The following is a 72,089-nucleotide window of genomic DNA, read 5'->3' as shown; positions in this document are numbered from 1 at the left end:
GGCATTAACTTCCATCCTAAGGAGGTTGTGTTCCTTCTGGACTCTGACCTGATCAGACTACATCAGGAATATTCCATTGTTTTAAGAAGGCCACTATTCCATTGGTTGAAGGAAATGTGTTTGTTCAGCCCAGAAAAGAAAAGATAGTTTGGGAAGTAGAGGCTAGAGAGAGATTGTGGAAGAATATGAGAAAGATCTTCAAGTAAGTATTTGGGGGCTGAGAAGTGAGAATCTAAATTTAGAACCAGGAACAATGGGTGAAAGCCACAGAGAGGAAAATGTATGCTAGATTATCAGGGAAATTTTTCTAAACAATCAATATTCCTGAGGTGGTAGATTATTTGGGCAGGAGCTCTTAGAACAGAGGCTAGTTGTTCATTTGATTGGTACACTGTCCTGATTGACTCATTTTAAATGCAAATAGCAGTCATTTCTGCTTTGGCCAGAAACCCTGAGGATTTTCCCCTCCCAGATTCATTCATCCATTTACTTATTTATTTAGATTTTTTGGACTAGGTAAAAGAGGATATTCTTTGTCTCCATTGCTACCCAGCTGTGGTCTCAGTCAAACTGAGACCTGTTAAAGACCTTACTTAACTTAAAAAGGCCAAGGTCTCCCACTGCATCTGAGGCCATCTCCACGCTTCCTGATCTATATCTGGTCACTGGACCCAGATGGCTCTGGAGGGGAAAGGCAGGTGACTTTGCACAACCCTTCTTCACTTAAATCCAATTTACCTGCATGTTATCATATCACCTCTTCCACCTCATGGTCCTCTTTGAGAATGAGGGACAAACAACAACCACTGGTACATTGAAATAAGTATAATGTTGCATTTTCAAATACAGTGTTGAACTAGAGTGCCACCAAGATACCTTCCAAAATTGATTATGTGATTTTTACCTTTATCCCTATTAAACATGCTATTGGCTGAATGTTCTAGTTACTTTTTTTTTTTTCATCATAGACTTCTTTGGTGGTCTTGATATAGTCTGTGTCCCCTTTGATCTTTTGGGGAAGGGTAGTCCTGGGTCTCAAATCCTCCTAGACTCTAGGAGAAGACCCACCCTCCTGCTAATAGGGGAAACTTCCAGATAGTAATCCCATTCAATTCAATTGGAGATCTTGGCTTGGGGCATAATCACTACCCTCTATTGAGTTGAAAATTAGTCCTTCAAATTCATCTGGAGATTGGTCCCCAGTTCTGGCCAAAAACCCCCAATATAATCAAAGGCTATGTGCCCAAACCTTTGCAAAAATCCTAACAGGATTTTGCCCACTAAGAAAGTTGTTTTCTTAGTGTAATAAACCCATTTTTGCCACAAACTTCATGCCTGTATTCATTTGGGTTTGTGAATTCTTTCCAGCCTGTGACTGGCCAGGGGACCCCAAAGCTGTTAGGGGATCTCTCAACCCTCTTTTCTCACACCTCATCAGTTTGGTGAAGACTCTAATGCTTTTTAAATGCATAAAATAAAATACATAGGATTACAAAAGAATCCAATTATGTTGACATACAATTATCAGAATATTTTTAAAAATCAGTTCTTGGATCCGAGGTTAAGAACTCTAGTTCTATCGTTACGCCACAGTCTCCTTGAGCTGTTCTGCCTCAGTTTCCCAGCACTAGTTTTCCTTATTGTCCTGACTGAGTTTCCCTGAATTGTTCTATCTCAGTTTCCTTAACTGTTCTGCCTCAGTCCCCTTACTTGTAAAACCCCCCTGGTTCATTAAGACTTAGGACCATTTGCTCTAAGGTTATAAAATGTCAATGGGAGATGAGGAGCAGATCAGACATCCTGGCTCCTAGCTGCCTATGCCTTCAAAGAATTTTTAACACTGTCCCTCTAAGAGATAAGATCATCCCAGATACTTCAATTGATATCCTTACTTCTGTTTATTCTAACTTCCTGACTCTGGTTTTCAGTAAGAGTTTATTACTCTCCCCATTCTGACAGAACCAAACGGTTCTAACTTTTCCCGCTTTTGTTCTTTTCTTTGTTTGAAAGCTATAAAAGGGTTTGTCATTCCCCCATTCATCACTGGATACTTTGAGACGAGAGTCCTGTCCAGTCAATTAAACTCTCCAATTAATAAAATATTAAAAACTCTCTAATCTCTATCTTGCCTCAGTTTCTCCGACATTACACTATAGGGCAGCTACATGGTACAGTGGCTAGAGCACAGGTCATGGATTGAGGAGAACCTGAATTCAAATCTGGACTCATATTTTTAATACTATTTTTAATAGCTATGTGACACTTAACCCCATTTGCCTCACAAAAGAAAAAAAAGAAAAAAGAATTCTAGTTCAGATTGTAAAAATACTTTTGGATCCTCAATTCTCATTTAATATTCTAGTTATTCCTGTTAGCTAAAAATAAAAATTAAATTTTGTTAATTTCATATACTAATGAGAGGAAATTAAAACTACTAAAGTTTTTCATTTCTTTGGTTTGATCTTCTCCCATCCCCCATCCAATATTTAAAAATTGGCTCTCTTCTCTGAGATAAATTCTGTGTGGTAAGGGTCACTGCCTGACCCCTCCCCCCTTTCAATCACTCAATACAAGACTTGTCTTAGAAAAGGCAAAAAGTTTATTTCTCTCTCATCAGAAAGAGTGAACATTCTAGTACACACAAAGCTTGGTTTGAAAAAGAGACACACCCACAAGCAAGGGGCTTTTTATTCCCTAATGTGAACTCCCTTCCCCAATCCTCTGGCTCCTTTTTCCACTGGCTGAGATTTCTAAAGTGCGGTTTCTAAAAATGTGAGGTAAGAAAGTCTTAGGCTGAGGCTACCAAATGCTTAACAGGGCAGGGGTGTTTCCCATTCAATACAGTCCCTGCCCACCAGGAGCTTCCCTTCTAGAAGGGAAAGATTACAATGAAAAGGAAGGACCAGGAATAAAAGATTCTTTTCAAATCTCTAGCCACCACCCCAGATAACAAAACTCAGTCCTGGTCCCTAAGGAGTTTACATTCCTTCTTTTAGGTGAAATAACTTCCACTCTTGGTTATTTGATATCCTTGTAATGTCTCAATTTTCTAATTTAAGTTTCTTCAAATTAATTTTCATAATTGTCGAAACCAAATAAATGCCCATCCATTTTTCACAATTTAGAAGCTTGAAATAAACCTGAATCTTTGGGTATTTCAACACAACTAGAGATTAGGGATAGGAATAAAAGGGAACTCATTTTTAATTCTCATATTTAAGTCAGGACGACTGGAATTCAAATCCAGCTTCAGATATTTAATACTAGTCACTTAATCCCAATTGTTTCAGCAAAAAATAAAATTTTTTTCTAGATGTTATATAGAAGGCTTTGTTCTAGGTTCTAGAGACATAAAGTGTTTGGGTTTGTTTTTTTTTTTAAAGTATGATTCCTTCATTAATAAATTTACATTTTACTGAGTACAATTTGACCTACAAACATAACACAAGGTAGCATTAAATGCAGGCAGAGAAGAAAGATTTAGACAAATGTTGTTCAACAATTAAAAACATTTTATTGGAAAGTCTTCATATTACAATCATTTCTGAGGGGAAAATAAAACCCTCTGTGTCCTACAGATTGAATATATTCATATGTGACAAAGAAAAACAAATTAAGCAAAAATATAGGATACAGTGACCATGACATTGGGAAAGGAGGAAATAATTTTCACTAACTTCTCATTGAAATTTAGCTTTTTCTTCAATTATGTATGTAGGCACAAACATTATTCTGAAAAGGGGTTCCACACGTTTAGTCTGTCCAAAAGGTCCATAACACAAAAACGTTAGGAATCCCTTGGATTGAATGGAGAGAATGAAGATAGGGTGATCAGTTAGGAAGTTACTCCAATAGTTTAGGTAAGGGATAACCAATGGAGGTAGCACTATAAGTAAAGAGAAGGGGACTTCTATGAGAGATGTTATATGATATTTAAACCAGTTACACATGAAGGAAAGTCAAGATGACTAATGTTTTGAACTTTCATGACAGGGGTGATGGTTATAAAAAGAAATAAAGATGCCAGGGACAGGCACAGTTTTAGGGAGAAAGAAAATGAGTTCAGTGTTGAAAATAACTAGTTAGAGAATAGCTGGAGTTCAGGAAGAAGATTTGGTTTGGATCTATAGTTTGAAGAGGAGAAAAGAGATCAAAAAAAGGAAAAGAATCTATATTTATTAAAAAATATTTATAGCAGCTCTTTTTTTTGTGATGGTAAGAAATGAAAATGGTTGAAATCAAATGGGGAATAGTCAAATAAGTTGTGACATATGATTTTTTTTCCCTAAGTAGCTGTAATCTTTATTGCTCAGAACAATTTCAATCTTTACCACTCCCTTTTTCCTATTCCATCTCCAAATCACCCCCTTCCCATCCTCTTTTTATTAGTCCTTTGCTAGCTCTGCTTTCCTTTTTTTCCCCTTAGTAAATTTATTTTTAATATACATTATTTTATGAATCATGTTGGGAGAGAAAAATGAGAGCAAAAGGGAAAAATCATGGAAGAGATAAAAAAAAAACAAAACAGAAAAAGAGTGAACATAGAATATGTTGATTTACATTCAATCTCCTTAGTTCTTCTGGTTGCTGATAACATTTTCTGTCCAAAGTCTATTGGGATTTCTTTGGATCACTGAGAAGAACCAAGTCTTTCATAGTTCATCATCACACATTCTTGCTGTTATTGGGCATACTATACTCCCTGGTTCTGCTTGTTTCACTCAGCATCAGTTCATGTAAATCTTTCCAGGCCATTCTAGAAGAAGCTTGTTCATCATTTTTTATAGAATAATAATATTCCATTATCTTCATATATGTGGCATATGAATGTACTGTTGTGCTAGGAGAAATGATGAGGGGGGGGTAATTTCAAAAAGGCATGGCAAGATACTTATGAACTTTTGTAAAGTAAAAATGAGAACTGGGAATTCATTGTGCATAGTAACAGCAATGTTGTAATGACAATCTGTAACGTGCTGTTGTCTCCAGAAGCTGCCGGATCGCTCCCTGGGAGGAGATCTGCTGTGACATCTCAAATCTCTCGGACAGATTCTTCTTCCTGTAGAGAACCGTTGTCTCCAGACAGTTGCTGTTAACTCTGGTCCAGAGTAGTGACTTCCCTCTTTTATCCTTCCAGAGAATGAGCGTGGGATAATGCAAGGGCTTCTGGGAAAAATTACTTCAACCAATGAACTTGCTCCTCCTAAGCATGCAAGCTGTGAAAGACTAGATACTCTGATCAACATAAGGATCCAAAACAATTCCAAAGGACTCATGATGAAAAAATGCTATCTACCTACAGAGAAATGAACCCAATGTAAATTAAAGTATAATTTTTTTCACTTCATCTTTCTTGCTTTTTTTTTTTTTTTGAAATGTGGCTAATATGGAAATGTTTTACATGATTTCACATGGATAATTGATATCATATTGCTTACCTTCTCAGTCTATAGAGGAGAGGGGTAAAAAGGAAGGGGGAAAGTTGGAATTCAAAATTTAAGAATGTTAAAAATGAATAAATAATAATTTTTTAAAATAAAGTTATTTTTACCTTTTAAAAAAGTAATTAGAGGAATGTTAAAATCTCAATTCTATCACCTGCTGCCTCTCTGGGCCTTAGTTTCTTCAATTATAAAAAAAGATGGTCTCCACAATCCATTTTCAGCTCCAGAGTTATGAATTTATGATCTATGATCCTATGATTAAATATAAATATCATCAATTATAAGCACATTGCCAAAAACAAATTACATGCAAAATTACATGTAGCTTAGAAAAATAAAAAGAATGTGCAATTAGGAAAGAAGGTAGGCTGATCATGCCATGTGAGAACAAAGGAAAACAAAATTTGTTGGGTGCACTGTTACTCATACAAGCAGTCTAGAAGAAGAGCTCTGAAATGTAGAGTGGACCTTCTATATAAGATTTTATCTGAGAATACAAGAGATTAATTTCCTGACTGAGAAGGCAGAGACTATAGATGTGTATCCACACTGATTAAATCCCAGATCCAGTGAAATGTTTAAGAAGGATATTTTAAATATGGAAATAGATACACATACTACTAAAACAGTATTCTAATGCCTCATTTTGGTGAGAAAATGGTACTAGGTTCTCAAAAGCTTTGACACCACAGCCCATACTCAGTCAGGTCCTACACCAAAACATAAGATTTAGACTACACATATGATAACAGATTTATAAGTTTGTTGTCCAGGGACCAATTAAAGGACACAGAAGCTCTTTACCGAATTGGCTACAGAGTATTGAATTTTATGATCACAACTTTTAAAAGACCAGGTACTAATCAATAGAAAGGTCTTTGATAGTAGTAGGAAATAGATAAATGAATGAAATCCCTGGTATTTGGAATATTGAAGAAAATTTTATATCACATATATATTTTCTATTAGAAAATATATTCCCATCCAACTGACTGAAATTGGGAATTTGAACAATTTTTGAAAGATCATATATATTTTATATGCCGTTGATATGTGAAGACATACATGGTCCTATAAAAGCTAAAAATAATTTCTGCTGAGCCCTAAAGACCCTTCCCCAAAACAGTTTTTTTTTTTCTCTCTTCCAAATATGTCCCCTCTAAATCTAAACCTGAGAAATACTAGAAGATCCTTTTCAATTTTCTGGTCAGATCAAGTACAAAATATTAATTGCATCAATGGATAGCTTTTCAGATCTATAAATAAGGCTAAGAGTAAATGCATCTGAGAAGAATAATAAGTCTAGAAGACAGAATATGGTGATACAAAAGGGAGATGCAAATGAGATTTTGAAAACTAGATGAGAGAATATGGGAAGAGTCGATTCTAGAAATTTAAAATATTAAAACCTTCATGCTTCATTCTCTATTCTTCTTTCCTTAGCCCCAACATTTAAGTAATCCCAGCTGAGGCAAAGGTAAACTTTCTAGGTAAGATTGGACCTGAATAATTTGGAAGCTTTCTTCATCAACTAGAGATGGGGGAGAGGTCTATTACTTTTGGCTTATCTTCAGTTTGGTAACTAAATGCTTTGTTTGGTGGACAGATAGACAAGGTGGACAGACAGTTCTTATTAAGAGCAATTTAAAAAGTGGAAAAATTCAACACATCTCTTTTATTAAGAGCCTTATTTCTTGCTTCTTATCTTCTTAAAATGTACCATTTACCACTAACAAAGATTAATCAACTTTAACATTTATTTGTTCAATGAAGGACTTATTAGATTGCTGAAAGGAAGACAATACACACAGCAACTACAAATGTGCTTTTCAATCAACATTAGCTCCTTTATTGCCCTTAACGTGGGATATTAATTTTCACTATAATTTATAGTAAGATATTGCAGCAGCACAGTATAAGAAATAGAATACAACTTGTAGATAGGAAAATCTGGATTAAAATTGTACCCAGATGCTTATTTGCTAAGTGACCCTTGGCAAGTCACTTAACTGCTACAACTGTCAAGCAACTTACTTAGCTCTTTTCTATGGAGTAAATGGGGTAAAATATTCCAAAATCATTACAACACTGCCACTGGTATTTTCATTGTGTGGATATGGAACATAGGGCTCATTGAAAAATCATGTTTTGATTTAGCTTTGAATACATTTTCTGAAATATGTATAATTTCCTTAAAATTATTGATCTTCAATTGGTAGTAAAGAACATGATAATAGCAAAATTTTCTGAAAATATTTTTCATAAATTAGTATTACCTCTTATTTCATATTCTATGGAATGGTAGAAATCAACATTTCTTTTATTTGGTTAAAGTTTTCTCTTAAATTCTAGTTCAGTGTATATTTCATTGACCGCCTCCTACCATGACATTTATTTATTTATTAAAGCTTTTTATTTTTCAAAATATATGCATGGATAGTGCTTTGACATTAACCTTTGCAAAACCTTGTGTTCCAATTTCCCTCCTCTTCTTCCACCCCCTCCCTTAGATGGTAAGTAGTCCAATATATGCTAAACATGGAAGAAATATATGTTAAATCCAATCTATGCATACAAGTATTTTGCTGTACAACAAAAAAATCAAATCAAACTAGAAAAAAAAATGAGAAAGAAAATAAATTGCAAGCAAACAACAACAAAAAAGAGTGAAAATGCTATATTGTGAACTACCCAATTCCCACAGTCCTCTCTCTGGGTATTGATGGCTCTCTTCATCACAAGATCAATGGAACTGGTCTGAATCATCTCATTGTTGAAGAGAGCTACATCCATCAGAATTGATTATCATATAATTTTGCTGTTGCCATGTACAATGATCTCCTTGTTCTGCTCATTTCGCTTAGTATCAGTTCATGTAAGTCTCTCCAGACCTCTCTAAAATCATCTTGCTTATCATTTCGTATACCATAACTTATTCAGCCAGTCTCCAACTGATGAGCATTCATTCAGTTTTCAATTTCTTGTCACCACAAAAAGGGCTGCCACAAACATTTTTTGCACATGTGGGTCTCTTTCCCTCCTTTAAGATCTCTTTGGGATATAATCCCAGTAGAAACATTGCTGGATCAAAGGATATACTCTTTGGGCGTAGTTCCAAATTGCTCTCCAGAATGGTTGACTCCATTCACAGTTCCACCAGCAATGTATTAGTGTGCCAGTTTTCCCACATCTTCTCCAACATTCATCATTATTTTTTCCTGTCATTTTAGCCAATCTGAGCAATGTGTAGTCTACCATGACATTTAAAATCAGGAAACTAGATCTCAAAATCTACCTGCTTTGGTCAGGATTTGGGATTTTGTCATTTATAATTCCTTGTGTTTTTTAGATACTTAATTTCTCATCTGCAAATGAGTAAATTTAAGATGAAAGGACCCCTAAGGTCCTTTCCACCTTTGAATCTATGATCTTGTAATTTATAGCTAACCATCAGCACATATGCTATAAAGAATGCCCATTATAATAAATAATAAGGTTCATACTGAGCCTTAAAACTATGTGGTATCTAGTTCTCATCCATCATTTCATAAGTTAGTATCTTCCATAACTGATAGGGTATCAGGATAAATCATACAAATATTCTTAGGGAGAAACATCAGGAAGTAGTGGAAAGTTAGTTACTGGGCTGAAAGTAAGATGTCATTTATCTAGTGGTAGAAGCTCCACTATTATGTGGCCTTAGGTATGTCACTTAATTGATAAAACTCCTTATCAATTGACAATTGATAAGGAAATCTCTAATATAGCAATCCTCAATTTTTTTGGTCTCTAAACACTATTAAAAATTATTGAAAAGTTCCCAAAGAGCTTTTGTTTATTTGGACTATATCTATCAATATTTATCATTAGATCAAAAGCTCCATTAGGGTAGGAACTGTCTCCAGTGTATGGCATATGGTAGATGCTTGATAAATATTTATTGGTTGTTCATTTATTGATTCGCATTTACTATTAAATATCTTAGCATTAGTATAAAAAGTTTTGCCTTTATGGATCCCTTGAAAGAAGTTCAAGGAACTCTAGGAATCACCAGATCACCTTTGAGAAAAACTATTTTGATGTATCTTTTAGCTCTAGCGTTCTATTACCTTAGTAATAGAACCTTTTTAGTACAAAAGGGAATTTCTCAATCATTTTCTATTTTTTATGTTACCCACCCAATAATATAGGAAAACCAAAAAACTTGATAAAAAATAATACATTCATTATGTTACGAAAGTACTCCAAAATGTTCATTAGTTAATTAAGCTTTACAGATGGAAAAATAGTGACACAAAGATTTTACTGTGACTTGCCCATGAAAAACACAGAAGTGGAAATACAGTCTAAGAATTCAGTTTAACAAAACTTCAGCAGACTTTTTTTTTTTTTTTTTTTTTTTTAGATTGATAAAGAGGTTTATTATGGGGTTTGGAAGTAAAGTTTAGTTAGTAAAGTTGAGGGTAGAGATAAGATGGCACTGGAACCAAGGTTCCAGTGGACAGAGATCCTTGGCATGCCAGGTGTCAGGCTGCCATGTTTGGGACTTCTGCAAAGAGAGGGCTCCAGCTTGGCTCTTTTATAATCAGACTCAGCAGACCTTTTGCAGCAGAATTATTCTAATGTTGATTAGTAAACATTATAGTTCTTTTTTTTTTAATTGGAGGATTCTGCACAATTTGAGAGATGATTTAGCATAGATTTAACAGCAATAGTAATAGCTCACTTTTTTATACAGCTTTGCCATTTATGAACACTGTAACTCTGAGGCAGAACAAGTATTATTCTCCTCATTTTATGGATGAGGAGACTGATACTTGAAGAGGGTAAATAACTTGCCTTTGGCCATACAGCTCCTCAGTGGCAGAGCCATGAGAAACTATTTAACAACATCTATAGCAGATCAACAATAGCCCTGAAAATGTAGTGTTCAAATATTATTTTTAAAATGTTAAAAGCTGCTTTACTAACTTGCTCTTGACATTTTGTAAAGATATTTAAAATGCCAGAGTATACATTTAAGGCTAAAAAGCTTTTGAGTGAAAGCCCAAGTCTTTAATTTGTGTACCATTCACAAGTTTAAAATAGCCTACCATGGTCCGTGTTGACTATTTATGGCCTTGGAGAACATTAGGAAGAATTAACTGTGTTTGGACAAGAGATGCAATAATACAGGATAAGCCAGCAAGATGATAAGATATTGGCCCTGTAACAACATCTCACATGTCTACAATGGCATACCATTTATAGAGCATTTTTACTACACAGCTCATTTGCTCTTTCTAACCCTCCTGTTATGTAGGCAGAGTAGCTGTTATTAAGGTCGAGTAAAGGATGAGAAAAATGAGGTTTGGAGAATTGGAATGGTTTGCCCAGGGTCACTTAACTATTAAGTAGCACAGATGGGACCCAGACCCAAGCTTTATGACTCCAAGGCCTAATAGCAGGGGTCCTCAAACTACGGCCTGCGGGCCACGTTTATGCTGGGTTATGGCAAAATCAGGCCGGAAGTGACATTTGACCTAAAATTGCATCAGCAAGTACACTTCCGGCACTGGGCTGAGATAGTTTTTGTTTTTACTATAGTTCGGCCCTCCAACAGTCTGAGGGACAGTGAACTAGCCCCCTATTTAAAAAGTTTGAGAACCACTGCCTGTGGTATAATGGAAACAATGGTGGATTTAGGGGCTTGAAATAAACAGGTGGGATTCAAATACTGTCTCTGACAGGAACACTGTGACTATAAGGAGATCCTTCAATCTCTCCATACCTTCATTTCTTCTTCTATAAAGTGGATAATAAGGGGATAAAGTATCATAATTATCTGTAATACTTCTTTCACAGGGTTGTTGTGAGGATTATGTGAAATAAAGTATGTAAAGTGCTTTGTGAACCTGAAAGTGTTTTAGAAATGTCAGTTACTGTTTGGACATGTGTACATATATTATATTTAATTTATACTCTAACATATTGAACATGTATTGGTCAACCTGCCATCTTGGGTGAAGGAGGGAAAAATTAGAACAAAAGGTTTGGCAATTGTCAATGTTATAAAATTACCCATGCATGTATCTGGTAAATAAAAACTATTAAAAATCCAAAAAAAAAAAAAAGAAAAAAGAAATGTCAGTTACTATTTGCAGTATACTGCTATGTTTTTCCCCTCAAATCCTCTGGTACTCTTCCAGATGCTTCTCATTGCTGTTTTTCTAGGATTTAGGGGCAGCTTTAGCAACACTAGAATATTAAGAAGGGTAGAGGTACAGAAGAGAAACATTCTACTTTCTTTTTTTGCCTTTTAGCCTGATTCCAAAGTCTCTAAAAATTGAAGTAGACTTAGTTGACAAGAGTCAAATCCGATGAATATTTATTTATTAAGCTTCTATGTTGGTTCAAATGAAATATTTGTAAAGGCCTCGGCACAGTGCCTGGCACACAGTAGAAACTTATTGGTAGGGGCTTCTTCCCTTGACTTCCCTGTTATGTGCCAGATGCAATGCTGAATTCTGGGGATATAAAAAAGGGCAAAAAACCCCAATTCCTGATCTCAAGGAGCTCACGGTGTGATGGAAAAAGATAATATACAAACAACTAAGTAAAAACAAGACACACACACACATATGTATATAAAATTTAAAAGATTTGGTAATTTACTGCCAAAATCAAAGTTGGTGAGGGGACGTCCAGGAGCCAGCTTTCGGGTTTGCTGTTTATTCAGTCCCGAAGTTTCAGTCAATTATTCACGGGAAACAGCAAGTAAAACAAAATCTCTGTCCCCGGGAGTTCAAACTTACAACGGGGTAGTTAAAACAGTCACGTGATGTACAAAGAACTAGAAGATTCTTAAGAATGTCAAATCTGCGACTGATGCTCACTGATGCTCAGTGACATCTCGTTTCCTTACAGGAATACGTGATTCCCCTATTCCTGCATTGCCCTTAACGTGGGCTGCAAAAGGAGTGGAGAAGTCACACAAATGCGGGCTCTGGGCTCCCGGCTGTTGGCCGAGCTCTGCAAAGTTGTATCCCTGTTACGGACTGTAAGTCTCGATCAGAGAAATCCGTGCTTAAGCTTGGGGGGGGGGGGTGAGAGAGAGGGGGGAGAGACTGATGGCGTGGGACCAAAGAATCCCCGGACTAGAGCCCCCAGAGGTTCTCTACCAACGTGGCTTCCAGAAAGTGTTCGTGGGGGAATGGGGGATCTTGTAAAAGATGGGGGTTGTAAAAAACGGGGAACCCACAACATCCCTCCCCCTAAAAAAAAATTAAAAACAAAAACAAACGAAAAACAAATAGGAAGGCGGCCTTGTCTCTGTCAACAACACTCCAGAACAGCCCTTTTCAGCTAGTGAGTCTGTGGCCATGGAAACGGGAGGGGACGGCCCTAGCCCGGGTACGCATGCGCAGTAGCACAAAGTGGCACGGGTTGTGTGAGGTGAAGCTCTCCCCAGGTTCCTCCCCACTTTCCGCTTGAGAACTACAACTCCCAGGAGGTCTCTGGGCTGCGGCGCGGCTCCTTCTCTCCTCCTTCTTCTCCTCCACATCCACCTCCTCCTCCTTCTCCTCCTCCTCCTCCCCGGTCCTTAACCCTTCCCCCCTTCTATTCTCCTCCCTCCTTCCCCCGCGCGTCTCCTCCCCTCTCTTTCGCTGTGTGTCACTGACCCAGAGGCGGGGTGAGGCGGAGGGGGAACCGCGGGGGGCGCCACCGCCGCTGCGCTGCTCGGGTTCGCGGTGTGTGCGTTCTCTTCCCCCGCCGGGATCGCCCCCACGCCAGGGGGCTCTGAGCCTCCCCGCTTCTCTTTCTCTTCCTCGCGTGTCTCCCTCTGCCGCCGGTCTCCGTCACTCGGGTTCCGGGGCTAACTTCTCGTCGCTCGGCGCTCGTCGGGCTCCAGAGAAGCCCGCGGCGGCCGCTTGAGGACTCGGGAGCTTCTGTCTAGTCTCCCGCTCCCTCCCCCTCCTCCAAGCTCCCCTTTATCTCGGCGTCTGTGGAAGGGCTGCGAAGGATCCCAGTCGGCGACGGAGATTGCCCGGTGAGTATCGCGACTGTCGGGAGGCTGCGCGCGCGCTGCTCCCCGGAGGAGGGGAGTACCAACGGACGACTGATTGACTGACGGACGCTGTGAATTTGGGGAGGAGGTAGGAAAGGTTTTATTTGAGGAGAAGGTGGGAGAGGGAAGACTCTAACTTCCCCCCGACTCTTGCTGCGTTCCCCTGGGTTTATCCGCTCCCCCATCTACACCCCCCGAGGCCGAAGGAGCCCGGGATAAAGCACAGTTTCCTTCTCCATCCTGAGCCTGAGGAAGAAAGAGGAAGTGCCTTTGTCCTGGAGCTGCCTGGCCCGGACCCCTCTCTCCCTCCTCCACGACCCCGCGCAGACCCCAGCCGAGAAGGGGGGGGGGGGGGGGCGAGCATCCGCCGACTCCGGGCTTCTGTCTCCCCCTCCCCCTCCCCGCCCCCTCACCTTAGCTCTCCTGGCTCCGGGCCTTGTGTTTTCCTGCCCGAGAAGCCGGCCCGAGTGGGGAGCGAGGGAGAAACAAAAGGGAGACCAGCTTCAGGGGAGCGGGAGGAGGAACGACGCCGATGGTTCTTTATTGGAGAAGTTCCTTTTTTCCTCCCTCCCTTTTCCTTACATAACGCCAACTCCCGACTTAGTAATTTTTTTTTATTATTGTTATGATTATTGTCATTATCTCGGCGTGTCTCTCGGGCCTCCTTTCATCTCTCCATCTCTGAACACTTTACAAATACTAATTAATTAAGCCTCCTAGCACCCCTGCGGGGGAAGTCTATAGACCCGTTTTGTAGGTGGGTATACTGAGGCTCTGGAGAAGCCCTGTAATTGATGAGTTACGAGAAAACTTGTGTGGTGTCTGGAGAAATCAGAGAGCATGGGGAATCCTTCAGTTCTCCGGAGGTCCCTGGGACCAAGGTAAATATACCTACTTGTAGGTCAACTGGAGTCTATTAGTCTTGTTAATTGCTGGGTAGTTAAAACTGTACTACCGCTTATGGAGACTTAACACTTGAGAGGATTTCCTCCACTAATAGTCCTTCTTGGCTAAGACTTAGAGAAGTATTGTGAATCATAGACTTACTCATTTTGGTGGGCAGCCCTAGGGTTTTTTTTTTGTTTTGTTTTGTTTTGTTTTTTAAGATTTCTGTAGAAAATTGGATGTTTAAGCGAATTTTAATACCTCCTCAAACTTAACTGTACTTCTTAGCCATTCAGCAATACGTTTATAAATATTATAAAAGACCAGTTTTTAAGGCAAGACTCTGCTCCTTTTTGAATACTTAAAAAGTCAGCTGCTTGGTCTTGTTCAAACTCTTTTGACTTTTTCCTACTCTGCAGAGTGTTGTCATTTAGTTTCATAGCAGTTGAATATTTATTTCAAAAAGTGGCCAAAAAGCATTGTATAAACTTCTAAAAATTTCGAACTTTTAAAGACACTGCCTTACTGTTCTAGTTTGTTAATGCTTTTATTTCTTTCAGATAAAACCAATTGTTTTCTTAAGATGACTAGATGTATATCTCTCTGGAACGTTATGTTCCTTTGTACAAATACAGTTTTTCGTGTGTGTGTGTTTGTGTGTGTTTTTATAGTTTGTATTCATTTGCACAGCTTGATCTTGTCCGGTGTGTTAGGCTGGTTTGTGAGTGCTTATGATAGTTTTTAATAGCCTGTTCATGAGTTCATTTTTATTTTGGTAGTTGAGAAAGTTGAAAGTTACCAGAAATGTCTTTAAATTTAATACATTCTCTCTGTGGCTTGTTTTCGTTTCAGTGAATAATTATCACTGTCACAATAACAGGTGTAAAGTACCTTATGGTAAGTTAAGGAAGAATTTAATTTGATATTTGCATAGGTGCTTCCAATTGTAGGATGCTGATGTAAATTTTTTCCAGCCTGTTGCCCCTCAGACCAAACTTATACATTGGCTGATTGTGTCTAAAAGTAAAAGTGAGTCATTGGAAGCTGCACAAAGAGAGGATTATCAAAATAACTAACTGCATCCCTTTCCCTGCTCTAGTTAGATCTTGGATTAAAAACAAATAAAACAGGACTTTGGGTGTGGGAAGAAAGTAGCATTTGTGAAATCTTGTGCTGAAGTAAGTATAATGTGGCTTCTAAAAAATTTATCCACTCATATACTTCAGAGCAATGGAATTAGGTAAAAATGACATTTTGTCTTGATGCTAACATTTATTTTGACTTGAAAAATGAGATAGAAATGGATTGTGCCAATAGAGGCATATTTATTTTGGGTCCCTCCCCTTCTTAAATATCATCAGTTAAGTGGTCATACTGTTGGTTGACATTTATTTAGCTCTGTGGCAGATTAGCAAATGAGATTTATCATGGACCCTTTGTACTTTAAAGAAGCTACTTGAATGTTCCCTTTACTCAGTCACTGGAATCCTGAGTCAGGAGGCAGCTTTGACTGGGGAGCCTATATTTGCACATTCCCCAGCTTCTGTCCTTTAACCCTTGAATTCATATCTATACTGACAAAAGGGTCTAAGGGAATGAGGAAAATGCATATGGAAGAATTGGGTCAGACACTAATACTACCAACGTTTGTTTTGTAAGTATCAGTCAGCTTCCGTTCAGCTTATCAGAAATATGTATGTACTTAAATGTATACTGTCATTTTAAAGACACTCTTAGATTGTGAATGTGGGATAGTTTGTGATGAGCAGTTGTATTTTGTAAACAATCATTGTTTTAAAGCAGACATTAAGTTTTGATAGCTGGTAAAATATAAAAGCTGAAGTTTAGGTTCTTAGCCTGTTTACACAGACTGAGAGTGTTTTAAGAAAGTTTTAAATTTAAGAGTAATCAGAAGACTTGAATTCAGGTCTTGTCTTGATTTTTTTTTTAAATTATGTGAAAGTAGATGTCATTTTTAATTTCATCAAAAATAATTTTATTACTTGTAAGATGGGAATACCTCAGAAAGTTGTTGGGAGGAAAGCCAACTTGTAAACTTTAAAGAAGTTCTAAATGTGAGCTATCATTAAGAATTATTTTCTTTTATTATAAATTTTTCAAGAAATCATTTTGAAATATGAAAGAAAATAGTAGGATTATGTTGAGTGTGTCTTTTGGGAAATTATTCCCAAAGTGGCAGTTAATTAATTTTTTTTTTAATTGAAGAAAGTAATAGCACCCAAAAAAAAAAAAAAAAGAGGCCAACCTGAGAAAAGGAAAAAAGGAAAAACAAAATTGGTTTTAATAGAAAATCATGGTTTTTAAATTCTCTGTAATAACTAAAGATTTCTTTAAATTATTCATTTTAAACCTCTAAACTATTGTAACTGAATAAGATTGAAAGTAATTTCTACAAAACACTGGTACAAGCCATGTTTGTTGAGATTACAAGCTTTTGTTTAGCATTTTATGTTTTGCTGCTGCTGTAGAGATAGCAAAACGCTTGTCAGATCTCCTCTAATTGTATCACACATCAAAACAAAATAGAAATTATTCTTTGTAGGACTAGGATTTCTGGTGTTTTGTTTTTTCCAAGTTTGAACTCTGGGGCAAAATTTTTCCTAATCTGATTCTATATTAGAACTGTAGAATAGGCTTATTAACATGAGAATGATTTCAGGACCTACCACTAACTTTTTTGTTATATTGGGCAGGACACAGCACTTCCTTTGGATATTGCATATTTCATGTGACCTTTGGTGGTACATATGTCTAAATGGTATTTACCTGGCATCATACACCTAGTATATTAATTTAAAAGGACTCATATTTTGTTCGAACACATTGCAAGCAAAGTACTATTACATGGTGCTATCACGTTTAATAAAATTTTAGAGTCTGAAAGACTTAGGTTCACATTCAATCTCTCACACTAACTCTTTGGCAACTTCAACCTCAGTTTCTTTATCTGTAAAAACCGTATAGTGATATGTTTATGCCGATTATCTACCTACTTCCCTCCCTTCCTCACAGGTTTTTGAGGTTCAACTGAGATATGCATATGAAGTACTTTGAAAACTTTCAAGCACCATATAAATGTCAGCTGTTAGTTTTTTGAGGAATTCGAGTATTTATAAAGTTTCCCTACAATGAAATTATTATTAATAGCAAGTAATCTCTAACTTTTGAACATTTGACTGAAGCCTTTCATTTAACAGTTGTGTGATATTTATCCACAGAAATAAGCTAAGAAGAAAGAAGACTTAATAATAAAGGAAACATGAATAGAAATGAATTTTAAATTCTAAGAATTGAAAGAATTTGATTATTTTTCCAAATGCCATAATTACCTGCTATCATCAGTACTGGGACAAGATTAATAAAAGAGCCATGTCTACCTAGTATTAATTGCTTTAATAATCCTACTTCACAATAAATCATTTTTAGAAGGAAAACTATGGAGAAAACTGGCATTCATCAGCATCAGCTAGATAAGCTAAACATTAGAAATGTGATTAAAAAAAATCTAAAATTCAACTCATGCAGCCTTAATCAAAGATAAATGACTTCCTTTTTCAACAAATTTGTAGCCAGTTTTTATTTTTAATCTTTCTCCTAAGAGAAGTTATTAATTCTAAAAATGCCAGTTTCTCATTTCCATTACAACTTTTTGTTGTTTACTTATGTAGGATATTAAATGCTTAGCTATTACTGACAGTACATATAGTTGGTATAATGCAATGCTTTGGTTAGATCGCAGTTAAATTTCAATGATTAAAGAAGCCAAGTTTTTGTTAACAGAAGGAATACTATATATATATATATATATATATATATATATATATATATATATATATATATATATATATATTTTTTTTTTTTTTTTAGAACAAACAAAATGTACAAATGAACATTGGCCTTGAGAGACTATAAGCTGCTCCCAAAAATATTTCTGTTCCTAAAAATGTATTTAGGGATTCTTTTTTTAAATTTACTTACAGAGTCAGCTTGGAAACTACAAGGGGGAGGAAGGGAGGAGAAATAAGGTCACATTGCTCCTTAGTGTTTTTAACTAAAGTTAGTAACAGTAGCAAAATCACTCATGTCATCAAAAACCCTTAGTTGTTTTCAAAAATCAAATTTAGTTTTAAAAAGAATAAAGACTTCCACAAACTTAAAAGCCTTTTCCAGAAGAGAAATTCCCAAACTATTTCAAGGGGAAACAGTATTGTTGGAATAATGGTGTAACTTTTCAGAGTGATTGTCTTAAAGATGACATTCTTTTGGATATGACAATGATACAGTTCTTTAAAATTACATTATTAGCCACAGTCTATAAAAATACAAGTATGCAAAACTAAAGTATGATTTTAAACTCCGGGGGAAAAAAGGTTTCTCAAAATTATATTACATTTGTCTTGTTAAGTAAGTATTTTACAGTATTATTCATTCCAAAATTCTTTGTTGAAGTGGATATTTCCATTTTACAGATGGGAAAACTAAGGTTCTATGACTTAGGTAACATTGTGATAGAGATGAAGGCTGGTTTCAGGTCCTTATACTATGCCTATATCTCATTTCCAAATGTTTTTAGTTAATTTGAGAAAATAGTTATTTCTTGACACTCCCCCCAGAAAAGTTTATTAATATTAGAGCAATTGGACCTATTCCAGAAGTTTGTAAGCAGTATGCCAGCATATACATGCTTTGCAACTTTTTATGTTTGCAAAGCAATTCTTATTCAGAGTTTCCAACTTTTACTACTCAACTTCCAATATGTTGTTTTTTCTTTTTGTTTTTGTTTTGTGTTGGTTTTTTTGCTGATGCAATTGGGGTTAAGTGACTTGCCCAGGGTCACATATATAACTAGGAAGTTATTGTCTGAGGTCACATTTGAACGCAGATCCTCCTGACTTCAGGGCTGGTGCTCTATCCACTGTGCCACCTAGCTGCCCTTTCTAATATGTTCTTAAAAATATCTTTCTGCCCTAAAAGACTGAACTTGATCAGTTGTACTATGTTACTTTGCTGTTCAAGAAAATCATCCTATAAAATATATGTATATGAATAAAAAAGTAATTTGTCAAACAACATACCTAATTTTAAAGAAAGTTAATGAGATTTAAAATAGTTTGTAAAAATCCACTACAGCACTACTTCAATTTGGTAGGGAAATGACCCTTGATTTTAAAGGACAAAAGTGGGGAATGGAAATGCTTGTAGATCCTACGGTCTAAAAACCTTTTAAGTACCCAGCTAATAATGATGGTAGATTTATGTTTGTTGTTGGAGAACCAGTTCGGTTGACTTTGGAGAAATGGGTTACCTAACATTGATCACCATGTAAAAATTTTATTTTATTTTGTTTCTTGGTAACAAGTAAAAATAAAGTAGGTTTTCTAATAAAACTTAAACAGAATGGGATAAAAAAATTATGAGAAATTGGCAAAACCCTTTTCAATTTAGATCAACATTTAATATAACTTCTACCTTAATCTTTTTCAGTAGTAGTAAGGTTTTGCTTAGAATTGTTGGATCTTATGGCATACGGTTTAATTTACATGTTGCCTCAACCTTACCTACTAGTTGTGGAGCCTTGGGCATGTCAGTTAATCTCCCTCAGTTTCCTCATTTGTAAAATGAAGTTTAATGGTATTTATCTTAAAGGATTGTTATGAGAATGAAACAAGATAATATATGTAAAATGTTTTGTAAACCTTAAGTGCTATGTAAATGTTAGCTGTTATTTAATTTATGAGCTATTGACTGAATTACACAATATCCTTTTGAATCCTAGTCCAGGTAGCATGGAATACCAGACTTTTGTTCAGTTTTTGGCTTTCCTGTTATGAAAATCTAAACAAGCCAGATAACTTGTATGCTTTATTCATCTACTATAAAAAAAAAAAAAAAAGTATTTCTTGTTCACTGGCAGTATTTAAAGTCCTTCATGCAAGTGATGGTGACCATACTATATGATAACTCCTTTTTGAAAAGACCGAAGTGTCCCATAAGGTAGCAGGCTTCCTGACAGAGCTTCTTGTTAATAATTGGATTTTCTGAAGTTATGTGACCAAATACTATCTTTATTATATGTGCTGGGGAAAGGAAGTGCTTTGCAAAAATAATAATAAAGACATAATATACATTTTGAGTATGTTAATCATCATAAAACTAATTTGGTCACTCAGTTTTTAGCTGATTAGAAGTCTAGCTTAATTATTAGAGCGCTACATATTCTGCGTGATTCTCTACAATTTGTCCATTAAATTCAATGCTGGCTATAACAGCAGTGTTCACCCCTTCTCTTATTTTAACTTCTTAACCTCTCAATAATCCTTTTTTTTTTTCCCTTGCTCTTTTTGGGTCAGAGATTTTTGTAAGAATTTTGCCCTGTCATCAACTAGGTAGTGGGATAAATAATCCATTTTTTATTTTAGATAGATAGCTAGTAGCTGATGGTGCTTTAATCTTCTCAGTGGAACTTATTACTAAATAAACTATCTAAGACAGAAGTACATTTGAATTGGCTACCTAGCTGAATTTCAGAATGGGCTGTCTTTTTTTTTTTTTTTTTTTTTTTTTTTTTTTTTTTTGCTCTGTCTCCTTTCCTAACACTGATGATAGACAGTTGCTATCATCTTAAATGATAATCTGATCATGGAATAAGCTACGTGTGTTTGAATTGTTAAGTATCTATCTGTTTGATGTTTAAGGGTGAAAGGATAAAAATATGGTAGTGAAGTTTAACAGATGTTCCTAACCTTGCCTACTATGGGAATGAATTACGAAATGATTAGCATTGATTCTTTGCCAGTCAGTGGGTGCTCAGTCTAGTGCCTCTTATATGCCAATTGATTCAAACTTAATCGTGTCTCAAAAAGATCACCTTGATTATGGTCATTAACACTACATTGGATGAAAAGAAACAATTGGAGGTGCTTTGTTTGTTCTTCAAAACCTAAGTGCTAGATTTCTGGCTTTTGGCAGACAATATTCCTAAGTACTTTGTGTTCCACTGGGTTTATGCCAGATTAAATGTACTGCATGTACTGGAAACACCAAAAGCAGACTTTAATTTTAGACTACTGCTAACAATATCGATTTTTCTTCGACTTCTTCCTTCCTACTGATCCTTTTAATTTATTATCAAAAGAAGACTGGCCTCTGTGTTAACAGAACTGGCTCACCAGAGCTCTGCAGGAGAAAACCTGTTGCATTTGTGGTTTTTGTAATGTAAGAGGATGCATATATTCCCAAGCATACATATTTCCTTTATCATCGGACTAGAAGCAGCTTTGATGAATTTTGAAGTCAACTTACCCAACTGATTAACAACCAATCTGTGACCTCATTGATCTCAAAAATCTTGGTTTATAACTGATTTTTTTTCAGCATTGTGTGAAATTACAGGTTTAATGAAAATGCTTATTTAGTTTTATCTGCTTTTAGAAATAGTATATCTGAATTGTATCTATTTCAGTTTTTTGAATGCTGATTTTTAAAGCATTTACCAAGAATTTGTCACTAGAGAATTTATAAGAATTTGCTATGTCTCTGAAGTGAGTAGGCTGGTAGTGATTCAGTTAGCCCCCTCTGATTTCCCACCCACTTCTTAAACTGAAATCACCTCTTTCTTAACATCTAGTAGCCCTGAGTCATAGCCTCCATATCTTGGCAGAACTTCTAAAGAAGATTGTCAAATGGAAGAACTCATATTGAAGTGAAATTTGCAGAAAACAAGCTGGAATCATAGATGATTGATCATAGTGATAGTATCTGAAAATTCTTACAGGTATGTTTTTACCATAGGGCTTGTAAATGCTGCATTTCCTGTTAGCTCATTTTTCACAATTTCTATCTTTAAGTGAAATTTATATTATAGTTCTTTATTGAATAAGTTCATAGATACAATTACCTATAGAAAGTTCTTCTCCTTTGGCATTTTCAATTTCTCTTATTATTGAGCCTACCATTTCAAAGTCCCATTCAAGAAACAACCATCTATTTTTTTAAATTTTATTTATTTTATTATAGCTTTTTATTTATAAGATAAATGTATTGGTAATTTTTCAGCATTGACAGTTGCAAAACCTTTTGTTCCAACTTTTCCCCTCCTTCCCCCAGATGGCAGGTTGACCAAGACATGTTAAATATGTTAAAGAATAAGTTAAATACAATATATGTATACATGTCCATATAGTTATTTTGCTGTACAAAAAGAATCAGACTTTGAAATAGTATACAATTAGCCTGTGAAGGAAATCAAAAATGCAGGTGGACAAAAATGTAGGGATTGGGAATTCTATGTAGTGGTTCATAGTCATCTCCTAGAGTTCTTTTGCTGGGTATAGCTAGTTCAGTTCATTACTGTTCTATTGGAACTGATTTGGTTCATCTCATTGTTGAAGAGGGCCACATCCATCAGAATTGATCATCATATAGTATTGTTGTTGAAGTATATAATGATCTGGTCCTGCTCATTTCACTCAGCATCAGTTCATGTAAATCTCTCCAGGCCTTTCTGAAATCATCCTGTCGGTCATTTCTTACAGAACAATAATATTCCATAATATTTATATACCACAATTTATTCAGCCAATCTCCAATTGATGGGCATCCACGTAGTTTCTAGTTTCTGGCCACCACTAAGAGGGCTGCCACAAACATTCTTGCACATACAGGTCCCTTTCCCTTCTTTAAGATCTTTTTGGGATATAAGCTTAGTAATAACACTGCTGTATCAAAGAGTGTGCACAGTTTGATAACTTTTTGATCATAGTTCCAAATCATTCTCCAGAATGGCTGGATATATTCACAATTCCACCAACAATGTATCAGTGTCCCAGAAATAAGCATTTATTATGTACCTTCTCTATTCCAGGCACTGTTAAATGCTTTTTAGCTATTAGGTCATTTGATCCTCATAGCATTTTGGAGAGACACATGTTGTTATTATCTACATTTTACAGTTGAAAACTGAAGCAGAGATTAAATGATTTGCCCCATTGTCTGAGATAGAATTTGGATTCAGGTCTTCTTGGCTCCAAGTTCAGTCATAGTAAATATGCCACATAGTAGCCTTGGAATTCATCTGTTGTTATCTTGAAATAGCATGTTGGGATAACCAAGATTTATATTACATGTGACAATATCACAGATAAATAGAGAAGAAGTTCATGTGAATCCTCAAGTCATAATTGAATGCAAATCTACACTAGTGGTTTAACACTTTGTTGATAGGAACAAGGTAGCTAAAAATACAATAATAAATAATCCTAAGTCTAATCTTGGATAAATATGCCCTTATTTGGGGACAATTTTTTTCCCCCAGCAAAGCATATAATTGGAAGAAACATCAATATCAATGAGTAACATTATAGGGTTTTAGCGCGCTTTAAATATATTGTTTCATTTGATCCTCATAATAACTTTTTGAAGTAGGTAGATACTTCAAAAACAATTATTATTTCAATTTGAGGTAGTTATTACTATATCTCCCACCCTGTTTTAACAAAAGAAAAAACTCTTAGAAGCTCTTAGAAGTTTAATGATTTGTCCTGGAAGTAGGTATCTAGCAGGATCTGAACTTAGATGAGGTGATATCTCATTCTGATCTTTTTATGCTATCACCAAAAAAAAAGTGAAACACCCAGTGAAAGGGTATGATAGCTTCTTTTTTTTTATTAAGTGAAAACAGGATACAAACTTATTTGTTGGAATAGGCTGTGGCAATCCAAAATGATGAATCTGTTATATTAGAAACAGTGTGATGATCCACAGAATAAATATTTGACTATAGAAAGGTATTGTTCAGATCTTGCAGGTGAAAAAAAAAAGACCAAGATTCATATCTGGGCTCTTTGGGTTGTGTAATTTTAGTGGCATCTTTGAACTTTTCTAGTCTTGTTTCCTTATATGTGCAGTGGAGATAAGAAGCAACCAAATGTTACCTATAGAGCAGGCAAGCTAGCTAAAGCAGCAAGGTATGAGAGAGCGAGAGGGAGAGAAATGGGGGAAAGAGGAGGAGAGATGATGGGCAGCATATACCAAACATCATATCATCATGGCCATGTCAACTGCCATCTCCCCTCAGACTCTGATGGAAAAAACTCAGGCTCTAGAGCCTCACTGAGGAACAATACTTTTTGAGAAAGAACTCTTCCTCCACTCACACTGGTGCTGATCAGCCCTTTGCTGACTCCTTCTCTCCTCCTTTTCTGTCAGGTCCTGTGGAAATGCAACCTGGCAGAAACTTCTGCAGATATTGCACTCTCTCTTCTTCAGGACTCATGACTACTGAAGGCTTGGAAAATAAAGTTTTTACAACCAAAGTCCTTGGCATATGAAATGATTCAGTATTAGAAACAGATCAAATTTTATTAGTGGAAATGAATTTAAAGAAGAGACATCACCATCTCTTTTGAAGCTGTACCTTACCAGGGGATCTTTCCATATGACTTGAAGCTGAAATTGCTCATATGTATTGCCTTCCTTATTATAAAATGTATTTCTTGAGAGCAGAGTATCCCTAACCTTTAATACAGTACTTTATTCTTCATAAATTTTTTCATTCATTTAATAATTTGTCCAGATTCTGTGAAGAAATGTTGCAAACCATATATATGAGAAATATTGTCTAATAATTATTGCACCCCCTTCCTCCCTCCCCCCTCCCGCTTTCATCTTTTTAAATTTTAGTGTAAGCCCTTTAAAGCCCCAAATGAAATTTCAGTTTAGTGAAACACGAAATAAAGGGTTAAAGAAATCTGTTTCTAAAAGTCCCCAGGTACTATTTTGTTTCCCATACTGGCAACTACATTTGGTCTGTAGTTAATCAGTATCCACTGCATACTCAGGATAAGTTTTTTGTTTGTTTGTTTTTGTTTTTTATCTAGGCTTCATTTCCTTTATAAAGAGGGAAAGTTAATGACCAAAGAGGGTGTATCTCAAGATTAGTGTTAACAAACTGTCTGCATGGACAAGTAGAAAAGGTTGCAAGGTCCATTACACTGTAGTTCATATGTAGTGGTCCTGTTTCTTGTTTATTAAACTATATAGTAGCCTGGTTATATAGTTTTAATTATGAAAAATTCTTTTTTATGGTGATTAACTGCAGTATCTTATTTTAGATTTGATAGAGTAGTAACCATTCATGTGAATCTAGATAAAATTGTAAAATGCAGCAAAAAATGTTTAGTTTCATGACTGCCAAGTCTTTATGGTAGGTGGTTTTATTGGAGGAGGTTGTGAGGTGGTGGATTTTCTGTTTGTTTATCTTAGTTTTTTTTGACAAATTAAATAATGAAGTACACTAGATCCTTGATATAATATGCCTTCTATAGCAAGGAGCACTTCTTTAGGTAGGGGAAGGAAAAGTTCTTGAAAGAATAGTAGTAGAATGATATCTGTAGTATTTTCTCACATAATATTCTAAGGTATATACTAAATAGAAAACATTACAATCAAGCTGCAAAGTATATCAATAACACTTACCATGATTTCCCCCACTACTTTGACTTTTTACAAAGGCAAGCATAGTGCTTTCCACATAATAATCTCAAATATGTATTTAAAATATTACTTGATAGTTAAGTATTTCTTGATTCCCCATCATAGACCTTTCAGATTTGAGAATCTAGTCAGACACACTGCACCTCTCTCCACTTTTTAGATGAAGACACTAAGTCACAGAGAAATATGACTTTCCTAGCCCCAGTTCATGATTGTGAAATTTTTAAATTATGTCCAACAAAACAAGACAGAACTTTAAAATATTTTTTCCAAGGGTAGAGAATATAGTACAAAGCTCCATATTAGCCAGTTATAAGTCGAGGAGTCTCATTCCCCAATAATAAATCAAACATTTTGGGACAGTTAGGTGGCGCAATGGATAGAGCACCAGCCCTGAATTCAGGAGGACCTGAGTGGCAAATCTGGTCTCAGACACTTAACACTTCCTAGCTGTGTGACCCTGGGCAAGTCACTTAACCCCAGCCTCAAAAAAAAAAAAAAGAAAGAAAAGAAATCAAACATTTGACAAAAAAGAACTAAGATTATTTATGAAATACTTAGATGCCATAGTACTTATATTTTAGCTAAAACTATTGGTCACTGATTAAACATTCAAGAACAATTCATTTTGCCTATCTTAAGATTCAGTTTCTTTCTGTGAAAAAGGATTAACCTTTTCTTTTTTTCCTATAATGTTGTTTTTTTAAAAAAAAGTAATATATGAAAGTGAGATGTGTTATCTGTTCAGGCTTCTTCTATTTGAATTACAATATAGATGGTATAGATGATTGTGAAATTTTTAGATGTCAGCTCCGAAGAGGCATTTATATAGTATTTTACATGTCTTATTTGATTCTTACCTTATTTTATTTGATGTTCTCAACAACCCATTGAACAATTATTATCAGTATTATCCCAAGCAACCCATTGTAAAAATGATGATACCAGGACTCAGAAGTGTAATCATTTATCCACAGTCACTTAGTTTGAAAGTATGTGAGTAGTATTTAGATCTGTCTTTGTATTCTAGGTAAAGTTACACAAAGATAAGCCCAAAGCTTTTTTTCTTAGCAACAGAAACTACTTCAAGATCTTAGTAAAGGGTAAATTTTTATTGATAATTACATAAGCTCATTTATATTGTGTTGGATGAAAGGAAAAGAATTTAGTATGAAGGTCACACAGTCCAACTTCCAATGCATCCTATATGGATATATATGGTCCTGGTTTCTCAAGGTCTATATCATAAGATTGTAGATTTTGAATTGAAAGAGACCTTTAATATTATAGATGAGGTTACATGACTTGTTCAAGGAAACACAGCTAACAGAGTGATGGGAACTGAATGTCAATGGAGTGTAAGTTTTCATAGTTTCTGCTTCCATAGCACCTCAGCCAGGGACAGACAACTTCTAGGATCAAATTGCCTTGATATAAAAGTTTGTCGCCAATAAGCCAAGGGGTACTTAGTGATAAATTCTTTAACTGTGATAATCTCTGAAACAAAGAAAAAATACAAAATGGTGTTAGATCTTAGGCATCCCCATTTCACATTTGTATTTATGATGTTGGAGAGGCAGAAAAAGAACAAATAAATCTCATATCAAGCTGTTTGTAAACATTAATTTAGCTACTGGTATTCTAAATATGAAATCCTTGTACAGCAATTAATAAGTAGACATAATCAGAAGAACAGAATCATTATTCTTGACATTATGTCAAGAAAAGTAAATACAAAGAAGGCAAAAAAGAAATTGCTAGTGAATGGAAGGATGTTTTTCAGGCTCTCTATGGAGAAGTAAATGAATAAACTGAGAGAAGTGACTTTCATTTGTCAAAAGGAAGCAAGAAACATACCTTCATGGTACATTTGGGCATCTTCTATGCAGTGTTTGTGACAAGCATTTGCAAAAACACTGCCTTAATCGTAATTGCAGCTAATGTACTAACAATCTGTCACATAGGATAAAGAAGTATGGGAAAAACTTAATAAAACCTTCCAAATTACATCAGCATTTACTTTAACATTGAGTAACTTCTCTGCAAGGTAGGCAAAGAGAAGGAAAGTGAAAAAATAGTTGGAAAGCATGGTTCATGACTAAGACGAAATCAAAATCTTCTGTTGAAGAAAAGTATTCATTGTACATAGATAAGCTTTTCCATTGACCCTTTCAGCTTCAGGTCTTTAGAGATTGATGACTGAGTCATACAGTCTTTTACATAGGTGAGAGACCCAACTAAGTTAGATCATTTGGAAGGCATTTAAGGATAATACTCGAAGGACAATGAACAGATTTTAAAAATGGAAAAAATATCTCATAATTTCTATAACTTCTCCATCTGTGATATTTATTATAGAACTATTATATTTAAGCTTTTTATGGGTGGGCAGATAACAAGCATTTATTGAGCACTTGTATGTGCTGGGCAATGTGCCAATCTCTGAGGAATGCAAACAGACCAAAAAAAGAAAATCCCTGTACTCTACTGTAGGAGTTTACAATCTCATGGGGAAAGACAATACATAAAGGAGAATTGGAAAGTAGAGTGCAACTCATAGGGGATGGAGATTGTGGGCTCAAGCAGTGTCAGACTAGAAAATTAGAAACTCAGCTAGGAAGGGAATGCAAGTTGAATAGCCAACTTTAGAGTTACTAATATGCTTCATGAGGAAATAGAAATGGCACTGAGGAAAACCTAAGCAAAGAACAGTTAGGCTAGACCAAATATGTAAAGAGCCAGCCTAATTTTGAGGGTATTGACAAAGCAAATCTCCTGAAATATGTTAGAAGGGGGTACCAAAGACGTGGTATCTTTTTGGGTGAGTTTGGGGGATGACTATTGAGAATATCAACAACTATTGTTCTAAATGCCTACCAGCCCGCTTCTATAGAATATTGTTGAATAATCCATGTGTCTATTAAGCATTAAGGGAAAGAATACTTTTGCAGATGATAATTCTGAATATTTTCAGTCATATAATGACTTTAAAGCAAGAATCTACAATACTTAACTGTTATTCAAAATAAGGATTTGATTCAGTAGATTCAATTTTGTAACATTTATGTTGCCAAAAGTGAGTTTGCTTCTCTCCTAGAGGACCCAGTGGCAGGTTTAAATTGGAGTGCCATTTCCTATACATAGTCATCCACTTTGTTGATGAATCTGTGTGACATTGCATTAATTTTTAGAACAGTGCAGAGCCTTAATTAAGGTTAGTTACTCAAAAATCTGGACTATCTTCATAGGAAAAATCAAGTGGATAATGTTTAATCTATAATATGCAGTATTCTGACGAGCCAACCCACAGAGCTGGTATATCAGTACAGAATATTTTGAACACTGAATGATTCTGTAAACAAAATTTTTTAATGCTATCTTTGTCTGAAGTTTTTCTCCTTTAATTATTGTTTTTTATATTAATCATGTTTCATACCAGCTCCAGCTAAAGCAAAAATATATTACAGTAGAAAGAGCCCTGGCTTTGGGGTCATCAGACTTGAATTCAAATCCCAGCTCTGCCACTGATGTAACTTTGGGCCAGCTACTTAGCTTTTTTGGGCTTCAGTCCCCTCATCTATAAAATGTAAGGTTGAGATTTCTGGGAGCCAAGATAGTAGAATAAGCAGTAAATTGCCATAATTCTCCCACATTCATTCCAGACAACCATAAAATAGTGTCTCAAAACAACTCCTAGAACAACAGAACCAGCAAAAAAACCCAAAATCCTGAGAAATTTGGAAGATTGGTAAGAAAGGTCTGCCTCATTTGTATAAAAGGGAAATGTAGTCCAGTACAAGAAGCATCCCAGCAAGTCAGCAGTAAGCCCCACTTCAGCAAACACTCAGGAGAGCCTGAGTTCCAGTGTGATAGAGCAGGCAAATGCCAACACCATTCTTCTCATATATGCTCCATCATAGCTCCAGGAAAACAGGCAATCAACTTCCTGTGACCAGACTATGAAATGCTTAAGTGATACCCTGGGGAAACAGAGGGATACCAACCAGGTATCTAAGCACAAGCTCCAGACCCCTGCCCCTGTGTTTCATTGTAGCCCTGGAGAAACACAAACATCCCACTAGCCTTGCCACATGCCAGATACCAGCACTAGAACCCTATCTCAGCACCAGGTAAGCTGTCAGGCACCTCCAGTCTACAGCAGCATCAGCCACTTTCCTTCCCCTTACACAGCACTAGACTGGAGGGTTCTTCCATGGGCCTCAGAGCAACATTAATAAAGCACCAGGTAAACAGCCAAGGCCTGCAGCCTCAAGCACATGAAGCCTGAGATGATACTCCTTCCACCCTGGAACCAAAGCTTAAATTTCAAAGAAAGGGGAAAGCCTCTTCTCCCTCTTCCCCCCCCAAAAAACCCAACAACAAGCAAAACACAAGGAAAAAGGAATCTGACCATAAAAAGTTAATTTTGGTGACAGGGAAGACAAAGATACAAACTCAGAAGAGTACAATAATTTCAAAACGCCAAATTAAAATGGGAAGTTGTCTCAAGCCCAAAGAACTTATGGAGAGTCAGAAGAAAAATTGGGAAAAGAAATGAGTAATACAAGAGAATTATGAAGAAAGAGTCATAAGCTTGGAAAACTGCCTTTAAAAAAAATTAGAATTAGCCAAAGGAAAAAGGAAATACAAAAATCCACTGAAGAAAACAATTCCTTAAAGAGTATAGTTGACCAGAAGGAAAAAAGTACAAAAGCTAATTGAGGAAAATAACACCTAAAAAGTTAGAAATTCAACAAGTGGAAGCTAATAATTATATGAGATCTCAAGAGTCAAACACATTCAAAAGAATGAAAAAGTGAAAGAAAATGCTTTAATGGGCAAAAACAGCTGACCTAGAAATTAGATTGAAGAAAGACAATATCAAAATCATTGAATTACCTGAAAGCCATAATCAAAAGGAGAACGTGGACAGCATCTTTTTAGAAATTATCAAGAAAAACTGTTCTGTTGTCCTGGAGCAGAGGGCAAAATAGGCATTGAAAAAATCCACTAATAAACTCAGAAAAGAGCTCCCCAAATAAAAATTCCAAGAAACAGTATAGCTAAATTTCCGAAGCATGAACTGATGTTCAAGAAAAAAAATTACAAGTGGCAAGAAAATTATTAAAGCTGAACAGCAAAGTTATAGGAACATGCTATTCTGTAAGGCAAAGGATCTAGAACTACGATAAAGAATCATTTATCCAGCATAATTAAGCATAATACAAAGGGGAATGGTCATTCAACAAAATACAGGGATTTCAAACTTTCATAAGGGAAGACCAGAACTAAATAAAAGACTTTGACTTTCAACTTAAGACTCAAGAAAAGCATAATTAGATTCAGAAGGGAAAAGAAAACGAGATTCAGTAGAGCTAAACTGCTTATACATTTGCACATGGGAAGATGATACAGGTAATTCTTAAAAATTATATCACTAATAGTATAGCTAGAAGAAATATACATAGAGGGTATGGATTTAAGGTGCATTTGAAGGAATGACAGACATTAAGGAATGAGAAAGAAGAGTATACTAGGTGGAGAAGGAAGGGAAGAAAGGTAGAATGGTATAATTTCAAATGAAGAGGCATGAAAAACTTATCGAGTAGACTAGTCAATATTGGCTCAAAGAAGAAATAATATACATTGTCACTTAAATATAGAAATATGTCTTATCTGATGGAAATAAGAGATTAATTAAAGTAGAAGAGACTATAGAAAGGGGAGCAGCTCAGAGGAGATGGTAAGACAGAAGCAAAACACTGGGAAGGAGAGAGGGTGAAAGGAGAAAGAGGACAACAGGAGGAAGAATAGAACAGAGAACGGTTAGTAATCATAACTGTAAAGGTGAATGATGAATTTTCCCATAAAACAGAAATGAATTTCAGAGTGAATCAAAAAACAGAATCCTACAATATGTTGTTTACAAGAAACATACTTGAAGCAATAAAGGTAAGAGGCTGGAGACATGAACATGGACAGCAAAATTATACTAGTGAGGGACCTTAACTGTTGCCTCTCAGAACTTGATAAATCCAACCAAAAATTAAACAAGAGAACTAAAGAGGTAAATAAAGTATTAAAATTTTAAATATTCCTCTGGAGAAAACTGAATGTGAACAGAAAGGGATATACCTTTTTCCCAGCATATGACACCTACACAAAAAGTATCTACGTATTAAAAACCTCAAAATCAAATTAGAAAGGCAGAAATATTAAATCTATTCTTTTTGAATCATGCAACAAAAGTTACATTCAACAAAGGAGATTGGGAAGAGATTAAAAATTTATTGGAAGCTAAATAATCTAATCCTAAATAGTAAGTCAAAGAACAAATTAGAAACAATTTCTTTAAAGAGAATGACAACGAGACAACATACCAGAATTTATGAATTGTAGCTGAAGCTGTACTTCAGGGAAATTTTATTTTTCTAAATTTTTATATCAGTAAAATAGAAAAAGAACAGATGCAATGCATTGAGCATATAACTTTAAAAACTTAAAAAAAAAAAAAGAACACATTAAAAATGTGCACAAAAACTGTAGCACCAAATTGGAAATCTTGAAAATCAGAGGTGAGATTTAATAAGACTAAAAGTAAAAAACAACCAAAAAAAACTATTGGGCTAATAAATAAATCTAAGAACTGGTTTTATGGGTGCAGGGGGAGAGGAAGGGGAAGGAACTTAAACAGGCTGAGATAGATAAGCCATTGGTTAATTTTATTAATTTAAAAAAACCAAATATCCTGTATGAAAAATGGAAAGGATGAAATCACCGCCAATTAATAAGAAATTTAAGTAACATTAAGAAATGTTTTACCCAATTATGTGACAAGCTAGCAGCCTGAGCAAAATCAATTAATATTTATATAAACATAAATTCACATAAATAAATTAACAGAAAATAAAATAAAATGCTTAACTCTACCTTAGAAAAAGACATTGAACATGCTATTAGTGAAAAATTGTGACTAAATAAGAGAAAGCTATATGAAGTGTAAATTTGATAATTTTGATTCTATTAAAAAGTTTTTGCACAAACAAAACCATTGCAAGCAAAATTAGAAAGAAAGCTGAGACACAACTTTTCGACATTCACTCTTGTAAAAGCTTGTGTTCCAAATGGGAAACAATTTTTACAGTAAATAACTGATAAAGATCTCATTTCTCAAATATATATACTTTATAAGAGCACAATCCATTTCCCCAATTGATAAATGATCAAATGATATTAATAGGCTTTTTTATATGAAGAAATCAAAGCTATAAGCATATGAAGTGTTTCTTTTGATTAGAGAAATACAAATCAAAATAACTCTGATCAGTTCACATCTATCAGATTGGCTAATATCACACACGCACAAAAAGAAGGACAAATGTAGAAGAGGATATGGGGAAATTAGGACATTAATGTATTGTTGGTGGAATTGTGAGCTGATCTGACCATTCTAAAAAGCAATATGGAACTGTGCCCAAAGAGCAAATCTGCATACCCTTTGATCCAGCAATACCACTACTTAGTCCTTATCCCTAAGAGGTAGAAGAATTTACGTGTACAAAAATATTTGTGGCATCTCTTTCATGATGGCAAAATAGAAAACTGAAGGGATACCCATCAGTTGTGGAATGGCTGAAGAAGTTGTGGTATATGAATGTAATTGGAATACTGTTGTTCAATGAAGAATAATGAACAAGAAGACTTCAGAAAACCTGGAAAGACTTGTATAAATGGCTACAAAGTAAAATGAGCAGAACCAGAAAATAATAGTACAGTATCAGCAACATTGCGTAATAATTAACTATAAAAGCATAACTTGGCTCTTCTCAACAAAACAATGATCCAAGACAAGTAGAAAGGACTTTACATTCAGATAAAGAATTGAATAAAGATTAAAGTGAATTTTTTTTTTACTTGATTCTTTTTTGTGGGATTCTTTTCCCTTTTGATCTATTTTTTCCCCCCACAACTTTGACTAATGTGGAACTATGTTTTATATGATAATGCATGTATAAACATGTCAAATTGTCTATCATTTTCGGAAAAGGGAGAAAAATTTGTAATTAAAAATTTTGTTAAAAATATGTGCTAAAATTGTCTTGCTATATTATTGGGAAATTTTATTTATGGAATTTTTTTTTTAATGAGAATATTTGTATTTTCTAAGGACCCTTCCTTCTTTAAATCTCTGATCCTATATTAAAGGCCACAACTACCTTTTTTTTTCCTCCATCGGCCACAGTAATTCCAGTGATAAGAATAGTACATTGTTTCATAGATTTGGGCTTTCTGTTTGTGTCCCTGTGCTTCCGATATTTCATTACTTTGAATTGTTTCTGCTTATACTAGTTTCTGTAATTATAGTAAATTTTCTCTTTTTTAAAAGGATGTCATTTTATTTAGAAAATTAGAAACAATAAGAAATTAAGACAATTTAAAATTTCATTGTTGAAAATTATAAATATGATCTATAATTATTTTAGTTATTTCTATTTTTAAAAGTTGAATTGTATGTTGTGATAACAAATGAATGACATTGAGAAATGTAATAGACATCATGATACTTTAAACTTTCAAAATAAGATTGCTCAACTTTGAATTTCTGTTTCAAATTCAGATGCAGTCTAGCTAGCAGCACAACTCAATCTGTTTCATGAACTTAGTTCAGTTGATAGTGAGGATGAAAGTTTGCACCCATGTTATTTTAACTCCAGTGAATTCAAATTTGATCTTATTTGCACAATGTTGTATTAAATATTTACTGCAAACACTGTCCATTGGATCAGATTCATAACTGTGTCAGTTGGAGAGTTTCTGTTGACAAAGCCATTTGATGTTATCATGAAGGAAGGATCTTTCTCCTCAAGATCCAAATGGAATAGGGAAGCCCTGTTGATGGTAAAGTCCCTCAGAATCTCCCATTCAGAAATAATGTAGTACCTCAAGACTCAGAACAGTACACTGTCTTTTTAGTGAAAATATGTAATTGTAGACCTAAAACCAGATGGAACCTCAGATTCAGCTTTTGTGCCTTATTTTACAGATGAGAAAACTAAGGCATAGGAGGCTAAGTAACTTGTTCAAGATTACAGGTAAGCATCAGAGGCAGGTCTCAAAACCAGCCATTCAAACTTGCAGAACCTATGCTCTCCACAGCAGATCCAAATGAGATAGATAAAAACATTTATTAACCATTTTCTATGTGCCAGCACTGAATACTAAGTGATGGGGATACAAAAATAAGGGAACAAGACAGTCCCTTCTAGTTTACATTCACACAGTATAGAACAAAACATAACTAGTTAAAGAGAGGGATGCCTGTCAGGGGATATGGCAGCTGGTATGGAGGTGTTGCAGGTAGGAAAGGAAATTAATGGTGAATTATGTAGCTGGGATTCTTTAGGGTATGGTGATCCCAGCCAGAATCACCAATGAGCAGCCTAGGAGCTATCTTAAATGTTTACTTAAAAGCAATCCATTAAGCAGTTTACATAGGAAAAATTGAGTGGATGAAAAATTTCAGTTGTCCAGATAGTTATATCATACCTTCCTTCCCACCACATCCCCCCAAAATTGCCTCAACTCTTTAAAAAAGAATTTATCTTGGCATAATAAATCCTAATCCATAAATCCTAACAGTTTCCTCTTGGTTAATATTTAAGAATCAAAAGCTTGGAACCAAAAAGATGGATAAAGTTATCCTTGATAAAAGTGTCATTTGTCACCTCATATCATTTCAGCTTTTTATTTCTTCCAGAAAAAGCCATAGTAGTTAAAGAAATAAAGTTTGAAAACTAAGTTTAAATTGTCCTTTAACATAGAACAAATGTTTCTTTTCTTAACTTCATAAGACATCATACTACATGTTTAATTACATTTCTGTTATTTCCTGTTTTATGATTGTTTATTTGATGTTTATTTTAATAGGAAAGGACCATATAGCAAAGTGACAGGCCTTGATATTTTAAGCCTTTAGCAGTAAGATATGTTAGCATGTAATTACTTATCACAGATCCTTCTATAGAAATGTCCTATTAAGGAAAAAGATTTGTTGGTTTGTGTTATAGTCTGGTTTTCATTGCATATGAGAATTAAATTACACATTATATTAACAAATTATGAAAATAAAGCCAGTTGATTTGTTGCTTGAAGAGCATTCTTGACCCTGTTCACATTGATGAAGTATAAGCAATCAGAATTAGGTAGTAATAATAGCTGTAAAGAGATCTTGATCTGCTTCAGTAAAATTATTTTCCTATTCCTTGTTGTTTATTCATTTGTGTCCCCATTTGGGATTTTCTTGGCAAAAATAGTGGAGTGATTTGCCATTATCTTCTGTAACTCATTTTACAGATGAGCAGACTGAGGCTCTGAATTTGATGTCTGAATTCAGATTTGAACTCAGATCTTCCTGATTCCAGGCCCTGTGCTCTATCCATTGAGCCACCTAGCTACAATAGCACTTTAAAATTTACAAAGTCCTCTTATCAAAATAACTTTATGAAGTAGGTAGTACAGAAATAATCTCAGTTTTAAAGATAACTGGAGTGTGAATTGCACTGTTTCACAGTGTTACTTGAGATTTGAATCTGACTTAATTAAGACCAGTGCTCATTCTTTTACACCATATAAATTTTCACCAAATTAGTAGAACTTGTTAAATTAGATTGCTGTACTTTGGACCTTACATTAGTTACTTTTTTATGGCATGGATTTCATAATAAAATTCCATTATAATACATATTATACCATATGTTAAATTGTGTGTCTCCTGCCCCAAATTACAGTATTACAAAACTAGTCTTGGAAAAATATAAGATTAATATTGGCATTCTATATTTGTGTGTGTGTGTGTGTGTGTTAGAACCATTCCATATTGACAACTTTGTAAATTAAACATCAATATAAATCAAAACTACTTTAAAATTTTTTTTATTTTTAGCTGGAAATGGACAGAAAAAAATGACTTAATCATGCCAGATGATCAACTGAAAACAAACTCCTGATATAATGTTCTTTCAAATGTGTCTCCTTGGGTAATTTTTACAAAAGTTCTAAATATTAAGGAAGTGATACCTTTCATAACCATATCTCATGCTCAATGTTCTGAGAAAAATGGAGTAGATAAAATCATTTTGTTTATGGTTCTTAATGGCAAAAGAGCTATTATTAAGAAAAAATGCTAAAATTTTAAGTTTTGATAAGTTATAATGCCGGATTTATTGTATTCTGAGAACAATACCGTATTCACTGAATATGAGGAATAGATGAAAATGCTTCAATTTATGTTCCTTTAGTGAAAACTGTTTCTACAGAACAAATATAAGTGAACACCACAGTTTTTGCTGTCTAAAACTTTCCTTCTGCTTTACATTTTGTACTAAATATCTTAGTTTTTTCCTACCTACCCACAAATTGATAGACAAGAGAGAGCATGGCAAAGAGCAATACTGAATTCTAGAACTTGTAAGAGTTTTACTATGTTCCTCAAAACAGGATTTTTTGGTACAAGCCCATTTCATGTGAATATCCTTATTAATTGTAAAGTCTTTGACCATATTCTTGCCAACAGATTTGATGAAAAGAACAACTTATTAATTAGAATATTCAGTTATGTAGTTCAATTATATATTAGATCAAGATTCTTTGCTTCAGTTTTCTTATGATAAATGAATATAGTGACTGAGGCAGTAACTAGGAAATATATAAATATTAAATATCCTTAAGTAAATTCAAATATATTTAATAAATGATTATATAAAGTACTTTACAAGAGTTCTTACTCTCATTGATCTTTAGTTCAATAGAAGATGTAATATAAACTACTATAATACATCAATATATGAGCAAAGGCATAGAGATGAGAAAAGCATTGCAAAGATAACAGATAGTCCAGGAATGTTGTTTAGGGCTTGAATTGCAGGCTAAGAAAGTTGAAGTTTATTTGATGGACCACAGAATAATTGGAAACTATAGCAAAAGAGTGACAAGATTAGATCTTTGCAAAAAGAAAGCTAATCTAACAGCAAAAAAGGAGGAAGCTCTGAAATGGTGAAAGTTTATGTGTGTTAGAGGATTGGTTAAAAACTTTTTTTACATTAGTTCAGTTAGGAAACAGTAAATACCTGAAACAGGATGGTATCAGTGGGAATACATAGTATAAGACGGATTTGAAAGAGATTGCTAATGTATGAACTTACCCAGTGATCAGATGTGAGAAGTGAAAAGAGAAGATACAGAAGTAACATGTTTCAAACATGAGACCATTAGCAGAAATAGGAAGGTCAGAAGAAAGAACAGGTGGGGAATGAAGAGAAAAGTTTAATTTTGGATGGTCTGGTGAAGCCTTTGGAACCTTTCTCCAAAATATTTTTAAATGCATAAAATAAATTTCATAAAATTACAAAAGGAGCCAGTTATGTTAAAATGTTTTGTTTTTGTTTTTTTTTTTTAAACTGAGTTCGTGAATCCCAGATTAATAATTCCTTGTATAAGTGAAGCTTTGTGTGAAAGCCTAGCTGAGAACAGCTTTGGGAAATCATTAACTTTTAAGGTCCAGAAGACTGAAAAGGAGCTTTTAGAAAGGTCTGGGGAGAAACAAAGGGAAAAGTCTAGAAAGAAAAAAGTATTCTGAAGATGAAAGAGATTCATTAGGGACCACCCTTCAGTCCAGGATGATGACAATTTGATGATCAGATCTTTGAAAACTTTTAAGAGTAAGAGGGGTTTAACAGGATGATTTCAGAACGGCCTGGACAGACTTTTTTTCTTTCTTTTTTTTCTTTTGAATGAAGTAGGTAGCTGATGCTGAACTGATGCTGAGTGAAATGAGTAGGACTAGGAGATTGTTGTATACTTCAACAATACTATATGATGATCAATTCTGATGGATGTGGCCATTTTCAACCATGAGATGAACCAAATCAGTTCCAATAGAGCAGTAATGATTTGAACCAGTTATACCCAGCGAAAGAACTCTGGGAGATGACTATGAACCACTACATAGAATTCCCAGTCCCTATATTTTTGTCCACCTGCATTTTTGATTTCCTTCACAGGCTAATTGTATACTATTTCAATGTCTGATTCTTTTTGTACAGCAAAATAACTATATGGACATGTATACATATATTGTATTTAACTTATCCTTTAACATATTTAACATGTCGTGGTCAACCTGCCATCTGGGGGAAGGAGGGGAAAAGTTGGAACAAAAGGTTTTGCAATTGTCAATGCTGAAAAATTACCCATACATTTATCTTGTAAATAAAAAGCTATAATAAAATAAATAAATTTTAAAAATCATATTGGCAAAGTTCCTAGCACATAGCTATTGTTTAATAGATGATGGATGGATGGATGGATGGATAAATAAAGGCCCTGGAAGCAAATGGAGAGAGCAAAATTTAGAGAAGTGTTGTGAACAGATTCAACTATTCTGAAGACCAATTTTGAATCTGAAATCCACGATCAAAGAAAGAGCCGGGACATCACATTTCAAGAAATGATTATCAAGGAAAATTGCACTGATGTCCTAAAACCAGAAAGTAAAATAAACATTGAAAAAATCCACCAATCATCACCTAAAAAAAAACTCCCAGGAATGTTGGTCAAATTCCAGAGGTCCTAGATCAAAAAGAAAATGTTTCAAGAAGGAATAAAACAATTTTGGAACCATATGATTGCATAAGATTTAGCAGCTACCATATTGAAGGAGCAGGGATCTTGGAATATATTCCAGAAGGCAAAAGAGCAGTGATTATAGCCAAGAATAATCTGCCTAGCAAAACTGAATATAATTCTTCAAATTAAGAAAATGGTTATTAATGAAATAGAAAACTTTTAAGCATTTTAAATAGAAAGAACAGAGCTAAATAGAAAAGCTGACTTTGAAACACAGGACTGAAAAGCCTAAAAAGATAAACATGAAAGAGAAATAAAGGACTCAATATGGTTAAATTGTTTCCCTTTCTACATGGGAATATGATACATGTATCTTTTAAATTTATCATTGTCAGAAAGATGCTACAAAGGTAGATACGGGAATGAAATGGGATGATATAAAAAATGAGAAAGATGAGAAAGGGGGAGGAGAGGAAAAATAGAGACAAATTATAAAACGTTTGCAAGGGAACTATGTTTTATGTGATAGTACATGTATACCAAATACTTTTTAAAAGAAGAGGTAGAAATTTTGAACTAAAATAATTGTAACAGGGGGCAGCTAGGTGACGCAGTGGATAGAGCCCCAGCCTTGAATTCAGGAGGACCCCAGTTCAAATGTGGTCTCAAGACACTTAACACTTCCTGGGCAAGTCACTTAACCTCAGCCTCAGAAAAAAATAAAAAAATAAAGTAATTGTAACAATAAGTGCTAAAAATTGTCTTGACATGTAAGTGGGATAAACTTTTATACATATATAATGTGTGTGTATTACATATATATACATATATATATATATATTTTTTTTTTTTTTTTAAGTTGTGTAAAGAAGAGCTTTTACAGTGGAAGGGAAAATAGGTGGATGAGGCAGTGCTTGGACCAAATTAACATCTAATTTGGCTCAAAAAGGGGAAAAAAATAATTGGTAATAATCTCTTAGGCAACAAGGAACTACAAAGAGAAGGGATAAAGAAATTAGGGAGAGCAGGTCTCAGAAGTGAAAGAGTAGAAAAAGGATAAAAAGACATACATAGAAGAAAATAGGCTATAAGAAAATGCATAATTAGTAGTAATGCTGGTGAATGGGATGAACTCATATGTAAAAAAAGAAACAGATTGTAGAATGGATTAGAAAGCAGAATCCAACATTGTGTTGACAAGGAAACATACTTGAAACAGAAAAGCACAAAAAGATGAGACTGAAGTAGAAGCTATTTTGCTTAAGTTGAAATTTTAAAAGGGAGGAATACCAACCATGATCTGAGACAAAGCAAAAGCAAAAGCAAAAAAAAAAAAGAAGAAGAAGAAGAAGAAGAAAAAGGCCTAAGTAAAAGGGATAAGTAGGAAAATTACATCTTGTGAAAAGGAACCATAGACAATTAAGTTATATTAATACTAAAGATATATGTACTAAATGGCATAGTGTCTAAATTTTTTAAAGAGTAGATAAATTAATTATAGGTAAAAATAGTAAAACTATTCTAGCAGGGAACTTTTTAACTTTTTTCTCAGAGATAGATAAATCTAAGTACAAAATAAATATGGTCTTTTCCTTTATAAATGTTGATGTGAGTTTCACTGAGCAAATCAATGAATTGGGCATGTAACTAAAAAAAAAAAAAAAAACACCAAAATTGAAGAAGAGATTAACAAAACTGAAAGCAAAAAAAATTTTTTTTTCTAAAACTAAAAGTAGGTTCTATTTTATGAAAAAAACAAACAAACAATAACCAACCATTGGTTAAACTTGATTTAAGAAAGAAAGAAAGAAAGAAAGAAAGAAAGAAAGAAAGAAAGAAAGAAAGAAAGAAAAAGTTACTAGCATCAAAAGTGAAAAGGGGAAAGCACCATCAATGAAGATTTATTTGCCCAATTCTGTGGCAGTAAAACTCATAATCTAAATGAACAATGTTCTGTGATAAACAGCTGGAAATGATTTTGCTGTTCGGTTTTTGATGAAAAGTCCTAAGCTCATTGTAGCTCATATCAATGTAGTTTTTTGAAACTTTATTTTTCTTGAGAGTTTTGTTTTTTTGTTTTTTTTTTTTTTGGTTGGTGTTTGTTTTGGTTTTGGGTTTGTTTTTTTTGTTTTGTTTTTTAAGGGTGGGAGATCTATGTTTTCACAACATTACTTATGGAAATATTTTGCATAACTTCATATATGGTTTTGGCAGCTAGATGGCACAGTGGATAAAGCACCTGCTCTGAAGTCAGGAGGACCTGAGTTCATATCTGGCCTCAGACACTTAATACTTCATAGCTATGTGATCCTGGACAAATCACTTAATTCCACTTGCCTCAGCAAAAACAAACAAACAAAACAAAAACAAACAAACAAAAACCCTTTACATGTGGTTTCTTAATGGAAACTGGGGGTAGGGATAAAGGAGAGAATCTGGAATTCAAAAGTTTAAAAAAAATGTTTTAAATGTAACTGGGAAAAATATTAAACAAGATTAAAGATAAAAAAAGAAAAATGTAAAGAATTAAAATAAGTAATCCTGGATTAGAAAAGAAGTAGAATTTGGACAAGTGGATAGTATCTCCTTTCCTTTTCTAATTTATGGTGTAACTTTTTATATTTAGATTATATGATTGATAACATTTGAATAAATGTTACCCTTCCAGAACCAGATCCCAGCCCATAGAATAGGTTCCATTTTGCCAAATCTCTGTAATACTACTTGAGTCAAATTTGCCTCTTTGTTAGGATCTCTACTTCACTAGGATGTCCATTTACATATAGATACCCAGGAAACCAGGTTTTATTGCCAGTTACTTTTGTAGATTTTCTCAAGAATTTCTGCCCATTTCTGTTGCTTTTCCTTATATTGTAGCTGTTTCTGATGAAATCTAACTTGATAAATATAGTTAGCCAGTTTACGTTCTCCTTTCTTTTCCCTTTAAAGCCCATTTGATTAGATTTACAAAACTCTAGACAAATGCATTCTTACCCACTTTAAGGTGTATTACTTCCCTTCCAAGAACTCATCATTCCTATATTTTAAGAAACCCAAATAAAATGCCAGTTAAGAGTTTACTTCCCCATCTGTCTCTTTTGAATTATTTTCTTTTGATCTTTAGCACTCTTTTTCTTCATCTCTCTCTTTCCATATTATATATAGTACTTTTCCTTTCATTTGCATTTCTTCAACCATTTAGTCTATGTGTGATGACTAATTCAACAAATATTTTTTTTTCCATTCCTCTAATGTGCAAGGACTTTTCCTAAGTATTAAAAGTTGTCCCTTAGTTACTCAGATGACACACTATATGTACATGATGGAAGAAAGAAAACTAAGGGGTTATTTGTTGTTTTATTTTGTCAATCACAAAACTCTTTGACAAGACAGTATACAAGAGTAGAGAACAAAGATTCAGGCCATTTGCTATAGAGGATGCTTCTGGGCTTGGCATATTTTGCCACAGTCATAGTATGGTGAATAAGGTAAGGTTTTTTGTTTGTTTGTTTGTTTAATAAATAATCAGGGCCTTTATCAGAAAAGAAAAGAATGGAATTACAGCTTGATCTTTTTCTATATAAATATTAATCTGAGCTTTTACTCCAAAGACAGAATGGTAATATACACTCAGTTTGTATGAGATTTTCTTAACTTAGATTTTCCAATTATATTTCATTAAGAAAAATAAAATAGCCAAGGAGTTCAGCATAAATATAACTCTGAAATATGTAATAGAATTTTAATTTTGTACTGTATTTAGTTGTTGATAAGCATCTGAAGCTAGAGAATTTGTGCATACTTTGCACTAAATTCAGAAAACCTGTGTAGTAAGCTATTGAGGAGACTGGCCTCAAAAAGTTAATAGCAGCTGTTTTCTTCTTCTTTTTTTTTCCTGTGAGTCTTAGACCTCTCATCTGGTTTCTTGAGCAATTTACTCATTAGCCATACTTGATATCAAATGATGAGACAGCTTCACTAATAATAAAGTCCTAGAACATAATTGTGCATAATTTTTGAAAATATATTTACTGGGCTTGAAACATATTCCATTGGGCTAGGTGTTTTACAGTAATTGGATAAAAGTAGTGTGCTCACCTGTCAGATTGGCTAAGATGACAGGAACAAATAATGATGAATGTTGGAGGGGATATGGGAAAACTGGGACACTGATACATTGTTGGTGGAGTTGTGAAAGAATCCAGCCATTCTGGAGAGCAATTTGGAACTATGCCCAAAAAGTTATCAAACTGTGCATACCCTTTGACCCAGCATTGCTGTTATTGGGATTATATCCCAAAGAAATACTAAAGAGCAGAAAGGGACCTGTATGTGCCAAAATGTTTGTGGCAGCTCTTTTCGTAGTGGCTAGAAACTGGAAGTTGAATGGATGTCCATCAATTGGAGAATGGTTGGGTAAATTGTGGTATATGAAGGTTATGGAATATTATTGCTCTGTAAGAAATGACCAGCAGGAGGAATACAGAGAGCCTTGGAGAGACTTAAATCAACTGTTGCTGAGTGAAATGAGCAGAACCAGAAGATCACTATACACTTCAACAACAATACTGTATGAGGATGTATTCTGATGGAAGTGGAAATCTTCAACATAAAGAAGATCCAACTCATTTCCAGTTGATCAATGATGGACAGAAATAACTACACCCAGAGAAGGAATACTGGGAAGTGAATGTAAATTGTTAGCACTACTGTCTATCTACCCAGGTTACTTATGCCTTCGGAAGCTAACAATTAATGTGCAACAAGAAAATGGTATTTACACACATATATTGTATCTAGGTTATATTGTAACACATGTAAAATGTATGGGATTACCTGTCATTGGGGGGAGGGAGGGAGGGGATAATTTGGAAAAATGCAAAATAAATAAATAAGTAAATAAAAGTAGTGTGCTTTAGCACTATGCTGCAAAGCAATCTAAATTTGCTAATCTAAAGTGGCATCCATTACCCACAGAATGAATAAAGCTTAGTTTACTTAAAATAATTTTTAAATAAAGCGATACTGCTGTTTCCTATCATTTAATAGGTTGAAACAGTCTAATCAGTGATATTCTTCAGTCATATATGGTCATTTTGAAACATTAGGCAGAGAGTTAAATATAAAGAGATCAGGCTCTATATTCAAAACAGACCAAAGCTTAAGTAGTCATATGTGCCCAGTATTAAAAAGAATGTTAGATACCTCTCTTTTTAGCCATACTGATATGTTTTATGTTGATCAAAACAATTTCCATACTCTCTCAAAAATCACTAGTGACATAATTAGTAGATTTTTTGTCTGTCCTTATCTCCCAGTCTTATTGTCAGTAATATCCCATCCATCTTGATAATATCTCTCACATTGCTTTCCATAATACCACATTCAGTCATGATTCTCCTACTTTTACTGTTCTGTCTTTCCTAACTCCTGGTACCTACCAAGGTTTTAGTTTTTGCCCATCCCTATCTCTTCCCCTCTCATAGCTTCAAATAACTTCTTTGTTGATGACTTCAAAATTTATTTCTCCAACTCTTGTCTCCTAAGTGCCAGACCCACATTTTCATCCTTAAAGTATCTATCTTCACCTGAACTTCCCCCTCCCCTCAAACTCATCTTGTCAGCATTTATCACCTTTTTTACCAAATAGATCCTTTCATCAAATCTTCCTGTTTTCTACTTATAATTTCACTTTTCAATCACTCATACTTGAAATCTTGGCAATATCTTTTTTATTTGTTCAGTCACCCACCTAATAAATAATAATAATTAATGTTAATAAAAAATAGCTGATATTTGAACCCTTTCCTCTTTTTTTAAAATTAATTTTATTATAATTTTTTTTGACAGTACATATGCATGAGTAATTTTTTTATACCATTATCCTTTGTACTCACTTCTTTTACAAATTTTCCTCTACCCCCTCCCCTAGATGACAGGCAATCCCATACATGTTAAATGTGTTACAGTATATCCTAGATACAATATATGTGTGTAAAACCGAATTTCTTGTTGCACTGTAAGAATTAGATTCAGAAGGTAAAAGTAACCTGGGTAGAAAGACAATATTGCAAACAGTTTACACTCAATTCCCAGTGTTCCTTCTCTGGGTGTAGCTGATTCTGTCCATCATTGATCAACTGGAACTGAATTAGATCTTCTCTATGTTGAAGATATCTACTTCAATCAGAATACATCTTCATGCAGTATCATTGTTGAAGTGTATAATGATCTCCTGGTTCTGCTCATTTCACTCAGCATCAGTTGATGTAAGTCTCTCCAAGCCTTTCTGTATTCATCCTGCTGGTCATTTCTTACAGAGCAATATTCTATAACATTCATATACCATAATTTACCCAACCATTCTCCAATTGATAGGCATCCATTCATTTTCCAGTTTCTAGCCACTACAAAAAGGGCTGCCACAAACATTTTGGCACATACAGGTCCCTTTCCCTTCTTTAGTATTTCTTTGGGATATAAGCCCAGTAGTAACATTGCTGGATCAAAGGGTATGCACAGTTTGATAACTTTTTGGGCATAATTCCAAATTGCTCTCCAGAATAGTTGGATTCTTTCACAACTCCACCAACAATGCATCAGTGTCCCAGTTTTCCCACATCCCCTCCAATATTCATCATTATCTTTTCCTGTCGTCTTAGCCAATCTGACAGGTGTGTAGTGGTATCTCAGAGTTCTCTTAATTTGCATTTCTTTGCTCAATAGTGATTTGGAACACTTTCATATGAGTGGAAATAGTTACAATTTCATCATCTGAAAATTGTTCATATCCTTTGACCATTTATCAATTGGAGAATGGTTTGATTTCTTATAAATTAGAGTCAGTTCTCTATATGTTTTGGGAGGCCTTTCTCAGAACCTTTAACTGTAACAATATTTTCCCAATTTGCTACTTCCCTTCTAATCTTGTTTGCATTAGTTTTGTTTGTACAACAGCTTTTAATTTGGTGTAATCAAATTTTTCTATTTTGTGATTAATAATGATCTCTAGTTCTCCTTTGGTCACAAATTCCTTCCTCCTCCACAAGTCTGAGAGGTAAACTATCCTATGTTCCTCTGATTTATTTCTGTTCTCATTCTTTATTCCTAAATCGTGGACCCATTTTGATCTTATCTTGGTATATGGTGTTATGTGTGGGTCCATATCTAATTTCTGCCATACTAATTTCCCAGTTTTCCCAACAGTTTTTGTCAAATAATGAATTCTTATCCCACAAGTTGGGATCTTTGGGTTTGTCAAACACTAGATTGCTATAATTGTTCACTATTTTGTCCTGTGAACCTAACCCTTTTCACTGATCAACAAGTCTATTTCTTAGCCAATACCAAATGGTTTTGGTAACTGCTGCTTTATATATAGTTTTAGATCAGGTACAGCTAAGCCACCTTCATTTGATTTTTTTGTTTTTCATTAATTCTCTTGAAATTCTGTACTTTTTGTTCTTCCATATGAATTTTTTTGTTATTTTTTTTCTAGGTCATTAAAATAGTTTCTTGAGAGTCTGATTGGGATAATATAGTATTGTCATCTTTATTATATTCGCTCGGCCTATCCAAGATCACTTAATGTCTTTCCAATTATTTAAATCTTTTTTTTTTTTTTTGTGGCAAGTGTTTTGTAATTTTGCTCATATAATTCCTGACTTTTCTTTGGTAGATGGATTCCCAAATATTTTATACTCTCGACAGTTGTTTTGAATGGAATTTGATTGTGTATCTCTTGCTATTAGATTTTGTTGGTGATGTATAAAAATGCTGAGGATTTATGTGAATTCATTTTGTATCCAGCATGAACCCTTTCCTCTTAACTCTGAAGCCAGGACTTACTAAAATTATATTAATAATGTGGTTAATAGTTTTCTTTTTAAAGATTGAAATGTGTATTCATCCTTTGAGTGTGGCATCTTTTTTATCTGATTGAACTGTGAGTTGCTAAATTTTATTATTTTGGAAGAAATTATGTTACCATCACTAAGTGACAGAATTAATAGTTTATACCGTTACAGCTCAGTCATGCTTTTGAGTAATAAAATGTTCTCTTTTAAGAAATTATATTCTATAACTATAAGGCTTTTGTTAAAAACAGTTCTTTCTCCTTTCACTTCCGTCTTTTCGGGTTTTGGCCACATACCTCCTTGGGGACAAAGTAATAATAAGCAAGATGTGGTTTCGGATTTCAGGCCATAGAATGTAGGATAATGTAGTGTTTGCTTAGTTTGTATTACCCAGTCCTACCCCACACATTATGAATTGCTTAAGTAAAAGAACACTGAGCAGAGAGTCAGGCTTGGATCTCAAATGTAGTTAGGCACTACTTAGGCTATTTGAATTAGGTATTTTAATGAGAATAGGTTCTTTTTGTCTAGCATGTGTTAATAGGGAGCTATAAAGGTAGGTGTTCTATGGCTTATCTTTAAGTATCACCTTGCTAGCTGCCTTGGTAGATCTCTGATGTCAGATGAAAATGCAGGAACCATGTAAGGAATGTTAATTTCATAATTTGTATAAAATATGTCAGGATTTTAAATATATCAAATAGACACACACACACACACACACCCATATATATAAACTGGCCTTTTCTTTTAGGGAGAGAAATAAATTATATCCTCCTAGGGTTTTATATATTGTTCATATTAATTCTCTTAGTATCCTGAAGGAGGACAAAAAGTGATTTATGACAAAAAAGTGTAGTGCTTAATAAATTGATTGAAATTACTGAAAGCTATTTCCCCCCAGTCTAAACTGTTATTTGTTTCTTTCACACAATTTAGGACTTGATGTTGGCCATTTTCATTTTATCAATCATTATATGAAAGGATTGTGTTATTCTCTGAAGCTTATTCTTGTGTAGCTGTCTAATGATGGTGTATTAGAAGCATTGTCAGATTTTAGTGAGTCATTGATCATTTATTCCAAATCTAGATCTTTAGCCATAAATATTGGCTCAGGATCTGTTCTTTTGTACATCTCTGCCAGTACAACATATTAGAATTCACAATCAAAACAGAATTGATAAATAAGGAAAAAAAACTGAAGCATTTTTTTATATGAGGAAAGTAAAGTATGTATATGGAGAGATCTTCTGATTAGTATTCTTTTTTAGAGTTCTTTCTGCTTGAAAATTGGCAATACTCAAATTTTTTTCCTCTTTATCTCATTCAAGATGATGTAGAACTTTAGTTTTTTTCCTTTAAGAACTGAAACAGGAATAGTTCACAACATATTTTCTAAAAGATACATAACAATCTATTGAAAGAGATTCCTCTCAAAACAGGTCCTTTTTGTGTATTTAAAGAAGAGAACACTAACTCCTATCTTTTTTTTTTTTTTTTTAAGATAATAGTGTCCCTGATACTGTATAATTAAAAAAAAAAAAAAGGATTAAAGAATAAATCACTTAATTTTATCTGGGAAGAGACAACTGTTTTTTCTATTTTCCCACCACCCAATTTATTTATTTTATTTTATTTTAATTTTTTTTGCTTGCAGAGGCAATTGGTATTAAGGGACTTGCCCAGAATCACACAGGTAGGAAGTGTTAAGTGTCTGAGATCAAATTTGAACTCGGACCCTCCTGACTTCAAGGTTAGTGTTCTATCCACTGTGCCACCTAGCTGTCCCCCAAAATTTTTTAAAATAAAAATTCTTATAAATTGAATTTTATTTCATTAATAATGTAGTATGGTGCTAACTAAACTCTACTAAACTCTGAAGTTTCCCTCCAATGCCTAGTTATGTTTATTTATATCTAGAACTCAGTTAAATCTATATTTACCTTCATCTTATATGTCCCCAAATCAAGGATATAACACTTATCTGAAAATTTTCAGATTTTATTTTAGTTATATATCTTTATATCTGGTCTTTGAAATATTCCTTGAAAATTGAAAAATGCCCACTTTAAGTGGTGATCTGGTTTTAAGGTAGGATTCCTTCAATAATAGAAAGCAATGGTGTTAATTTTTTCTTTTTTTTTTTTTTTTTTTTTGTAGCTTTTTATTTACAAGATATATGCATGGGTAATTTTTCAGCATGAACAATTGCAAAACCTTTTGTTACAATTTTTCCCTTCCTTCCCCCCACTTTCTCCCCCAGATGGCAGGTTGACCAATACATGTTATATATGTTAAATACAATATATGTATACATGTCCAAACAGTTGTTTTGCTGTTAAAAAAGAATCGGACTTTGAAATAGTGTACAATTAACCTGTGAAGGAAATCAGAAATGTAGGCAGACAAAAATAGAGGAATTGGGAATTCTATGTAGTGGTTCATACTTATTTCCCAGAGTTCTTTCGCTGGGTGTAATTGGTTCAATTCATTATTGCTCTATTAGAGCTGATTTGGTTCATCTCATTGTTGAGGAATGCCTTGTCCATCAGAATTGATCATCATAGTATTGTTGTTGAAGTATTTAATGATCTTCTGGTCCTGCTCATTTCACTCAGCATCAGTTCATGTAAGTCTCTCCAGGCCTTTCTGAAATCATCCTGTTGGTCATTTTTTACAGAACAATAATATTCCATAACAGTCATATAACACAGTTTATTCAGACATTCTCCAATTGATGGGCATCCATTCAGTTTCCAGTTTCTGGCCACTACAAAGAGGGCAGTAGCATTACTTTTAACAAAATTGCAGGAAAACAGATGTCATTCACATAATAGTGAAACATCCCACTCACTGTTTCTCAGTCAGTAATTTCTGTTATACATAAACACCAATAAACCACTCATTTTGGGAGTGGTGCATTCGAAAATGATGTAGTATTTGAAGTCATAAGATCTGGTTTTGAATCCCAACTCTGCCACTTACTACTTGTGTGGGATTGTCATTTAATCTCTTTGGGACTCAGTTCCCTCATTTGTAAAATGAGAAGATTAAAATAGATGACCTCTAAGCTCCATTGTGGTTCTAAATTCTAAATCTGTAATTCCAGCTGTTACTAATGAAAAAATAAGAATCTTAAAAGAAAACAGCTGAATTTAACTTTGAAGCTACAGTTAGAATTATTGATTCTTTGATAGAGTGATTGTAATATGTCAAGCATAGTACAAAAAACTTAAAAGTTTTAAGTATTATTGATGTAGCAGGTAGGTGGTACAGTGGATAGTGCCAGGCCTAGAGTGAAGAAGACACCTCTTCTTGAGTTCAAATCTGACCTCAGACATGTACTGGCTGTGTGACACTGGACAAGTTACTAAATCTATTTGCGTCAGTTTTCTTTTTCTGTAAAATGATCTGCAGAATGAACAAACCACTCTGGTATCTTTGCCAAGGAAACCCCAAATGAGATCATAAAGAGTCAGATATGAATGAATAACTGCTGAACAATAAACCATAAACTTGTTATCTCCCCCCCTTCCTAATTGTGCTAAGTGCTAGAGATAAATATAAGACAACCAGCCTTTAAAGAGCTCATATTCAAAAATGGAGGGACTACACAAATGGAGAGGTTTAGCTTCAAGTTTAAAGGAAAGACCTTTATGAACAAAAATTCTTCTGGGGCTCAATTTCCTCCATATAAAGTGAGGAGCTGTTGAACTAGATGATTCTATAGCCATCATTGAGTGACCTTTGTGAAGAAGGGGTTTTCTATCCTTGCTACCATCAATGGCAATTGCCTTTGGTGGACAAGAAGCCTACAACCCCTAGGAATAGCACTGCTCCTCACATCAGCACCATGTTGGGGAGGGGAGCAATCTTTATGGAGAAACAGTTTTCCATCTCCTCCACCACCAATACCAGTTTGCCAATTGCCACTCATGAGTCAGGCAAACCCCCTAAATTGAATGTGGCAAGGCTCCCTGAGGGAAACAAGTACCCACCTCAACGACCACCTTCTTTAATATCGTGGGGATAGCCCAGTATTTAGAGCCCCAAAACCTAAGAATGGCAGTCTACTTACATCCCCATTCACCCCTTCACCCCACAGACTATCGGTTCTGCCTCCATCTTCACCCTTGTAACCAAAATGGAGGGAAGCAATCTTTGCAGAAAAAGAATATACAACATCCCTATTGAAACTAAAATGAACCACTGACCAACTGCCACTAAATGCTCTCAGACATTGGGAATAGCAATTATTCCTTTTCTCTACTTCCTCAATCATTGATCCTGCTTTTACCTGGCCTCTGTTACCACAGTCTAGGAAAACAACTTTTGTGGAATTGTGACGGGGTGCCTTCCTCTGCAGGTGCTGTGATCCCTGACTCCTCAGGAACCCTTGATACTGAAGACGAGAAAAATTAAGTTCTTGCCACCAAAGTTCTTATAGCCTACAAATGATTCAGCATCAGAAATAATAAGTTTTTTAGTTTAATTTTAAAGAAAATGTATTTATCACATTGGGTTCTTTCCACTTAACCTTGGAGTTAAATTTTTCTATATGTATTGTTCCCACCCATTTTGAATATGAGCTCATTCTGTCATAATTTTTCTATATGTATCTCCAGAACCTAGCACAATGTGGAAGATGGGGAAGAGAATAAGCATTTACATATTGCATACTAGATGCTAAGTGCTGTGCTAAACATTTTACAATCATTCTCTCATTTGACCCTGAGAGGTAGGCCCTAGTACTATCCCCCTTTTAAAGTTGAGGAAATTGGCAGATAGGTTTATAGTGTTCTCCTTGGTTTTTTGGAGGTCTTAGAGCAGCCTTCCTTTCAGCCAAGCAATCACCACAAGAATAGCCAGGTGTTAAAATCCAAATCCTTTTATTATCTCCTTCACAATCTAGTTTCCTTGCCTGGGGCCCTGGCTAGCTTTCTTAGAGGCCTTCTGGAGTCTTAGTTTCAGTGGAGAAGCTAAGAAGAGCCAGCCACCGTGGCGGTGTGAGATAGGAAATTCAGCCCATATATTTTTCCATATCACATTCATTTCCAAGTAACATTTTGTTATCTTTTCCTTCTTATTTCTCTTGATCTCCCACCATAGCAGTCACTTCTGTATAAGATGCTCCTTTCTTTAAATTTCTTGTTACTGCTTAACCAGTGTGAACAAAGTGAATCCTTTGTCTAATATATTGTTTGAAGAGAGATAGTATTCTTTTTGAGACCCTGATATCCAACTTCTTGAAGAAAAGAAAGACTTTGGTATTTAAATTTGTTTCAGCATCTCACCAAAAAACTTCTTTATACACTTTCTTTGATTATCCAATTATTTTCCTTAAAGGAAAACCTCAATCTAGCCAATATAGTTTTTGATTGCATTAGCAAATAGTATTTCTTGAGGATGTTAACCACGGAGATGGAGATGTTTTATATATATATATATATATATATATACACATACACACACACACATATGTACATATGTATAATATAACTCTCTAAATTGGTATTCTGAGTATGTCAGGTCCAAGAAAAAAGTGAAATATTTCTGCAGTTTTACAATTTTCTGATGTAACATGATGAATTACTAAGGTTTTCTGTACTATTAAAATTAATTTTTTCATCCTTCAGATAAGTAGGTAATTTTTCTAATAATCTTTCTTATGAAATCCCATCTTACTCCTTGGTAGAGTAAGTGCTGCATTTTATGAAGCATCTTCCTCATGCATTTCTCAGACAATGGTTTTGTGATGGAGAGAGCCATCTGCACCCAGAGAGAGGACTAAGGAACTGAGTGTGGATCACAACATAGTATTTTCACTCTTTTAGTTGTTTGCTTGCATTTTCTTTTTCTTTTTTATCTGATTTTTCTTGTGCAACATGATAATTATAGAAATAGATGTAGAAGAACTGCACATGTTTAACATTTATTGGATTACTTGCTGTGTAGGGGGGGAGAGGGAAGAGAAAAGGAAAGGAAAAAATTTGGAACACAAGGTTTTGCAAGGGTGAATGTTGAAAATTAACCATGCATATGTTTTGAAAATAAAAAAGTTTAATTAAAAAAAAAAAAGAGTTAAGATATGAAATTGAAGTGATAAGTTTGACACTAGAGAAAGGATAGATGTATGGAACTTCAGGTGTTAGTTCAATCCCAGTTGAAATGAACAATCTGAGCATATGTGTTGTAGTGGGATTATATGAGTTGATAATCATTCATTTTTCCTTTCTCTCTTATCTTATGTTTTAATGTTTAAAACATTGAAACAGTTTTGTGGCAATCAAAGACACAAAAGGAATCCTGAGATTTTTATCAGATTATTTTTAATCTTATTTTTAATCAGATTATTTTTGGTTATATCATTTACATCAGAATTTTTCTTTAGCTCAAAGGGCTCGATCTAGATGTCAATTAGTAAGGGCATATTTAAGTGCCTTCTGTGTGCCAGTCATGAAGGTAGGTGCTAAAAATAGAAACAAAAGTAAAACAGTTCCCTTCTCAAGAATTTACATTTTACAGAAAAGACAACATACACATAAATAAAGATATAAAAAACAACCTACTAGGAAAGAATTTATACATAAAGTATCTCTCAAGCTGAATCTGGAAGGAGACCAAGAGCCAGGAGCTAGTGGTAAGGATGAAAGAACATTGCAGGCACTGGGGATACTAAGACATGGGGATAGGAGTGGATTTCAGATGTGAAGAATACTTAGCAGAACTAGACCTGTAGGGATCATGGAAAAGATTAATGTGTAACAAGACTAAAAGGCAATATGGAACCAGGTAGTAGAGCTTTAAATGACATACAGAGAAGGTAGGAGTGGGGAAAGGAGAGAGAGACTAGGAGGGGAGGTAGCACAGTGGGAAGGATGGAATGGAATGACATAATTAGTCTTTGAATTTAGGAAAATCACTTATTTCTGTGTGGAGAATGTATTGGAATGGGAAGGGACTAGGAGGCTACTGCAGTCCATATAAGAGGTGATGAAAGCTGTTAGTGGAGAGAAGGGGGAAAATTGTGAGAAAAGTTGGAATATGTGCAAAAATGTTTGTAGCAGTCCTTTTTGTCATGTCAAGGAACTGGAAACTGAATAGATGCCCATCAGTTGGAGAATGGCTGAATAAGTTATGGTATATGAATGGTGTGAAATATTTTTCTATAAGAAATGATCAGCAGGATGATTTCAGAAAGGCCTGGAGAGACTTACATGAAACTGCTCATTTCATGTGAAATTCATTTTTTTACATACCATTAATGAAAAATTTATTCTTTTTTCTTATAGGAAATAATGCAAAAGGTGTCCCCAGGCTCCTGAGCAGTGCACAAGGATTTGAGACAAAAAAACTAAGCTCATGTTTTCTCCTGATCAAGAAAATCATCCATCTAAGTCACCAGTTAAATATGGTGAACTCATTGTCTTAGGGTAAGACTTCATAAACACAAGAGTATCCAGCAAAAACTGAAACTGTAGAATCGCTAAAGCTAGAAACAGTATTATTGGATCAGACTGCTATAAAAATGAAAACACTATCATTTATTCTAAGGCTTTCAAAATGCCATATAGACACTAACTTCATATTGTCAATAAATAAGGCATATTTGACAAATGGGGAAACAAAATACTTTAACCAAGGCCACATAACAATTTATTAGAAGCTTTTCCTTGTTACCTTCTTTTACCCACCACAAGATTAAAAGATTTACTACACTGAATTTTGCAAAAGATCCATACGCTTTCCCATATTATAAATACCTTTCACAAAAGCAAGGTTCTTACTTCTTTATTGTCCTTTAAAGGAGGTTGCCTGTGTTCACTTTGGAATTAGCTCCATGACTGTTGTGAATAAAAAGTAGCTTTTGATGCTTAAAACCCATTTTTCTTTCTTTTTGTTAAGTCTGAAAAATATATCAATGGCATTTCATCTATATATCTCATTGATATACTCCTTAGATTTAGGAACTGGAAGAAATTCACTTATTTATTTCTTCTTCTTCTTGTAATCAGTTGACCAAATAAACTATGAGCAGGCCAGTCCTTCTACATAATGTCAACTTCCACAGGAAAATCACTTCAGATATTCCAAATATCTACAGTAACAGTCAGAATGGTACAGATGTTCTGTGTATAAAAATGTTCAGTGCCACAGAGAATATTAGTCATTGAGAAAGCAATGTAATATGATGGAAAGATGACTCTAATGCTGGAAGTCAGAAGATATATTTTAATCCTACCTCTGTCACTTTGTTACTTTGAGGAAGTCATTTTTCCTATAGGCCAAAGATTCTGAACCTGGGGTTCATGAAATTGGAAATGGAGGTTCCACCAGACAGACTGTATGAGAGATTAAAATAAGAATCCCTGCTGTAGGTTTTAGTTTTCTGTAAAAGAGGGAATTAGATAAGATGTTTTTTAGGCTTCTTTTAACATCTAAAACTTCTGAGCATTATCACATATAGCGTTTAAACTATCTTTTGAATTTATTATAATAGTATACTGTTTCAACTTTAAATCTTATTAGTGATGGGATGACATAGCTCACTTCTGAGAAATTGTGTGAAGTCTTAACTCCCTTAGCAGAAGAGCTAAGAGCCATTTGAAAAACAGTTTGAAATTCAGCCCATATATTTTTCCATATCACATTCATTTCCAAGTAACATTTTGTTATCTTTTCCTTCTTATTTCTCTTGATCTCCCACCATAGCAGTCACTTCTGTATAAGATGCTCCTTTCTTTAAAATGAAAGTGATGCTTCCCCCTATAATCTAAAAGTGACAAAATAAAACTGGAAAGGCTTGTTAATTTTATGCCATTGCTGTTTGGGAAAATACTTTGAGCTTCAGATGTACAATTTTGGGATAGACAAAACACGGATTCTTAAGGGGGAGGAATGAGTCAGAACTTGAGAGGTTAGTAAAGGGATAGAGGAATTGCATCAGAACTAATGGCAATACATTGGTGCCAACCACATCTAGTGGTGTATTAGTTAATGGATTAAATCCCCCAGTATAAAAGATGCAGAGATTTTCTGGAATAATTGTTGCATATATGTAATGTATTATTTACATTTTTTAAATTATCATTACAATCTCAGAAATTCAAAAATACATTTTCCATACTAAACAGTCATCTTTTCCTCTCTATATCTGAATTAGTCAAGTATTCAAAGAGCAACATTCAGTTCTTTAGCTTAAGATAACATTTCTGGTTTTGTAGTCTTTGGCCTCTGCTACAGGTTCATATTAAGCTTTTAGAAACAGATGAGACCAAGTGGCCAAATATTGGGGCAATGCAGCTCAGGATGAAACACAGGTCAAAACAGGGGAGGAAGGAGATCATTCTGAAGGTCTTTCTTGTTTGGCCCTTTGTGAATATTATTAGCCTGATCTCTAAAAACCACTGATTCTGGGAACAGGGTATATATCAATAGGAAAAAAAAAAAATGTCCATAGAGAGATCTTCTAGTTGGCATGCATCTCAGTTAAATAGGTAGCCTGTTTTATATATTTCTGCCAGCACACTATGTGTATGCATTGGAGAGTTAATTTTCTTCAACTAACACATCTAAAAATTCCTTATTTTAAAAGTTCAGCTATTTAAAGCTTTTGCTCCACAACTAAAGCAGTCTATTTTGAACAATACGTACTGTACTTTTAAAGGTTGTATTAGCACATGGAAACAGTCACCATATTTTAAAAAGTGAGTCATAAGTAGATAGCTGCTCTGCCATTAATCAACCTTTGATTATCTTTGATGGTGAAGGGAGAGAGGTGCCATTAATTAAGAACAATAGATAATCCAAAAGTTATTTCTCTGTAAATGTGAAATAAGACAAGCCTAGTTAACAGATTCTTCCCCCCCCCCCTCACTTCCCCCATTTCCCTCCTGTCAGCATCTGGTATGGGAATCATCTATAGATGGGAGAAGATTCTGACTGTAGATAACAACTTAGGAGGTAATTGAGAATTTATTTTGCTAGGGAAAAAAATAGTAAGGTTATAATCACAAGTGGTCACTTAACTTTTTTTTTTTCTCCATCAGGTATAATGGGTCACTCCCAAATGGTGATAGAGGAAGGAGAAAAAGTAGGTTTGCTTTGTTTAAAAGACCTAAGGCAAATGGGGTGAAGCCCAGCACTGTGCATATTGCCTGTACCCCTCAAGCTGCAAAGGTAATTAGATTTCTGTATGAAAGGGAAAAGTGAACTTTGGGTGGGGAACTCAAATATGTTTGAGATGATTATCCCATTCTAATTCTTCTTCATGGCATAGTGAACTCCAGGTTCACTATCAGGAAATACCCCAGGGCTCTCAAAGACTATATAACAGCAGGAGGCTCTGGTAAGACTTGAAAGACTTTAGCCTGTGGTCTTCTTTGCAGATTCTATATCAGAAGACCAGTCTAAGTTTGAAAGCAGAGAGACAGACAGACCTGGAGAGTGGAGGAAGTGAGGGGAGAGGGAGAGGAAGAGGGAGAGAGGGGGGGGGGGGGGAGTGTGTGTGTGGTGTGTATATGTCCATTTAGCAACTTAGGAAGTCCAGACTGCTAAGGCATGGAAATGTTACTGTCTGACAGACTGAATCACAGATCCTTTGAAGTATGAGTTGAGTGTATTCTCTTTAACATTTTCACATTTCTACTTCATACTTCCTTTCTCAGAGCTTAGATAGTTATGTGTATCTTAATATAGGAAAGGTTAAAGGAATATTGGTGTGAACCAGTATAAAGGAAGAGCTTAGATAAGATTTCTGTGTTCTAACAAGCTTATCACTAAGTTCATAATTAACATAAATCCATCTACTTCATACCAAAAATCAAACTGGAGTTATTACATTGGTTTTTTTTTTTTGTTTGTTTTTTTGTTTTTAATATTCAGCTTCCAGATTGAGCCCTTCCTTGAAAATAAAACAAAACATTTCCTTTCCCCTCCCCATTAAAAACACCCCAATCAGTGACCATTTCTGACACTGTATACATTCTGTCATACTATTAGTCTCTTACCTTTCATTCCTCTCTGTATTTGGGTAGGCATATTGGATTTTAGCACTAATAGCAAAAATTTTTTAAAAACTGGAAGCTCTCCTACAAGGCTTTTCAGGGAAAGAAAAAATTAAGAAAGAGTTATTTAGGTTCTTTCTTCTTCTATGACCTTCTTTTCATCAATAATATAATGACTCTGAATTATCATCACCTTTTCACTTATTCACATTTTGCTGAATCATGAATCTTGAGCTACCCATTATCATGTTTCTTTTCAATGAGGAATAATTATGAAATTCCTTTGTCTGACCATAAAGTATACTTCCATCTCTCCTTTTATTTTACTCTTTCTATGCCTATTCATCTCCATGAACTAGAGGCCTTTCTTTATTCAATAGTTTTTTAAACTTCCACTCTGGCTTCATTTTTTATTTCCTAGTCTTGATCTTATAATTAAGCAGTTTAGCTATACACTGCCCTTTATGCTTAAATGTGTTTTCTTCTTGTCCTGTTATCAAACATGCTTTTGTTTTTTTGTAAAATACCAACCCTGAATTATCACCACCACCTTTTCACTTATTCACATTTTGCTGAATTATGAATCTTTTATTTTTTATTTTTTTGAGAAAATCACCTGTCTGCTCATTGGCCTTTATACAAATGTCTGTTACCTACTTATTCCTATAAGATAATCAAATTTACTTTTTCCTAATTCACTATTTGGGCAGCTAGGTGCTGGATGGAATGCCAGGCCTGAAATCAAAACCAGGCTCAGAAAATTATGTGTGACCCTGGGCAAGTCATTTCACCCCTGTTTGGCTTGGTTAGGAATAAGGCATTTGTAAAATGAGCTGGAAAAGGAAATGGCAAATCACTCCAGTATCTTTGCCAAGAACATCCAGATGGAGTCATGAAAAATCAGACACAACCGAACAACAACTACAAAATTTACTGTGTAGCAAATTCAGTCATAGCATCTATTCCAAACCTTCTTCTCTTCTCAACTCCCACATCACCCCTTTCTTCCTTGTTAGAGGACCTTGTCTCATATTTTATTGAAAAAATAGAGGGGTAGCTAGGTGGCACAATGGATTGAGCACTAACCCTGAAGTCAAGTGAACCTGAGTTCAAATACGGTTTTAGACACTTAACACTTCTAGCTGTGTGACCCTGGGCAAGTCACTTAAGCCCAATTTCCTCAGCAAAAAAAAAAAAAAAAGAGAGAAAGAGAAAATAAAGACCATCTACCAGGAGCTTCCTCTTTCCTTCTTCTCTATGTCATCAAACCTTTTGAAATTGTCTCTAATCTCTTCTCTTTGGTCAGTCTGATGAAGTGCCTCTTTTCCTTTCCTTTTCTCCTCTTCTTTTGCCCTTAACCTCATTTCCCTCCTAACTTTCTATCTCTACTGGCTTCTTCCTATTGCATATAAACATAAGACAAATTACATCCTCACATATGGTAGAAAGAACTAAATTGATTGTGACTATTTCCTCTCTTCTCATTTTTAATTTCTTTTACAATCTGGCTTCTGCCCTTGTAATGCAACTGAAATTTGTTTTTCCAAAACTACCAATTCTTAATGGTGAAAGCCATTTATTTTTACTTAGCCTTCATTCATTTGATCTCACTTTAGTTTTTGAAACTGTTGACACTTCACTTTTTTTCTTGAATTCAGAAAGATACATGATTTGTTGATGTGACTTTTTCCCTGGTTCTCCTACCTATCTGACATTCCTTTCAATCTCCTTTGCCAGGATCATTGTTTAAGGCATATCCCATAATCCTATGCCTATAGATGATCCCCAACCTGCTTTTTTTTTTTTTTTTTCTTTCAACACCTTCTCTTGCTACTCTTTCATCAGAGTCCATGGGTTCAATTATCATCCTATCAGCCCTAGTCACTCCTGCTTTCTAATCCCGTGTTACCAGCAACAGTTTCTCAAATACGGTTGTCTAAAATAGATGTATCCTTCCCTAAATCTTTCTTAAACTATCTTTTCTTCTTAACCTCCTTGTGTCTGTTGAGGTCACCACCATCCTTTTTTTTAAGTCACCAAATTTTGCAGTTTTAATCTGTAACTTCTCTTCCCTCTATCCCAGATAACCAATCAGTTGCCACAACTTGTTGATTCCAAAATATTTATTATATTTGTCCTTTTCTCTCCACTCATATAACCAATACCTTTATGTGGACAATTATAACCTACTAATTGGGGTTTCAGCCTTCAGTCTCTTTACTCTCCCATTTTTTACACAGCTGCTGTATTAATATTTCTAAAGCATAAAACTGTGTTATTCTTCTGTTCAGGAAACATTATTGGTTCTCTGTTGCCTAGAAGACAGTCTCCTCTATTTGGCATTAAAAGCCCTTCACAATTGAACTTCACCCTGGTTTTCCAGGTTTATTGTATAATCATAATTCCCCCCATGCATATCTAAACTAGCTTCTGTCAGTCTTTGTTCAACAAACCTTTTTTTTCATGCCTCTGACACCCATATGGTTCCCTGTACCTGAAATGCTTTTCTTTTTCACTTATGCTTTTTAGAGTCCCTGGACTTATTCAAGACTCTGGAAATGTCTATCCCTACATAAGAATTATCCCTGTCCCCCTGGGTGATAAAGCTCTCCCTCTCCCCCAACTCCTCATTGTATTGTATTTATTCTGTTTTTTTTATTTAATCTGCATTCACATTATTGTCCCTCTTCCCTATTTCTAGCACATAAAAACTTTTTTATAGCACAAATGCTTGCCAAATAAAGAAAGGGGCTTATTATTACTCAGGCAGTGGGGATTTGGGACTGGCATTTAAAATCTTAGCTTTCAGCTCAATAAGACCTGACCAAAACTTAATTTGACCAAATTTTCATCACCATCCCTAAAAGTAGAGTTAGATGAAAAATAACGCGAATTTTTCTTTGTGTTAATAAGTAATTTTGTCATCAAGTTTTGACCCTAAAATTTGTATATAATGTTATAAAATTTTGTCCTCTTAATGTTTTATCCTTTACAGAAAGCCATAATATTGAGACCAAGTATAAATGTGTAATATTGAAGCTTTAATCAGGAAACATTTGTTCATGAGCTTCTTTGCTGTGGAAAAGTTAGAATTGTGGTCACATCAGCATCATGTTCATTTCCTTTTGTGATGCTTAATCATTCTATGTACCTTTTTATGTCTAGCCAGCATATGGCTAACATTTGGCATCACTGTGTGTCTCTCATAGCAACATCTGTGAGACTAAAAACATGTTTAAAAGAACCTGTTAAATCTGCTTTTCTACAACTTTATTCTTTCGTTTTAATTTCTCTTTATTTGTCCTTTATTCCAACTTTATCCTTTGGTTTCAAAAATATTTTTATTTAGTCCATACTTGTTCAATGACTTTTGAATATCTTCCTTTTAAAAACAATTAAAATTTTTTTTTCAATATCTATGTAGTGTTTTGGTTTAGATTACTTAATTTATAATATTGCATGATATTATATGTTATACTGCTTTGATCTATTCTTTCTAAAATCTGCTATTGCAGTGACTTAGCATATATTGCCTTGCTAACATCTAAACTATCTCATTTGATGTTCAAAATCCGTATTATGTGATTCTAAAGACCTAAGGAATATGTAGAAAGATGCTAGGGTATTGTGTGTCTGTAGGATACTGTGGTGTTTGTGGTGCTGGTTTTGTATTTATAGAGTTTATCTTATCCCACAGATTAGTCCAGATAATTTTTTTATGTTTTTCCTCATCAAATCAAGGGAATTGAATTAAGTTATACAATTGATATAATCCTATTATTGGCCCCTATTAGAACTGAACTTCAGAAGAAAAACAAAAACTAAGCCAAATTTATTTTATAGAACAATTATGTCTGTCTTATTTTGTCTTTTCTAGGCAATAAGCAATAAGGACCAACATAGCATATCATATACTTTGTCTCGAGCTCAGACCGTGGTGGTTGAATATACTCATGACAGCAACACTGATATGTTCCAGGTATTTCTAAGACTGCATTTTTTTTTTTCTTAAGAAAATAAATTTCATCAGATCGTCATCCTTAACTTTGGTTGGAATGTCCTTTTTTTTTTTTTTTTTTTTTTTCTTAAATAATGAAACAATTCTTTTAAGTTCTTGAAATAAAAAATAAACCTTATTATATACCAAAAATTCTTTTTGAAGTTTTTCAGAATGCACATCTAGTGAATTAAGGGCTTTTTTTTTTTTTTTTCCTGAGGCAATTGGGATTGAGTGACTTGCCCATGGTCACACAGTTAGGAAGTGTTAAGTGTCTGAGACTATATTTGAATTTGGGTCCTCCTGAATTCAGGGCTGGTACTCTATTCACTGTGCTACCTAGCTGCCCCTTGGGCCCTTTCTTAAAACATCCTCTGCAGGTAAATGTTTGAATCTGAATGGAATCTGATGTACTTCTTTAATGTGCCTTCTTGTTTTCATCAAAAAATAGCAGGCTCAATGAAGATTTGGATGTTGATATACTATCATCAGCACAATGGTGCTAACTTTTAATGTTGGAGCTTTTCACTGGCAACCAGTTAAAATGCCATTCAGTATAATTTTTAAATTCAGTTTTTCCTAACATAAATGCTTCGTTGTGACTTTGCTGGTAGGAAAACCAGACATTTCTACATCAAAGTAGTTATTTTTTTTTTAATTACAATCTATTTTGTCAGAGTGTAAATTTCTCTGATGCATTAGTCTGTGCCTTGAAGAATTGAATTTCTCTTAATATTTCTGGGAGTTGGCTGTCTTTTTGGACCAGTAAGTTTTCTAGTCTGCTAAATATAGCTTCCAATTGTAATTTCCATAGTTGGCAAAAGAAGTATATATATTATTCTCAATCATTTAGGCCATGTATCTTCTATTATTTCCTGTCACAGCAGGAACATATTCCAGGTATAGTTTAAAACTAGTATTCCCTCTAACACACACTTTTTGAATTTGATGATGTTTTGCAGAGACCCATTTTCTTTTTGATATGTAACTTCATTAATTTTATTAATTTACTTTTTTTTCAACTCTGTGATAAGGGGTGGCTTTTCTTGCCAAGATAAACACCTCTATAGTCACCCCTTATCCCATCCTCTCTCCCTCTCTCTCCCTCTCTCTCCCTCTCTCTCCCTCTCTCTCTCTCCCTCTCTCTCCCTCTCTCCCTCTCCCTCTCCCTCTCCTTCTCCCCCCTTCCCTCCTTTTCAGTTTCTCCTTCTTTACTAGGATTTTTTTTTGTTCTGATTACAAAATACCAAGCTTTCCCCTGTTACTAGTCCCACTATCCTCACTTAACTGGATCTGCCAGATCCATTGACTTTTCTTGATCTCCATCCTTCTTAATCTCTAGGTTTTTGTGAAACTACAATCTTGGTTCTCCTTTTACTTTTCTGATCCTTCTGGGTTTCCTTATTAGAGCATCAGTGATATTGTTAGCTCTCCAGCTTTATGTGTTTCCTAAAACTCAGTCCTGGACTATCATATCTTCTCTCAGCATTCCTGCTTTTTGATAATCTCATTAATTCATGTCAAATTCGATTATCTCTGTGCAAATGACTCCCAAATCTATATCCAGTTCCAATTGCCCATCATTAACAATTGAACATTTCAAATTGGATTTCCCATTGCTATCTCAAACTCATTCTAGCTAAAATGAAACTTAAGTCTGTTTTATCTACAACTCTCTCCACCTTTTCCCCTTCCCTTTTATTCCTGTCTCTCTTTCAGTAATTTCCATTGGTTTCCTATTACCAGTGCGAAATACAGATTTCCCTGTTTGACTTTTAAAGAAAGCCCTTCCCACATTAGCCCCATTCTCTCTATCCAGCTTTTTTCTGTACTTTGTGGTCTAGCCATACTAGTTTTTTTGTATCCTTCATATTTCATCTCTGAATTTTACATAGGCTTTCTGTCCTTTGTGCCTAAAGTAGATTCCCTCCCCACTTTCACCTTCTAGAATTCAAAACTCAGCTCAAGTGCTTAACTTCTGCATGAAGTCTTTTCTCAGTCTTCCCACCCACCCCCATATAAAAAAATCACTTTGTATTTATTTTGTGTGTGTTAAGTAAAAAATATCTTCTTTGTATATATACAATCACTAATCAAATATAAACTCCTTAAGGACAGAGATTATTCATTTCTCCCTTTGTATCCTTGTCATTAACTTCACTGCCTGGAAGGAACATAATAGATTTTTGGCACAAAGGATCTATTAAACTTGGGAACCATCAGTGTAGTTTGTAAAAGCCTTGTACTATTTCTTCAAGTATACCAGATAGAAATAATAAAGAGAGATATCTTATGTAATAATACCTATAAACCAGAAATTTGAAGTTCTTCATATTCTGTAACATGCACTCCTGGCAATTACAATTATAGTCTGTCCTAGGCCCAACAGAGTACCTTTGACCACTGACCTTTGCAGTGTCAACTCTACCCGGCTCGCCTCCTCTGAGGCCTTCAAAGGTCTCTGGACACGATCTCTTGAATCTATAATTTAATAACTAGTAACACGCTCAAGAATAGCCAAGTGTAATCTTAAAAGCCTTTATTATACCTACTACATAACGCCCTGACTTGTCAGTTCCCTAGTGAACACCTGGTCTGAAGACCCACGTGTTCTCTACCAAACTTCTTACCTCTCTGCTATCCATCAGCTTGGCTTGGCTACCCCAGGCTAAGGAGCCAGGTTAAGGAGAGCGCCTGCTGTCTGCAGTGGGCTTATAAAGGGCCTGTGAGGTCACACACACAGCCAACCAGCAAGAGAGTCTTCACCCATTACGAAGCTATCTCAATATGGACAGGATCCCACTCACAGGGCAGTCCTATATCCACAGAGATTACTTCCTGGGGCACTCAATCTCCTATTGCGCTGTGGTGCCGCCCATTTAAAGGGCTCTTACAATATTCCAAAAAGATACAATGAAAACCTATATACCTTTCATGAAGATAACCACCACCCAAAGAGCACAATTTTGTTTAAAGTATATTTATGCTTAATAAAAAAAAAAAGAGAGAGAGAGAGAGAGACAAAGAATACCTTTTCCAAATACTTGATTTAGTTGGAAAATCATTTTTTTCTCTAATATCTTCACTTTGCAACTTTTAAAACACTGACTCGTGGTGTGAACTAATGAACTAGACTAACACAAATATGTGGATATTAACTCAATTGGAAAAGTGTTTCAAGGTGTCATTTAATGGGGGCAGCCCTTAAATTGAAATTAAGTTGAAAATGACATTGCCATGATGTAGGAATCTTCTGTAGGCTCCCTTCCAAATTAAATTTCTACATAGTTCTAACAAGCTCTTTGACTTCTCTATCCATAACATATTTTAGAAATAGAAAATACACTAGTAAAGCATGGTTTTTGATGGCCATTGATTGTAAGGGCTCATTCCTAAAGATTTCTCAATAGACTGAGGACATAATAGTGCATATTGCTGTTCATAATGGCTACATTCAGCAATGATACTAAATGTTCAGTTATAGTCAGTATATTTTAAGAAGGAATACAATTGTTTAGAATGCATATTAAATTTATGTTCAGCATTTAAAAAACTTTGATGTTTAAAGGGACTAATCTTTAGTATTCTAGAAATATTCCAGACAATTCGTATAGTAATTCAAAATCACAAATCTATACTTAAATCCATGTTCTTAATCAATTACTGTATCAGAAATATTCTTCCAAAATTGTTGGTTTCTAAGAACATAATGATCCTATTTCTGAGAGTGGTAACTCTGAGCCTTAGAAACTTAGAGAGATTTACTGCTCTGATCCTTTTGTTCTCCATTATGTTAAATGAGTTTTCTTCAGAGATTTTATAATCTTTTATTTCTTCCCCAGATTGGACGATCTACTGAAAGCCCCATTGATTTTGTGGTAACTGATACAGTTCCTGGAAGTCAAAGCAATTCTGATACACAGTCAGTGCAAAGTACTATCTCAAGATTTGCATGTAGAATCATATGTGAACGGAATCCCCCCTTCACAGCCAGGATATATGCTGCAGGATTTGACTCATCAAAGAACATCTTTCTTGGGGTAAAAAAAATTTTCCTGAATCAGGCTTTATATTTATACCAGCTTATAATTTATAATTACAGATAAATGGATTTTTTTTTTTTCATTGTTGCTCTTCTAGGAAAAGGCTGCCAAGTGGAAGACTGCAGATGGACAAATGGATGGTTTGACCACAAATGGAGTTCTTGTTATGCATCCACGCAATGGTTTTACTGAAGACTCTAAACCAGGGGTATGGAGAGAAATTTCAGTATGTGGAAATGTATTCAGCCTACGTGAAACCAGATCAGCTCAGCAAAGAGGGAAAATGGTAAGTTCAGAAAGAACTTTTTAATTCATTTTTTCATAATCAAGAAGAAATCAGCTATCAATAATAATTTGAAATAAATGAATTCTTACACTTGCAAACAAAACTGCTTCTTCACACTTAACACAAGATTGCATGAGATTTATATAAATTATATGTCAAATATAAAAATATTAAATATGATACTAGATGATAACTCACCATTTTACATTTATTTCTTTTACATTTCTCCTATTTAGTCATTCTGAAATCTAGTTTTCTAAATTGAATGCTACAAAGGATCTAGATGCTGTTTTGTTCTATGTTCCCTAGCTACATTTACTCCGAGATTTTCATATCGTTTGCCTATAGTTTTTTATCTAGTTAAAAGTATTGTTAACATTTCAATTATCTACCATTACCTTGCAGTTTAAAAAAAAAGCATTTATTATCTCAAATTAAAGCATCTTTATTTCTAAGCTTTTTTTTTTTTTTTTTTTTTTTTTTTTTTTTTTTTTTTTTTGTTACGACTGCCCCAAGATTTTGATAAGTTCCTAAAGAGCAGTCAGGGAGTATTTAGTATTCTTTCTAAGCACATCCAAAACTGAAATAGTTATGTGTAAAGCCAAATTAACCCTGCTTCTTCTTTTCCTTTCCCACCCAGGTGGAAATTGAAACGAACCAGTTACAGGATGGCTCTTTGATTGATCTCTGTGGCGCCACCTTGCTGTGGCGGACGGCAGAAGGCCTTTCCCACACGCCCACAGTCAAGCATCTGGAAGCTCTGAGGCAGGAGATTAATGCTGCTCGGCCCCAGTGCCCTGTGGGGTTCAATACACTTGCTTTTCCTAGTATGAAAAGGAAAGATGTTGTCGATGAAAAGCAGCCTTGGGTGTATCTGAACTGTGGCCATGTTCATGGGTATCACAACTGGGGTAACAAAGAAGAGAGAGATGGGAAGGACCGGGAATGTCCCATGTGTAGGTCGGTTGGCCCCTATGTCCCACTCTGGCTTGGCTGTGAAGCTGGATTTTATGTGGATGCAGGCCCTCCGACTCATGCTTTCAGCCCTTGTGGGCACGTGTGTTCAGAGAAAACAACTGCCTACTGGTCCCAGATCCCACTTCCTCATGGCACTCACACTTTCCATGCGGCCTGCCCCTTTTGTGCACACCAGCTGGCCGGAGAACAAGGCTACATCAGACTCATATTCCAAGGACCTCTAGACTAATAAACGTGCATTAGGATGGCACGAAATTTATAAGCTAAGTGATGCAGGTTTTTTCCACCAGTTGTCTACAATTTCTCTGCTTTGATCATTTACATTAAGATGAAGACTTTTTTGGGAAAAAAAAATTTTTTTGTATTGTAACAAAAATTCCTGAACAAAATCTGGAAGAGTCAAGCAAAGGAATCTGGTGCCATTCCAGACTTCCATATTCTGTGTCTGATTATATATTTTGAAGAAAGAATTAATTCAATGCCTTCATTTCTGTGTTTTTTGAATCACTCATCCTCGGTGTCTTAAGAGATGTTTTGTATTACTGAGGTACTGTTGGTTCAAACTATGTTAGTTTACAGTTTGGATGCAAACATTGTAAAATACAGCAACATGTACATTAACTTTCCTTTTCTATTTATCTTCGTTATAGAAAATATCTGAGAGTGTATTTGCTAGAGTAGCACAGTAGTGTAACATCCCTTGCGTGGATGCTTTGAGTCACTAGCAGAGAGCAGGGATTTGCAAGGTTAGGAAAAACATTATGAAACAAATCTTTTCTTTTTTTAATCAAAAATAATATTAAATTTGGTAGATTTAGTAGAATGCTTTGTAAAACAGAATTCATGCAAATTACATTGTATAAGATTTGTTTGTTTTTAACCACATTAAGGATAATCAGGAAGGATTTTCTTAAAATGTTTCTCTAGTGTGTAGTACTATAATAAACGAACTTATCACTAAGAAACATTTTATATGCTCCTTTGAATATGCAATTTAATCTAGATTATATATTTTCCTCCCGTGATAACTAATCTGTTTTTAGTATTAGCAACATTCGGCAGGTTTATTTATTTATTTTTTTTTTTTTAGACACAAACTGTGGTTCATCTGTTCACTGGAAAAATCTTTCATAATTAGAAACTGCATAAATTAGCACGGAGAGTGACTTGGCTTTTTCGAAAGAAAAAAAAAAAAAAAGATGCTTAAATTGGGTGTTCTACATTTGGCCTAATCTGCAGATTTGGAAATATAGATACAGACATAGATAAAGTGGGCTGATTGGCACAAACTTGTGTCTTTGAACCCAGAAGACCTATGGACTTGAGTCCTCAAAATAGTTGGTTTACATTAGAACTTGAGTTAAAATTATATTCAAGTCCCAGTGTTCCCACAAAGCACTGGTCACTTCAGCAAACACATACTTGAGCAGGCAATAGTAAACAAGAGTGACAGCAGAAATGAAAGAAATTGTACACAAAAGTCTGCTAATGAAACAAGTAGCCTTTAAAACTTTGCTTTCAGAAGCATGAAAAATTCCCTCCTTTTTTCATGCACTGATACACATGAAAGTTATAGATAGATGTGCTACATGAAAAAAAAGGTCTTGTGACATATTTGTAAATTGGTATATCCTGGGATTAGGCTGAGGTTTTTCCATTTATGATGTTTTTCCTTTGGTTTAAGAAAAAAAAAAAGTATATAATAAAAATTGACAATAGCAAATTCCTGTACTTTGTAGCATAGCTTTGATTTTCTCAGTAAAAAGAACAAAAAAGATTCTTTTGTTTAGAAGCCATGAACTGTTTTACTTCAGCTGTCAGATTTTCCTTGTTTTTTTTTTGTTTGTTTTTTTTCCTAAAAAAACAATTGTTTGGATTCACTCAGGAAATGCATGTCAGGAAACCTGTATTTTAAGTATAAGTAACTGCTGTTACACCCTTTTCATAGAAATATAATTGTTTTTGAAATTTTCTAGATTCATGCATTATGACTGATGCAGCACAGAAATCAACCCTCATATTGTATTTGTTTTAATCATTTCTGTTTGGGCTATACCATAGCTATTTTTTTTTTTTTTTTTTTGCAATTTAATTTATTCAAACTGTAAGTAAACACTTTTCAAAATAGACATGTGAAGCTTTCTTTTTTTTGATTTAAGTTTTTTGGGTTTGTATAGGGAAAAAAAAAGGCAAGAAGGGGAAATTGATGGTAGGGATACTGGAGGAGACAAACTATTTCACAAGCTGGAAGAATTCATTTCTTGTATGTGGAAGGTTTATGTTTAATGTATTAGTCCTTAGAATCAATCAATAAATATTAAGCATCTACTAAGTACTGGACACTAAACTAAGATCTGGGAATACAAAAAAGATACAAAAGACAATCCTTTTCTTAAGGGAGGTTATAATCTAATAGGGGAGACAACATGTAAAAAATATATATAATAAACCATAGGTTAAATAAATTTAAAGAGGAAAGACACTAGATTGAGAAGGGTTTCCTGTAGAAGATGTCTAGTTGGGACTCAAAGGAAGCTAGGGAGATCACTAGTTGGAGCAGAAAAGGAAAGCAAAGCAGCCAGAGAAGATAGCCAGAGAAAATACCCAGAAATGAGATGGAGCAATCAGATGGAAGAATACATGCCAGGGAGTGAGGTATAAAAGACTGGAAAAGTAGGAGGGGCCAAGTTGTGAAGGGCTTGTACAAACTGCATGTTTTGCATTTGGTCCTGGAAGTATTAGGAAGGGAAAGGGGAGGAAGGGTTGGGGGATGGTGTGATGTGATTGGACCTTTTCTCTTAAAAAATCACTTTGGAGGATGGATTGGAGTGAGGGGATATTTGACAGGCAGACCCACCAGCAAACTATTGCCATAATCAAAGGTGTGTGAGGTGGTCAGAGTCTACTCTAGAATGGCAACAGTGTCAAGAGGAGAAAAGGAGGCAATTTCAAGAGATGCAGTCGACAGGCCTTGGCAGCTTAGAGAGGAGAGTGAAAGGCCTAGGGAGTCTGAGGGACCAAGGATGCTAGTGCCCTCTGTTGACATGGAGAAGGGAGGGAGGCCTTAGAGGGAAGGACAATGAGTTGTTTTGAACATACTGAATTTAAGATGTGTACTGGATGTTCAATTCCAAATGTCTGAAAAGTAACTGAAAATGCAAGATTGGGGCAGGAGGGGTAGATGTGAACATCATTAGCCTAAAGATTGTCATTAAATGCATTATGAGCTGATGAGATCAGCAAGAAAAAAGGAGCCAGGGCAGAACCTTAATGGACATTCGCAGAAGGAGTGATCTGAAGGAAGGGCAGAGAAGGAGAAGGAAAACCAGGAGACTAGTGTCCTGAAAACCTTGAGAGGAAACTAAGGAAAAGAGTAAACTGTGTTGCCAAAGGCTGTGGAGAAATCAAGAAGAAAGGAAACTGACAAAAGGTACTTTAGAGGTCATTTAGTTTGACCCCCATTTTTTAATTGTCCAGTTTCCATCTGGTCTGACCATGACCCCATTTGGGATTTTCTTGGCAAAGATACTAGAGTGATTTGACATTACTTCTCCAACTCATTTTACAAATGAGGAAACTGAGGCAAATAGTGACTTGCTTAGGGTCACACAGTGAAGTCATATTTAAACTCAGGAAGAAGCTTCCTGTTTCTAAACCCTGCACTCACCCAACTGCCCCACACTCCCATTTTACAAGTAAAGAAATCAAAGTCTCAGAGTGGCTATAAATTGCTTGCCCAAGTTCAGACAGGTAAGTAGAAAGTGGCAAAACTGAGATTTAAACTTGTGTTTTCAATCCAAGTCCTGTCACCATGCTAACTCTTAAATTATTGAAACAGATTTTCCCTGGTTTTGAGATGGATTCCTGGTGTGGAATTGGTCCTTTAGGAAATGTGAATCAGGATGAACTGGGGGTAGTAACGTGTATCTGAACAAAAGCATTTAGTAATTGTAGTACGTTTAAATGGCATCAAAGTAGCCTAAAAGAATTGGGGAACTTCTCAACATGTCTACCCTCTCAAGGGATTTTACAGAATAAAATTGAGCAAATTTTGCCTACACAGTAAAATATAGAGTAGGTGAATCTTGTTCATTGCATAACTTAAAACTTTGAGATTCAGATGTTTCAAATAGTGTCACATTAGCATAAGGTTGCCTCAGGAAAAGTTATTGATGAATTATATCTAAATTTAACCAGAATCTCACAAAATCCCATTGTAAAGCTACTTTGGCCTATTACTATAGCATTGTTCCTGTGACATTGGAAACCTGTAATTTAAAAAACATACACCTGCATGCAGTTCCTTACAATGACCTCGGGAATTAAATTCTGCCTTTGGGGGCAGCTAGGTGGCGCAGTGGAGTCTGGAAGGCCTGAGTTCAAATTCAGTCTCAGATATTTAACACTACT

The 72,089-nt window shown here is 34.8% G+C and overlaps 1 protein-coding gene across 4 annotated transcripts; it reads left to right on the top strand.

Annotated features, from left to right (window-relative positions):
* The first annotated feature begins 13,065 nt into the window (after positions 1-13,065).
* Positions 13,066-69,806, top strand: PELI1 (pellino E3 ubiquitin protein ligase 1). 4 transcript variants are annotated; one of them, XM_074287045.1, is made up of 7 exons: positions 13,066-13,473; positions 54,662-54,802; positions 57,419-57,548; positions 62,253-62,354; positions 66,215-66,412; positions 66,513-66,701; positions 67,342-69,806. In XM_074287045.1, the coding sequence occupies exons 2-7, from the start codon at positions 54,732-54,734 to the stop codon at positions 67,906-67,908; spliced, it is 1,257 nt and encodes a 418-aa protein (XP_074143146.1). In that variant the 5' UTR covers positions 13,066-13,473; positions 54,662-54,731; the 3' UTR covers positions 67,909-69,806. The 4 variants fall into 4 exon arrangements, with proteins under 4 accessions (XP_074143146.1, XP_074143149.1, XP_074143147.1 ...); XM_074287048.1 differs by lacking the exon at positions 13,066-13,473 and adding an exon at positions 13,485-13,579; XM_074287046.1 differs by lacking the exon at positions 13,066-13,473 and adding an exon at positions 13,523-14,372.
* Positions 69,807-72,089: the final 2,283 nt, after the last annotated feature.

This window comes from Sminthopsis crassicaudata, chromosome 2 (assembly GCF_048593235.1).
Source record: "Sminthopsis crassicaudata isolate SCR6 chromosome 2, ASM4859323v1, whole genome shotgun sequence".
NCBI lineage: Eukaryota > Metazoa > Chordata > Mammalia > Dasyuromorphia > Dasyuridae > Sminthopsis > Sminthopsis crassicaudata.
This window is presented reverse-complemented; position numbering and strand designations above follow the sequence as displayed.

Coding starts and splice junctions, on each gene's coding strand:
- PELI1 (XM_074287045.1), top strand. CDS start 54,732: ATGTTTTCTCCTGATCAAGAAAATCATCCATCTAAGTCACCAGTTAAA. Junction 57,549..62,252: donor GTACCCCTCAAGCTGCAAAG/GTAATTAGATTT, acceptor TGTCTTTTCTAG/GCAATAAGCAATAAGGACCA. Junction 66,702..67,341: donor CTCAGCAAAGAGGGAAAATG/GTAAGTTCAGAA, acceptor TTTCCCACCCAG/GTGGAAATTGAAACGAACCA.